Genomic DNA, 72,089 nt, shown 5'->3' with positions numbered 1-72,089 from the left:
AAAGTGATCCAAGAATCAACATCTTTATGCCTTAATCTTTGAAATTGGATGAATTCTAATGCTTGAGACTCTATCCGCACTTGTAATAAATAATTCTCAAAGCCCACACTATGAGGAACTTAATACTTGAAGAAATCTTAAAGAATTTATGGATGATTTTTAGAAGATTAGGGTTCTTGATGAAACCCTGGTTATTTTCCCTTGAGAGAATTTGGAAGAGAAAAATGATGAAATTAGGGTTTTGGAAGAGGTTTTCCATATTTATAGAGGCTTCCAAAAGGTGAAAAAATACTAAAATATCCATGCAAAAATGTTCTAAAATTGCTGGAAAAATATTGCTAATGACAACCGTGACAAGACATCGGGCCCGTGATGGGCCGTCACGAATTGTCATCACAAAATGGGTGGATTTTGTGAGTTTCTGCCTAAGGCTGATGATGTCATTAGAAATGTTGTCAGAAATGTGGCAGGACATCAGAAATGTCATCAGAAATGTGACGGGCCATCAGCAATGTGACAGGGTCGTCACACATTTCCCAGCTTGATATACTAGAGTAAAATGGGCATAACTTTTTACTCCGATAATGGATTTGGATGAAATTGGTATAGTTGGAAAGATAATTCAATTATATATCTTTTGATAGGTCATTAGATCAAAAATTCCAAGTATAATGAGAGATATTATCGTTTGAAGTTGACTATACCAATATCCTTCTCAAGAATTCAATCGGTAAGGAATGTTTTGATTCGCCCAATAGCTTGGACACATTTGAGACCTTAGTAGGCATAAACCTTGATCATGAAACTACCAAGGAACCATGATGTACTATGTTTTTTCCCAATCGTAATGCAACTTAAAAATCTAAGATCGGAGGTCAGAAAGGTCACGAAATAATTCATCGAAGTTCATAAGCTTATGGAATGAAAGAAGTTTCAAAACTTAGCCAAATTTTGTGTGCTAAGCTTCTATTGACACACTTTAGAAGCTCTAACGACTAGGAAAATTTTATGGTGTCTTACAATCATTGATTGTGCCAATCAGGGATATTGGTATTTTGGATTCCTTATTGTATAAGGAAGTCCCGATTGAGATTTTGGATCGGTAAGTTCTTTAGTTGAGAATAAAGGATCTAGCTTTGGTAAAGGTTCTATGGAGGAACCACAAGGTTGAATAGACTACTTGGGAAGCCGAAGAGGACATAAAGTTCAAGTATCCATTCTTGTTTTCTGCTCTGGATAATCGTGCGTAAGATATGTGTTATTCTTAAAATCATTGTTTTTTGAATTTCTTAAAGGAAAGATTGATTTCCTTGGAATCTTTATTTTTTGAGTTTGTTAAAAATAACAGTAGAGGGATATAGAGTCAAATTGTGCTAACAATTTCCTTGTCCCATCATTTAAGGACGAATGATCCAAGTGAGGGAGAATCAAAATACCACGGATTTTTGCCCTTGAAAAGTTTCTTGAGCTTTGGGCTCACTTCCTTAGTTACGACTGGACCCTGGAGTCATAGGGGGTCTTGACGACTCATTGGATTGATTCTTACCCAAACCAGTAAGTTTAAGGCTTGATTCTTCTCTGAATACGAGTGACTCACTGAGAGTCAAAAAGATATGCCACGAGTTGAAGGATTAAATCATAGGGTGTCCAGTGTTCGATTTATTTGGGTTTTGTGTTTCTCACGAGTAGTACTCTATAAGTTGTAGGGTTATGCTATGAGTTGGTGGGTTGAGTCATAAGGATAATAGTGTTGGGGTCCTAGAGACTATCTTGGTTACGGATCATGGTCACAAGTCATAAGGTGTAGGTACGAGTCAAGGGGATGACTCATAACCAAAGACGATGCTTTTCTAGCTTTTAAGTTGGAGGCACTTTACGCATTTCCCACTTAAAACCCTTTAGACCCCACATCCATAAAATACCTTTGAGGTATTCATTCAACACTTTCACGGATTAAACACTCTCTCTAAATCCTTTCAAATAAGTTAGGTTAGGCTTTTACCAATTTGGTTATCTAAGGGCTCAAGGGTTGATTTCTCTTCGTAAATCTTTGTGATTCAGGCATGTTACTCTTCCCTCATTGTTAATTTTACAAAGGCATGTGATTTAAAGTATTATTCATAAGATTATTGTTTGGTTTTGAAAACAAGGGTTGAGGGTTTTGAATGTTATGAATTAAACAATATTTCTCATGGTTTATACAAATGATTTTCATGCTTTTAATATGGTTTTGAACTTGTGGATGCATGGGTATATTAAATTAACTAGGTAATTATGACTTTCCAAAACTTATGGCTTTGAAGTGTTTATAACCCCAACCCCATAATGTGAAATTGGTTTGTGGGAATTTGTAAAATTGAACTAGTTTTGAACTATTGCATGATATAAACAAGTATTTGAAATACAATGGGATAATTTAATGAACAAAGGAAGTCGGCGTTCTCCAATGTGTATTAATGAACAAAGGGAGTCGTTCTCCCAAGTTAATGGAAATTATTTTGGGATGATGTGTCACCTTGCAAGTGTAGTTGGTATAACGATACCAACAATCTATGCCTTAAAGTGTATTATGGTTCACTAAAAAGGAATATGTGACAATTGTTTTAATTGGGCTCTAATAAGTGTTATCTAGCTGAGTCGTGAAATTGGAAGTCTGAGTGACCGATACTAGAAACTGCATTTGTCGATGCGCAGGTCAAAGTAACTAGGGAGGTTTGAGTCCCTTTATTATTATTTCATGATTAGGGAGGTTCAAATCCCCCATAAATTATTATATGATCGAGTGCTTATATCATCTTGGTATATATTGGAGGATTCGAGTCCCCTATGTGCATATATATGAGATTATTCTCCAATTCGTATGGCTACACGCACAAGGGCTCGGGAAGGGGGTGAGAGATGGGGCCCATATATCCTGTGGGTACTATTATATGACGGTTGAGCTACACAATTCAGGCTAAGGTCTTTAAATGCATGTTAAGGCTTGTTCCCTATCCTGGCATGTGATATATATATATATGTATATGTTTATGCATTTGACTATATGCATTGTGTTTGAATGATTTTAATCTATTGATCATATCATTATGTTATCCATATCCCCAAGTTACATGCTAGCGTTCACCCCGCTAATCATCTTTGGATGTTGTATCCCCACATGATGATGGAATTGGTCATACTTCTACTTCTCATGTTTAGTGACTTGGATTCGGGATCAGCTAGTGAGTCAGATTGAAGTAGTGAGCTTCCAAACCTTGGAAGACCCCATTTCATGTTGTGGTTTCCTTTACATTTTGATTATATCTTTGGATATTGATTTTAGCTATTGTCCGGGGCATATCCCGATGTTTTATTGACTTTTGATTTTGTAGTATTTATCAAATTACTGTGGAATTGGATGGTTTGATTGATTTTTTTGGTGACGGGCAGTCTTCCGTTTACCGGTGGTTGGTATAGACATATCATGAGTTATCATAAGTTCTATTAAACACTATCTTGTTATATGTTTGGAATTCATCTGACATTTGGGGATGTTGTGTTTAGTTTGGTTAGGTATAGGGGTGATCTTTGATCTATGTGGGACTTGAGATATCCATCATAGCCAAGCCCTGGTTTGGTTCATGAAAAACAACCTAAACCTAATTAAACCACAAATCACATCATAGAAGAATAGAAAACCAATCTCAACATCAATTCCAAGGTGAAGAGCACTACACAAAAATGAGCCAGGCAAATCAAGATTACAAATTTCCAATTGGCCAACTTAAGAAGCGGTTATAGGAAAGGATCACCCATCTCTACTACCCTCAACTCAATTGGACTAAGAACCATATCACAGTAAGAGTGGAGTATCCAACTCCATACCAACACCAAGATAGAGGAAATCACTATGGGATGAACCCAACAACTAGAAAGGCAAACCTAAGACCTCTAACATCAATATCAAGACTATTATTGGGTGATGAACTAGTCAAATTGAAATAACAAGCCTTGATTTTATAAACCTCATAAATGGACTACAGAAAAGGATAGCCAATGCTAAATTATTAGCAAACCAGAAGGTAAGTCCTAGACTCTCAAGTTCAAAATAGGCAACGTAACCAAATCGCCAACTTTTGAACCATCATAGACCATGGAAAGCCAACCTACCTTTACTTTCATAGCCCACTCAAAAACTGATCTAACCTCACCAATAGAAGACAACAACAACTAACCTCACCCCGCTACAAGAGATAAACCACCCAACAGAGCTAGCTTCCTAGGCCACAAACAAGAATCACGAGAAAGAAAATTCTAGCTAGATAATCCTAGTCTAGTCATCATTTAAGTAAGAATTAAACAACTTTGAAATAATGATAATAATATTAACAACAATAGAAATACCAGTGTAAGGAGTAGGTGGTAACAAAATATAGACTCGAATTGCAACTCATATCATCCACAATAGTTATGATATTTGGTAAAGTTATGGATCATCCTTATATCATCCACAATGGTATCAACATTATAACATCATTTGTCAGACTCAAATCAAAACTCATATCATCATCATCATAATATCCTCATTAGTATCAACATCATTTGTTGGACTCAAATCAAAACTCATAGTATCAATATCATCATTAATTGTCGGACTTGAACTGGAACTAATATTATTAATATTATCATTGATTGTCGGATTTGAATTAAAACTCATATAAATAGACCATATAAATAATCCATACCAATAAACCATATCTATGTCATGTCAATAAACCATATAAGTAAACTATATCAACAAACCACCAAATTTTATCTAGAATAACACCAACTCCCAATTACCAAACTAGCATAATCATTACATATTTAATCTCCTTAAAGTACCAAATTAAGCATTAATAAGGGTTTATCATGTGTTATAAGTCTAAAAAGGCTAACACAAGTTTTGCCTAAGATGGGCCCGAGGGGCCTTCTTCTTATCCTCGAAATCTATTTTTAGGCAAATTCTACCCCAAATTAGGCTAAGGTATATAAATTTATTTCTAGATGTTAAATAAATCATAATTATCCCTAAGATAGCAATTCTTCCTAAAACATGAGCAACTATGTTAGTTCCACCTAAAATGTGAGCAACTAGGTCAAGTTTACCTAAATTTGGTTCCAAGATAGACTAAACAATCCAAGTAAGACTACACACTAATCATACTTCCAATATATAAATATCACCCCATATGTAGCATAATATCATAATTATACTATGAAATAGCTTATCTATGAATAGGGTAAACCTAGCCTACTTGGACACCGAAGAAAAGCCTAAAGAATTTGCTAAACCACTGATTTTCCCCTTCGAGAAGCTTTCGCAAGGTGCCATGCTATCAAAATTACAGTCTACTCATCAAAATGAAAATAATGATACCCATGTTGGACTATTATGCTTTGGGTCCAAAATTACATAAAAATCCCACGTGGCCCATTTACAAAATCATACTTTTAAAACGAACACAACGTCCCTCTATGCTCAAGAAACACTTATCCTCAAAAATTTCAATTTTGATCTTTAGTGGTGCTATAATCAAGCCACCAAGACTTTAGAAAATTTATAAAAATATAAAGAATTAAAACAAGAAATTAATGGAAGTTTACCATAAATTCAAAGAATAAATACATAAATTAACTTCACCAAAGCTCAAAAATCAACCGAAATTAATTCTCCAAAGTTTCCCACCATTTAGGGTTTAATATCTTTGAGAATGGATGAAAAATAGGGAAAATCAGGCTAAGTGGGGTTTTTATACCCCTATTAGGTATTTGGGTACTGCTTAAGAAGACACCAGGCCGATTAAGCAATCACCACATAAGAGACCTAGTCTCAATTTAGCGATACCTAGTTGATTATATAGGTATTGCTTAAGAGGTCCCTGGTCGCTTTAGTAGCTACTACTTAAGCGGTAGGGGTTCTGCTTAAGTGGACTTTTCTTGGACCGACCCGATCGCTTAAGCGATGGGCCTACCTCTTTAGTGGCATATTCGCTTAATTAGCCCAAAATAGCGTTTAAGTGGTGCACCAGCACCAACTGAGACTTGGAATTTTTCCAAATCTCTACCAACCCCTCGGGATTTATTCAGAATCTCGTATACCTAAATGGACTATGCTACCTTATCAAATTTGATGTTCTAGACTTAATGACGCAGTTAAAATTTTCATACGAGGTGATTTTGATGAAAAATGGTCCCACACCCATGTGTTATTTTTCTTAACTTCCGGCCAATAGCCCAAAATAAGTCCAAAAGCTTTGGTACCAAAACCAATTGTCCAGCTAACCAAAATTTAATATTCCAAGGTTGTTGGGACTATCAAAATTAACATACAAGGTCGTTTGACTAAAGTTTTTGCCTAGTAGCCAATTAGAACTAGCGAAGATGATGTGTCATGGTCTAATGGCACTTTCAATGCGTAAAACTAGAAATTATACAAGTACTTAGGTCCTTATTATTAGATGAGATATGCTTTTATGTTTATTTTGTAGGAAAACAGGGTTGGAAGTGAGTAGAATGAAAATACAAAGAAAAAGCTCCATAAACTGAAGTCTCTACTTGGACAACAAATTATTGGGTGATGTATGACTCATCGTCTAAGTTGTTGTATGATTAGTGATGAAATCAAAAAAGAATAACAAAGTTGACACTAGCTACGGCTCATAATATCTGACTACGAGTCATAGGGAGGATCATTCTGAGTGTAAATATGACAAGTCCTGAAAGAATACAAGTTTGATCCCAGTGAAACAATGAGTCGTAGAATCTAAATATGACTCATAGCGGAGATCATTTTGAGTATGTTGAGTTAAGTTTTGAAAATTTAACAAGTCAATGGAGTAACAATAAGTCCATTAATGTCTCGATCATATACGTGATGAGTCATCACCAAGTGCATAAATTCCCAAGATATGGAGCTGACAACGAGTCACCATCAGTCAAAATGACTTATTATCTGAGGCATTACCGCTACCGACCCTATTTTCCTATTTTGTTTTGGATAGCATTTTTAGATTTTGTTATGTAAATATAATTACCCCTTAGATGTTTTTGTATCAGTTTATGCACTCTTTATACTTACAATATTATATTGATTCTGAGATATACTTTTATCTTGGAATCCTTTTTCTTGGTTTTATGATTGGATATTAATTTGAGACTCTGATTTTTATTCTTAATTTATCATAATATTATTTATATGCTTACTACAATTTCTTACTACTTCAATAAGTTTATGATAGATATTTGGCCAATTCCTTGTGGCTTCGACCCCAACCTTTGTTGGGTTTTTTATTTGACAGCAGTCACGTTATACTTTCTTGGAGGTGTAATTTTGGATGATATCAAATTTTGGAACCTTTTTAAGGAATACAGTTATGGATTGATTGATTGAGGTTGTTGGTTTTTATTTTTCTATTGTTCTTGGGGCGTACGCCAGTGTATGCCAAATACTCAGAGTCAAGGCAATCTCTTGATGCCACTTAATCCTGAGCTTGAAAGAACTTTATAATTGAATTATAAGAGGTAGGGAAAGAGCATAGGGTTTATGATGACCCTAATTTTATTCTTCCACCTCCACACAATGTTCAAGAAAGAGTTGCACAAACCACTATATGTTGCTAGCTAAAAAGAATACAAGGAGGGAAGTTGTCTAGTGAGCAGCTCAAGAGAAAAGAGTGGGACGGGAAGAAGAGCATTGAGCAACACTTGAATGAGAGAGAGATATAGAAGGGATAAAGTTCAAACCTTCACTTTTCAGTACTTACCAGCATTTGATAATCCAAAGAAAGATTTAGGGTATGTTGAGCCTATCGAGCCAGGAGCTATTATTCCTCCTGAGTTTCCAAAGGGGTAAAGTTTCATATTACGAGTGTTATGATTCAGTTTCTTAATCTTATAGGTGAAGCGATATTATGGTTAGAGGAACTACCTAGTAGGTCCATTACTAATTAGAAGAAGTTATGGAAATATTGCTTGGATTGATTCTTCCTGCATTCTAGAATGCTGCAGTTGAAGGATGAGATTTATAATTTCAAGTAACTGCATTCAGAGTCATTATACGAGACATAGTTGAGGTTCAAAAAGAAGTTGATAAGTGTTCCCAATCACAGAATTTCAAGGAGGAATTTGCTCGAAATATTCTATAGAGCCCTAAATGTGAACACCAAAGTTGTTATTAATACTATTATTGGTGGGACTTTTATGAGCCTTCATTGGAAGTTAGCTATAAAAATCTTAGATTGGGTCTCTAATACCAACTAAGGGTGGCATACTCAGGAGAAAGAAATAGGAGTTAACACTTATGTTATTAGTGCTTCCAATGAGTAGAGAGCCTTAGATGATATAGTCGCTTAAGGGGTTTCACAGCTGAGGATGGAGATTGGGTTACTTACCAAGTAATTTGCAACTATGAATGCTAAAAAGGTGAATGTAGTGGGCAAGTGAGGTAATTCTTCTAGACATGATGAGTCTAACTTAGAAAAGGAGTCTAGGCACCTGGATAAAAAGATAGTGTGTTTTCGAGATAAGGGACAAGGGTATAATTAGGACTCTTGGAACTCGAGGCAAGGGAATCAAGGTCAAAACTATAATGGGGAAAGGTATAGGAATCAAAGCAGAGAGAGGGATGGTAACTGGAGACAACAGAATGATTATAAGACGAAGAGTGGTTGTTTGTTCCATCAAGAAACCGTGATACTGATTCAAGGATGGAAGCTTTACTTACAAAGTTGGTTAAGGGTTTAGAGGATTAAGAAAGTTGCCTTAAATATATTAAAGCAGATATTTCATATCTAAGTGAAAAGGTAGAATCGCATGCTACTGCGATTAAGTAGCTATAGTACTAGTTTGGTCAGATATCGGCCACTTTGAATCAGCTTCAATCGGTCACTCTTCCAAATAACATCATTCAAAATTTGAAGAATGGCAGTCATTGTTTGGACATCAATACTCCAAGAAATAAGGATACTATTGATCCTCCTATATCAATAGCCGATAAGGTAAGAAATGATATTATTGATCTTGATGATGCAACCAAAGTTGAAATTGAGAAGTTGGTGACAAATGATAAGACATCACAGAAAATTATAGGAGCTAAAAATAAGTTGAGATTGATAAAATAAATGGTAAGAAGGTGTAACCACTTTTGAAGACCATTCCATGACCTCCCCATTTTTTCTCAAAGGTTGAACAAGAAGCAAGAAGAAGGGAAATATCAGAAATTTACGTCTATGTTGAAAGCATTGTCTGTGAATATCCCTCTTTTAGAAATATTAGAACAGATGCCCAGTTATGCAAAGTTCATGAAGGATTTAGTGATGAAAAATGGATGATGAGTTTTGAGACCACTGATAATATGCATCATTGTGGAACTACTGTTTCTCAATTTTTAGTTGAGAAGAAAGAGAATTCCAGAGCTTTCACTATTTTTTGTACTATTGGGTATCTGAATTTCTCATGAGCATTGTGTGACTTTGGAGCTAGTATTAATATGATGCCGCTAGTTTGTACAAGCAGTTGGGGTTGGGGTCACCTAAGCCGACATCAATAAGATTATTAATGGTTGATTATACCATGAAGAATAGGTTGGCATTTTGTGTGATCTCTTGGTTAAGGTAGTTTTCTTTATATTCTCAAATGATTTTATGATTCTTGACTGTGAGGTGGATTTTGATATTTATTATCTAAGGAAGGCCTTTTCTAGCCACAAGTAGGGCATTGGTTTACATAGAGATGGGACATATGAAATTCAAACTCAATGATAAATAGGTTACTTTCAATATGGGTCGATCGATGCGATAGTCGAAAGATATGCACATGGTGTTTATGATAAACACTGTTGAGGATGATACAGTAAGTAGGCCCATTGAGAAGAGACTTAGTATTGAGGCATTAGCCGCAGTGATCATGAATTTTGATAGTGATAGCATTAATGAATATAATGATGGTGAGTGCTCTTATTGGTAGATGATCTTATATTTATGTGCCAAAGAAGTTGGACTTGGACTTGAAGAATAGTGTGACTCCATGAGCTCGACCATCTATTAAGGATCCACTGGTTTTGGAATTAAAGTCTCTTTTTTCTCAATTGTGTTATATATTTTTGGGGGGCATTGGTTGTACCATTATAGATATTGCTTGCAGAGGTTTAAATAGGCCATTGGTTATACCATTACAGATATTGTTAGGGTTTGACCTGGAATTTAAACTCATAAGATTCATCTTGAACCAGAGTATGTATCTAGAATTCAGCATTAGTGTTATTTGAATCCACCTATGCAAGAGGTCGTAAAGAAGGAGATCATCAAGTGGTTAGATGTAGATGTGATTTATCCTATCACCATAATAAGTTTGTGAGCCCGTTTAGTTTGTGCCCAAAAAGGGTGGGATCACTGCAGTCCTAAATGAGAAGAATAAGTTAGTGCCCATAAGACCAGTTATGGGATGGAGAATTTGTATGGATTATCGAAAGCTGAATATTTGGACGTAGAAGGATCACTTTTCTATATCATTCATGAACTAAATGTTAGACCGTCTTATAGGTAGATGATGATATTATTTCTTTGATTGTTATTCGGGGAATAATCAGATTTCTATTTCCCTCGATGACTAAGAGAAAACCACTTTCACAGTCCATATGGTACGTTTGCATTCAAGAGGATGCCTTTTAGACTTTATAATGCTCCCGCCACCTTTCAATATTGTATGATATCCATCTTTTCTGACATAGTGGAGGATAATATGGAGGTCTTTATGGATGATTTCTCATACGTGGGTATCTCTTTTGATGACAATTTGGCCTATATAGATAATGCACTTCAGAGATGTGAGTAGTGCAACTTGATATTGAATTGGGAGAAGTGTCACTTTATGGTGAAAGAGGGCATAGTCTTGGGGCACAAAATTTCTAAGAAGGGTATAGAGGTCGACAAGATTAAAATTAAGGTGAATGAAAAATTACCTCCACCTATTTTTGTCAAGGTATACGGAGTTTCTTAGATCATACTAGGTTCTATAGGTAGTTTATCAAGGACTTCTACAATTTTAAAATCTATTGTACAAATTATTGTGTGCAAGTTATTGGAGAAGAAAGTGAAGTTTATGCTTGATGATGCTTGTCTCAAGGCCTTTGAGTGCCTAAAAGACAGGTTGATTTCTGCTACCATCATTGTTTCTCCAAATTGGTATTTTCTATTTAAGGTGTTGTGTGACGATAGTGGTGTGTCCCTAGGAGCTGTCCTAGGCCAAAGAGATTAGAAATACTTCATCTCATATAATATTCCAAAAAAAACACAACTCAACATAGAAAAATTATATGTTGGCAGATCAGGAGTTACTTGCGGTGGTGTTAGCTTACATCACCTTAATTATGCTATGAGGTTTGAGTCCATCATATGGGCATCTACGGTTATGGATATTCTCTAGTTTGTGTGGCACATATACTGGGGCCTTTCTAGCTAGGGGAAAGCTAGGCCCATATTCCCTGTGGATTTCTTTGACACTTATTGGGTGTTAGGTTGGTTGATTCAACTGAAAGTAGTGTATAGGTTCTAAATAGTTCAAAATCTTCATTGGTTGCCACAGTGAAGGAAAAACAAGATAGGGATCCTAGTTTGGTTAAGTTGAAGGAGGCAGTTAGAGATCAAAAAGTAGAGGTGTTCTCCCAAAAGGGGGATGGTGTGCTTCATTGTTAGGGCAGGTTATGTATTCTGTGTGTTGATGGTTTGAGACAGCAAATACTTGTAGAAGCGCATGGGGAGCGATGCTCTATTCACCCAGGAGTCACTAAGATGTACAATGATTTATGGGAAATCTATTGGTGGAGTGGTATAAAGAAGGATATTGCAGAGTTTGTGGCTAAGTGTACAAATTGCTAGTAGGTTAAAGTTGAGCACCAAAGGCCTAGTGGTACATTACAGGAGTTTAGCATCCCCATGTAGAAGTAGGAGGTGGTGAACATGGCCTTTGTGAAGGGATTACCTCGTACGCATCGTCAGCATGATTCGATATAGGTCATTATGGATGGAATGACCAAATTAGCATATTTCTTGCCAATTCATACACCATACTCAACTAAGGATTATGCCAGGATTTATCTTAGAGAGTTAGTGAAGTTTCATGGAATAACATTATAAGACCCCATAAAATCCTAATCATTTCAGTCTTATATAGCATGCCAAAAACGGTTCCCAGACTTAGAAAAATTCAGCTAAGTGTTAAGATTTAGAAGCATTTTTTTAGCCTTCAAAATTAGATAATCTTATTTTCGATCTTTTCGACCTTAGAATATCAATTTTCAAGATGATTCATGATCAGGGATGTCAATAGGTCATATTAGGTGAATTTCAGAATTTTTCAACATTGTTATAGTCATGTTTAGGTGCCCAAAATAGTGCATCAACGCGATCAAGCCACGATACATCAGTAATCACGTCGATAGCATCAACACGACACATCGGCAATTGCATCAACACCATTGACATGGCGCATCGGTTATTGCGTCGCTTGGCCAATTTTGCTCATTAAATTCTGAGTTTCCAAACGCATTTAGGTCCTTTTCCCCTCACCCAATTGAGCTAAAATACGAGATTAAACTCCCAAAGAGGCAAATTACATTCGTTATTCTCAAAATTCTCTCAAGAAACAAACCCTAGTTCATCAAGTTCAAGTCCAAGTTCTAAGAAATCCTCCATAATCTTCACGAAATTAACAATCAAGGTATGTTAGGTGTTCATCCTTGGGTTTCCTTCCACCCTTGGAGTTCAAGAACCCTTTTTAAAACTACAAGTTTATTGATTCATGATTTACATGTGCAATTTGGGTTGTATTCATGTTTGTGTTGTTGTATGGGTTTCAATTCAAGATTTAATTATAAGTTTCATGAACATAAGATAGCATGTATGTTGATTGATGTAATTTCCATGTCAAAACCCTTGAATTGCAAGTTTAAGTTGTAGTCATGATGCTTATGTGTTATTCATTATCATGTGTAATAATCATGCTCCCCAAGTGTTTGATAGAATGAATGTCCATGATAATTGAATTGTGTAATCATGACATATTAACATGTATTCTCATTCATGTACAAGTTCATGACTTCCAAGTGTTTGACAAAATATCTCTGTGAATGAATTGTGAACAATTGACTATTGCTATGCTTTCAAGATTGGCTATGTTTTTATCATTTATGCTATCGAGTCTTGGGAGTATTTATTATCCGAAATCTGGATGTTTACTTAGTTGTAGTAGATATAGAATAGTCCCATAAAGGTCAAGAAAAGTAGTACTCAGTCAGTTAACAGTACTCAGTAAACTCAGTCCGTTTAGTCAGTCGAAATGAACAATGTCAGTTCAATTAATCCTAGTACAGTCTAGTGACCAGTTCAGTGTCAATTTAGTTGGGAGTAGGATTCAGCACAGAGCGAACCCAAGGATGGGGGCATTCATGCCAGCAGTCCCTATGTTACAGAACTACGTAGCCACCATAGGGTAATTCGTCCTCCTGCCAGATTAGGGTTGACGTAATCATATATATATTTCATGAGTCTTCCTACCAGATTAGGGTTGACACAGCATTGTTAGTATCGCTTGGCAAGGTGCTAACACCCTTCCAACTGGGGTCACAGATTGGACCCTAACTCAATTTATAATAGAGGTATATTGGTTAGATGAACACTCTCACAGTTACAGTTTCAGTCTCAGTACTTAGTAAAGAACTAAGACAGTTCTACAAAACTATGGCTATCAGTTATTAGTTACTTAGCCATCAGAAATAAGTACTTTAGTATCAGTCTAAACTTTTAGTTATTAGTATTAAGTTATTATAATTTAATACCTCATTTTCAATCTAATTCAAGCAGATATTATATGCACAGTATTGCATATTCAGCATGTTCAGTAGTTATAGTTTTGCATGTACTCTCATCCAGTACTACATGATGTTCATTTATTCAGTTATCATCTCATACATATAAATCCATGTATATCAGTGTACCTCACTTAGCATACTAGTATATTCCACGTACTGACGTATACTCTATCTTTGTGCTATGATATCTCATATCATATATTCGGATGCTCGGGTTCTTTACCGTACTTAGCAGCTCAGGCTATCAGCAGCAGTTATAGTAGTGAGTCCCTATCCAGCGAGAATATCAATTTATTTCAGCAGTTTAGTATTTCAGTTAGTTCAATAGTCAGAGTTAGTTAGGGACTTGTCCCATCAACTCCATATTCAGAAAGTTAGAGACTTTCATACTAGCACAGTTAGTTTTTAGTTTTTCAGATGCTATTATAAGTACACTCAATTATATTTTTAGTTTTGTGAGAACCTTATGGCATTTTCAATTATACTTCTGCATATGTTTTCAGTATTATTATTCAGTGCTCACAGTAGGTACTAGTTATGGGTTAGGTTGTGGTCCTTTGGGATTGTAAGTAGCGTGTGACATCCAGGGTGTAGACTCAGGGCATTACATCTGTTGTCTATCATTTCAAACAGAGGTACTCAGTTTACCTCTCACTTTTGGAAGGCTTTTCAGAAGGGCCTGGGCACCCAAGTTCATCTCAGTACAGCCTTTTATCCTCAGACATATGGTCAGGCAGAGAGGATATCAGACTTTAGGGAGGGACTGTGTTATTGAATTTAAAGGTAGTTGGGATGACCACTTACCTTTGATTAAGTTTGCATATAATAATAACTATCACTCTAGTATCCAGATGGCTCCATTTGAAGCTCTCTATAGAAGGAGATACAAATCTCCTATTGGTTGGTTTGAAGCAGGTGAGGCTGCATTGATAGGGCCAGATTCAGTATTTGAGGTGATAGAGAAAGTTTAGTCTATTCGAGAGAGGTTGAAGACAGCCCAAAGCCATCAAAAATCTTATGTAGATGTAAGAAGAAGAGATCTAAAGGTTTAGGTTGGGGATTTGGTCTATTTGAGATTTTTGCCTAAGAAAGGACTGAAGAGGTTTGGCAAGAAAGGAAAACTCAGTCCCCGCCTATGTTGGTGTTTGAGCTTGAGTTACCTGCAGATTTGGCATCAATGCATCCAGTGTTCCATGTTTCTTTGTTAAAGAAATGTATTGGTGATTCAGTTGTTATTGTTCTTTTAGAAAGTATGGACGTTCAGGATAGCCTTTCCTTCAAAGAACTCCCAGTTTAGATTCTTGATCATCAGATTCCTAGATTAAGGAACAAAGAAGTTCCCTTGGTCAAAGTTCTACGGTGAAATCGGTCTGTTGAGAGAGCTACTTGGGAAGTAGAAGCAGATATGCAAACCAAGTATCCTCATCTTTTCACCGTAAACTTAGATTCAGCTTGAGATAATGATTTTTCTTAGATTAATCTTTTCTGGTTCTCAGTTCAACTATATAACCATTCTCATGTCATTGTATGCATTCACAAAATTAGTTCAGTTCATGTATCATGCTTCAGACTCAGTTATGTAATCATGTTCCAAGTCATGCATGTTAAGTATATGATCTTAGTTTCCTCAGTATTCTTATCTAAACAAGTTTAATTCAAGGACGAATATTCCCAAGGGGGAGATATTCTAATACCTTGTAATATTCCAAGCTCGATTCAGCTTTTAGTTGCATGTTTAAGGGGTTCAAGGCTTGAAAATTTCACTAAGTGTTGAGGACTTAGTCATTTTCAAAACCCCTAAACTTTGTGAATTTTTAGTTTAGTCTTCCCGACCCTGAAATGTTGGTTTTTAAGTTGATTCATGGTTAGGGAGGTTAAAAGTATGTCTCGGGTGAGTTTTAGGATTTTCGAGCGAGGTTCGGGATGTGTTTGGATAGCCAAAATAGTGAAGCAGTACGATAAAGCCACGATGCATTACTGTCTCCCATAGTGAGGAGCTCCGCGACATATTTCTCCCTCCCCCGGAGTAAGCAACGTGACGCGTTGATCTCTTCTGCAGAGAGAAAGGTGCGACATAAGGTTCTATTCCACACAGTGTTATGGTTTAAGTGCCCAAGGGGTATTTGAGTCATTTCCCTCACCCTATTTCATCCTTAACATGAATTGGAACTTCCAAAAGGGCATTATTTGCCCCTTTCACCCCAAGTTGCTCTCAAAAAACCCTTTCCCTTCCCCAAGAACAAACCCAAGCTTTATTCTTAAGAAATCAAGGGTTCAAGCTTCTAAGTTCAAGCAATCTTCAGGATTATAGCTATTAAGGTATGTGGGCATTCATCAACGGGTTCTTTTCACCTATTGAGCTCCAAAACCTTCTTTTTTATTAAAATATGGTATCTTGTTTTATGGAGTTTATATGTTCAAAATGGGTTAAATTCTTGTATTCCCTAATAATTTAAACTTAGTTTCATGTTCATGTATGATCCCATGAAAAGTTAGGTTGTTGTAAGCTTTAAATTTCAGTTTCCCATGTCATATTCAAATGAATTTCATGTTAAATCCCCAATTTATGAATTTAGCCATGTAATCATGTTGTTTTCCTCAAACTCAACACATTCCCATGTTCAAGTTCATGATTCTCACATGTTTATTGAAATGCCTTACGTTTTGGGTTTTTGAACTATGATTTTTTATCATTGTTTTAAATATTGTTATCGTAATTTTTTATCATTCAGTGCTAGAGGGATATGAACACCCGATACCTATGTGTTTTTATGTGTTTTCATTTTCAAGTTACAAGTCAATCAGACCATATTTTTGTCACTATATTCAGACTACCATGTTCATGTTGAGCACTTATCAGTACAGTACCATGTCATGTTAGACCCATACTAATACTAGTGACATTCAATTGAGAGTAAGATTTAGCACCAAGCGAACCTAGGGATAGGGGTTCACCCTCCAATTAGGACTGGGTCCTTAGTAGCAGTCCCTAAGTTTTAAAACTACATAGCCAGCATAGTATGAGCAGTCACCCGTCAGTTTAGGACTGACACTCTCTTATGGGTCACCCTCCAGTTTAGGACTGACTCCCTAGTCCATCGGAATATCAAATTAGTAGATCCACACAGCCAGTGTTAGTACCCATGGCATGGTACTGACACGGGGTACTGACACCTTTCCAACTTGGGTTACAGGTTAGACCCCGATTATCTTAGATTGGGGCATGTCGGTTAGATGATACCTCCCACAGTTTTAGTTTAGTATTTAGAGTATGTCAGCTCAGGTCTGCATGACCAAGCATACAGTTATTCAGTTATTCAATTATCAGTCATTTAGTTATATAGATTATTTCAGTACATGTTTATGCTTGGGCTTTCATTCTCAGCTATTATATGTCCATGTATTCATTCTCAGTTATCTCAGGAATTTTAGCCAGTTCTCGTCTAATATTCTAGTATATTCAAAGTACTGAATGCATACTTTTCTTTGCACTATGTTATCTTATAACATAGGTTTGGACGCGCAGATTCTCGACCATCCGTAGACAGCTCAGCGTTACTCAGAAGCAGTAGTGGTGAGTCCTCATCCATCGAGGACATGATTTGCTTATTTCAGTTATTTCAGTACTTCCTTATTTCAGTTAGTCGGAGTTAGTTGAGGGTTTGTCCCATCAACTCCTTATGATGTTTAGAGGCTTTCAAATAATCAGTCAGTTATTTCAGTATTAACAGTTGTTTTAGATAGACAGTTTGGTTTCTAGTATGTTATCAGATATTTCAGACATGCTTTGCTTCGTCTTCCATTATTTAATTTTACAGTACCTTATTAGTGTATCTTTCGCTCTTGCAGTATATTACTGTTTTACTCAGTGCTCACAGCAGGTATCAGTTCATGGGTTAGCTTGTAGTCACTTGTGATTGTAAGGACCATTTTCACGACTAGAGGGTAGCCTCGGGTCGTGACATCATCTCTTGCCTTGAGTTTTCTTATATCTATATTGGTTTAGATTTGGATATTGGTTTTGGGTATGGTCGAGGGCATGTCCCGACTGGATATTCTAGGATTATTTTAGAATCTTTGTATGGACAAATTGTGGACTTGGGTATGTCATGGAAATAATATGGATTTAATTATTGAATTGTGGTTTATTGGTTGGTTGGATTGGGTATCAGGGGTGATCTCTGATCCTTGGTAGACTTGAGATGCCCATTACGACAAGGCCCTGGTTAAGGCCGTGTCACTAAACCTAGACTAAGGCTTCTAAATTCAATCCTAAGGACCCCAAGTCCACTAAGCTAAGTTCTAAAGAAGAGCATTTACCGAGCCTAAAGGAATCCGAGGTAGAAATCTATTCTACATTCCCCTAACTGGCTATAAGGCTTGTAAAACACCTAATAAACAAACCAAACCATAATACCCTACCAATAATTAGCAAAATACCATGCCAGTACAATAAAAGATCAAAGTCTAAAGGAAAGAAATCCTACCCTACTTAGACGCCATCGAACGCACTCAAAATCTTCAATATTGAAGATTTTCCCTTTTGAGAAATCACCTTTGGGTCCTGCTTGTGGAATTAAAAAATTAAAACTGCAACAAAGTCCATTGAGGAATAACGATTTTGTTCTAAAAGATAAGTACCACCATCTCCTCAATCATCCTAAAATAACCCCAAATAAAAGTCAAAAGTTCTAGCAAAAAAATAGAGAATTTAATCGAAATTAAATCAAGAACTTACAAGTTAATGACCGGACAATGATCGCTTTATCGACCTCAAACTATTTCTAGCTTTACTTTAAGATTCCCACACAATTTCTCGAGCCTTCAATATCAACTATGAAGTTTTAGACTTAGAAAAATAACTGAAAAATGAAGGGAGAAATATTTATACTGTCAGGAGTTCCTTCATCATGATCAGGGGATCCTTTAGCGGACTCCACTGACAGGACTATCATGATTGTGATGCACAAGATGGACCGATCCCATAGACCTTCTTCGTTGTAATTGTAAAACTTAGTCTCACGATTATGATAATCAAGGTCCACAGACTCTCACGATTGCAAAGGTCTTTATCGTGATAGCAATTAAGGACCTAGGCCTGCACCCCATGCTAATGCACCCAACAACTTTGGCTAAGTTGTGAAATCTTCGAGTGGGTCCTTGAAATTTCTTCAAAACACCATAAATACAAATAAACTATGCTACCCTGCCAATTTTGATATTTCAGATTCAATGGAATCATTGAAATTTTCAACGTCAGACATTTCTACAGAAAGTAGATCCCTCACTTAATGTTCCATTTTTATCATAATCCAACCAAAATCCTAAAAATGAGTCTGGAAGCCTCGAGACCCAGGCTAAGGGACTCCCTAGTCTAAAATTAACATTTTGAAACTAAGGAACTATCGAAATTGTCACCAAGGCCGTTTACCTGATGTTTTAGTCCCTATCTGTTTCCTTAACTTCAAGAGCTTCAAAATAGAAAAATTGCTATAAAAAACAAATGAACTACCTGGGAATCGAACTGTCAGTCACATAAAGTCAGAATTACTTGGGGCATCTAAAAGAATGGTCTAAATGCAAAACAAGCACGAAAAAGTGAAAAATGGCCTGGAGAATTATCACAATCGACCTTTATTAGGTTCTTTTATAGATGTTTTGTAACTTAAGTAGGTTTTTATTTAATTGGTTTTAAAAGTTAAAAAATTATTCAACTTCGATATCCTAAATATTAAATTTTTGAAGTCAGCTAACAAGTCGTCACAGTCAACTACTTTTATTATCACTGACTATGAAATTTTTGAATTCACCCCCTTGAATATAACATGGCTTAGAAAAACTTAGCGCTAAAACCTCTTTAATGGTTATCATATTTCGTTTAACCTGAAAGAGAGCTTTTGTACACATAATTTGATTCTGTTTCAGTAAAATGGCCCTCTTGGCCTATTTGTTAAAAAAAAAAAGATACACGGACGGAGCTACAACATAACGTGATGGTTCGGATGAACTCAATGACTTTTGCGTATATCCAGTATTTATATTAGAAAACTGAGTGAATATACATATTTCTTTACTCATGAAATGATTTACGAAATAGGTAAATGATTTATTGTAAAAAAGAGATTACCAAATCCATCTATTTCTTGAGATATGGATTCAAAACTTTTAGCTTTTGAAATACATTTCTGCAACTCCTAAAAACATTTATTTTCTTTCAAAAACTTGGTAAAATATCTCGTTTTTTAAAAAAAAAATAGTTTTTGAAATAAATAAGCACTTTTGAATGCCAAAATTTGTGCTTTTTCCAATAGCCGATATTTTATTTAAACCAAAAAAGAGACTACAACGAACCTCTCTAATTTAATGTTGTCGGGACCATGAAATGTTATTATTTTCTAGAGGTATTATTTAATTGATAAATTAACATTTATTAATTTAAAGAGTGTTTGCACTATTCATGAATTTGAGGTCGTGATTAATGATCTCGATTACCACAAATAAAATAGATGTCAATAATCTATTGGATTACATGTTCAAGAGGTCTAGAGCTTAGAAAAAATTATGGATACCATCGGAGAAAACAATGTTGATGATGAAGTTGAAGACAATACGATAACTTTGAAATCAGTTACGCGTAAGGAAACACTTATCACCTCTATAACTCTTCACAATTTTTGGTGCAATTCGAAAATACAATACCAGAACTTTGGATACAATAAGAAACGTTAGAGATGAGTTTCAACTAGATTTAAATTTTAACAAAAAAATACTAGAATTATATTTCACTAAATCGGCTTAGACATTTTTCTAGTTTTAAAAAATTATTACTTTATAATATTAGTGAGACCGTATATTTATTTAAGGGGCTTTCAAAAATATAGGGAGAATACTCACAAAAATACCTAAAGTTTGATCAGATTTTCAGTTGAGCATACTGAACTTTGCGGGGGTCCTATTACCCTCCTAGACTTTTTTTTATATTTTAATGGCATATATCAGTCCACTTTTACAAGTGCGTGTAATAACGCCTCTTAAGCGTGTGAGAGTGATTAAAAATATTAAAAACTTTTTTTGGGGGGTCAAATAACCCCTCAATTTGCTGACTTTTAAAAATTTTAGACTTTTTATTTATTTTTCATTCTCTTTCTTTCTTCTCTTCAATGGAGTTAAATTGGTGCTCCATTGTTGAATTGAAAATAATTTCATCACACATACACACACACCAAATGAGTCATTTTCAACACACTCAATTCAATTAGATCAATTTTATCCAATTACAACCTACACACACCAAAGGGGTATTCTCTAATTCCATCAAAAATAGCAAAATTAACCCACCACTGCCTCCACCTACCAACCAACCATTGCCACCGGCAACAATACCACAGACAGCCACCACCACCACCTTAGCAAAATTGAGTTTTTACTGTATGAATTGTGATTTATTAGGTATTATATCTATTTGTATTTTAACTTATATACATATGATTAGTGTTTAATTTGGGATTTGTAATCAATCGGGAAAAAGAGAAAGGATGGAATTCATAATAAAATTTACAGAGAACTTAATATTGAGATTAGAGGCTCCGCAGGAGAGGAATTGAAAGCTTAAGGAACATGTTTATGCAACGAAGGAGAGGACCAAGAAAATATTAGAGATGTGGAGATTTGATACAGTTATTTTGCGACCCTCTGTTTGCGATTTAAATAAAATTATTGAAGAGAATTTTCGATTTGAATTTGAAATTTGGGAAAAGATTTTCTTAATGAACTAAATAAAAGTCAAATTTCAAGAATGAAGAATCAAGAATTTGGTGAAAAAATGGTGAAAATTTATATTGTAGTATTACCAATGTTATGTGTAGGAGTAATATGGCTATAATGGTGAAAATAATGAAAATAGAGAAGAAAGGGCGCGTGTGTCACACCTCCAGCAGCCAAATCTGGGTATAGAGTTTCGAGAGGGTAGTAATTCCACTTTAAAAAATTCTAGGGGGTAATAGGACCCCCACAAAGTTCAGTATGATCAACTGGAAATCCGATCAAACTTAGGTATTTTTGTGAGTATTCTCCCAAAAATATATTATCTTAAAATGAATTTTTTTTCAATGGTCCAAGTCTAGGAAATTACATGGATGACTTTCATAGTAGGTGACTTTGATTTTTTTTGTCCCTTATAAGAAAAATCTTTAAAGGCCAGTCTTCCTTCCTTTTTATGTATAGTACAAGTATATTTTTGCCTCTCTGCACCTCAAATATTTTTAAACTTTCCATGTTCATTTGTCTCTCAACTTTTATTTTTATTTCTTTTTTTCACTTTTTGATTTTTTTTAATTTTTTCTTATTTTAATTTATTTGTCTCAATCTTTATTTTTCTTTTACTTTTTTTCTCAAAAATTATCTATTTCTCATTTCTCTTTTTTTCTTTTTAATTCAGTTATCTCAACCTTTATTTTTTTATTTTTATCATTTCTCATTTCTTATTTTTTTCATTGTTCTCGAACTCTATTTTTATTTTTTCTTCTCATTTTTTATTTTTCTCAATCTTTATTTTTTCTTTTTTCTTTTGGTTTTTATTCTTCTCTTTTTTCTTAACCTTTATTTTTTTCTTCTCTTTTTTCCTTTTTTTCTCAACTTTTATTATATTTTCTAATAAATCAAAAGCTGGATAATCCTCAAAGAGATCTTCTTTCCTTGACATCAAAGTAAATTTAAAGACATGACGTGTTGTTTGGAAATTCTTTGAAACAAGTATTGCCTTTAAGGTAAAAATTATAGAATATCTGATAAATCAAGACATAACATAGTAGTGTCAAGTCTTGCTCGTGGAGCATAACTTGTTGTTTGAAAATCCTTAAGTTAAGACTTGCCTCTAAGGTAAGGGTTATAAAACATCTCATAAATCAAAACACAATATGATAATGTCAACACTTTTCCATTGGGCGTAAGTTTTTTTCTAAGTAGTTCTTGGGCTACACAAAACATCTCATAAATCAAGATATAATGTGATAGTGTTAACTCTTGCTGATGAGGCGTAACTTGTGGGCTAAGTGTTGCCTCTAAGGCAAGAGTTATAGAATATCTCATAAATCAAGATACGATGTGGTAGTGTCAACTCTTCTTCATAGGGCGTAACTTGTTGTTTGAAAGTCTTTGGACTAAGTCATACCTCTAAGGCAAGGGTTTTGGAATATCTCATAAATCAAAATATAATGTGGTAGTATTACTCCTTCCCATAGGGCATAACTTCTTGTTTGAAAATTTTTTATTTATAAAACATCTCATAAATCAAGACATAATGTGGTAGTATAAACTCTTGCCCATGGGACATAACTTGTTATTTGATGGTCTTTAGGCTAAGTCTTGTCACTCAGACAAAAGTTATAGAGCGTCTCATAACTCAAAAAATAATGTGGTATCTTCAACTCTTACCCATGGGGTGTAACTTGTTGTTTGAAAGTCCTTAAATTAAGTCTTGTATCTAAGGTAAGAGTTATAAAACAACTCATAAATAAAAAAATAATATGATAATGTCAAGACTTGCCCATGAGGCATAACTTGTTGCTTGAAAGTTTTTAGTCTAAGTCTTGCCTTTAAGGGAGAGTTATAGAGCATCTCATAAATCAATACACAATGTGGTAGTGTAACTCTTGTTCATGGGGCATAACTTGTTGTTTGATGGTCCTTAGGCTTAGTCTTGCCTTTAAGCTAAAAGTTATAGAGCATTTCATAAGTTAAAAATCACAATGTAGTAGTGTTGAGCCTTACCCAATGTACTTAACTCTTTGTTGAAAATCCTTCAGATAAGTCGTGTTTCTAAGGCAAGATTTGTAGAACATCTCATAAATCAAGACATAACGTGCTAGTGTTAACTCTTGCCCATGGGGCATAACTTATTATTTGAAAATCTTTGGGCTAAGTCTTGCCTCTAAAGTAAGAGTTATAGAACACCTTATAAATCAAAACACAATTTAATAGTGTCAACTCTTACTCATAGGATGTAACTTATTGTTTGAAAGTCTTTGGATCAAATTTAGCCTCTAAGGCTAGACTTATAAAATATCTCATAAATCAAAACACAATGTAGTTGTGTCAATTCTTGTCTATGAAACGTAACGTGTTGTTTGAGTACTAATTCTTGCCTCTAAAATAAAATTTATAAAACATATCATAAATTAAGATACGATGTGATAGTGTCAACTATTACTCATGAGACGTAACTTTTTGTTTGAAAGGAATTGAAGAGAAGAAGAATAATAAAAGATGCAGCAAGAAAAAAAGATTAAAAAAATAAAAAAGAGAAAAAGGAAAAAAATATAGAAGTTGAGAGAAGAAAAAGAATAAGTTAAACATTGAGAAAAAAAGAAAAAGATACAAAACAAAAATAAAGGATGAATTTTTTTAAAAAAAAATAAATAAATAAAAACTAAAAACATTAAAAAAGTTGAGAGGGAAAAAATAAAGTTTAAGAAAAATTAATAAAAAGGAAAAAAAGAAAAAATAAAGTCAAAGCAAAGAAAGAAGAAAAAATGAAAGTTGAGACGAGAAAAGAAAAAAGTAAAGATTGAGAAAAATAACAAAAAAATAAAATTTAAAGTAAAATAGGAAAAAGAATAAAAATTGAAAGATAAATAGTATTCACTTTGTTTTAAAAAGAATAACTTACTTTCCTTTTTAGCCTATTTCAAAAAGAATAACTTCTTTCCCTTTATAACAACTTTTTAGTTTTAACTTTCCACATGACATGTTTAAGACCATAAGATTGAAGAACATTTTGATATATTTGATATATCTTTAATTTAACACTACAAGATTCAAAAGTGCTTTTTATTTTGGAAAAGGGTAAAATATACCCCTTAACTTTGTGAAAAGGTCCAAATATACCTTCCGTTACAAGTTTGGTCCAAATATGCTCTTGTTGTTAAAGTTTAGGAGCAAATATACCCCTAAATTTTGCGAAAAGGTCCAAATATACCCTCTGTTACAAGTTTGGTCCAAATATGCCCTCGTTGTTAAAGTTTAGGATCAAATATACCCCTTAACTTTGCGAAAAGGTCCAAATATACCCTCCGTTATAAGTCATAACCTGACCCACCAATTTGGACCAACCCATAGTCTGACCCAAGTTTTGTTTATCAAAATTTCAATCTTATAATGTTATCAAAATATTTCATCAGTTCAATGATTCTTCAAATACTATGTTAATGTTGCATTTTTCTTATTACTAATGTGTTCTACTTCAAATATTGTGTTGATATTTCTTATTAAATGTTGCATTTTGAAATATTTCAGTAGATTAGAGTCTTCGCGATAAAACCAAACAACATGAAAACAAACCAAAGTATGAAAAATGTAATATCTACACAATATTTGAAGTAGAACACACTGGTAATAAGAAAAATGCAACATTAACATAATATTTGAAGAGTCATTGAACTAACGAAATATTTCGATAACATTATAAGATTGAAATTTTGATAAACAAAATTTGGGTCGGGTTATGGGTTGGTCCAAATTGGTGGGTCGGGTTATGGGTTGTAACGGAGGGTATATTTAGACCTTTTCGCAAAGTTAAGGGGTATATTTGCTCTTAAACTTTAACAGCGAGGGCATATTTAGGCCAAATTTGTAACGAAGGGTATATTTGAACCTTTTTGCAAAGTTTAGGGGTGTATTTACTCCTACACTTTAACAGCGAGGGCATATTTGGATCAAACTTGTAACGGAGGATATATTTGGACCTTTTCGCAAAGTTAAGAGGTATATTTGACCCTTTCTACTTTTTATTTTCTTAAATTTTATGTCAAGTAAAATTAGGTTTTTTTTTAAATGGAGGGAGCAATTTGTTAAATTATTTAAAAATATTTGAGATATAGAGGGATAAATAAAATTTTATACTATCTCCGTTTTAAAAAGAATGACTTACTTTGACTTGACACAAAGTTTAAGAAAATAAAGAAGACTTTTAAATCTTGTAACTTTAAATTAAAGTTGTGTCAAATGTATCAAAATATCGTTTAATCTTATTGTCTTAAACATGCAATGTGGAAAGTTAAAATTAAAGTATTAGTAAAATAAGGGAAGAAATTATTCTTTTTGTCAGATTAAAAATAAAAATAAGTCTTTTTTTTTAAACGGAGGAAATATTAAAAAAAGAGACTAATTTTATATGATTTTTTGAAAAAGCAAACTGAGGGCCATTATCTTACGATAGTTAATTAATTCATCGAGTAGGCTATCCATTTCTTCTTCAAAGTTAAAAGTTTTTACTGTTTATCACCACTGCCACCTCTTGTTGCCCGCTGTCCTCCGCTCGCGGACTCCGAACTTCCGGCTGGTGACTCTGTGACTGGTATATGATTCTTTTCTTATTTTATACTTAGAGGTTTTTTGGTTGGAAAATAAGTTATACTAAGATTAGGAATTAGTTATCCAGTTATACTGAAATCAGTGATCCTGATATTACTAAAAGTGGTTGTTTGGTTTGTGGTATTAAAAATAATATACATTACATTCTTTTTTAAAAATAGATAGTTTGTTCTTCAATTTGTTTACCTTAATTATTTTTCTAATATTAAATTATATAAAAGAAATTAAAAGATTACTAATTTTTTTTAACTTTATTAGTTTTTTTTTCCTAAAAATACGTGTTAAGAAATTTATGTTGATATTTTTAAATATGTATGAAACTTTAATATTTTATGTTAAATTGCTTATTTTATCCTAAATTCTATAAAATGTTAATAATCTCATTTTTTGTTAAAAAAAATTATCATCAAAATATTTGAAAAAGAATAACACTAATTTTTCATTATTTAGTACCATTAATATTTGGAGAGTCAAATTGTATTTTTTTAAAAAAATAAATTTTCAAATATTTTTAGCTAAATGTAAAAGATATTTTTTTATTTAATAATTAAGCATTTATTAAGTTAAAAAGAAAATGTCAAGATACTTTAATTACTAGTTCATGATAAATTTGTTAGAAAAAATAAAAATTTGAAATAAGATTAATAAATATATCTACAAAATAGAAACACAATAAACCCTTAGATTAATTTTGAATTTGATTGTATAAATAATTTTTATTGTCACTATTATTTTTTCACGACTTATCACTTTTGTAGTATTTAATAAGCTCGTATAATTGTTCAAATTTATAAAAATGGATAAAAAATTATAGAGTAGTTAAAATTTAAATTAGGGATAAAATTGATAAAAAAATTTGATGTGAGAACTATCAAAATCTCATGTTCTCTTATATATAGTAGTAAAGTAATCTATAATTTATATCTATATAATCTATATATCTATATAATATATTAAAAGTATGAAGACCCTTAGAAAAGTGATTTGCACTTTTTGCCTTTCATTAAAAGATCTTCCTTCAGACAAAATTATTTTTTTTACTATTTTCTTTAATTTATTTTTTAATTATTTTTATTATATTAACTAGAGTCCTAAAATATGTGGGACTCCTAAAATATATGGAAGAAGAATTAATTAATATTTTTTTTGTATTGATAAATTAGAAAAATACTCTTACAATAGAACTCTATTAAAAAAATACTTTTATAAATATTGAGATGCACTTCCTTATATAAATTCTAAAAGTAATAGGCAACAGATCTATGATGGTCCATTTTTTCTTACACACGTATGTGTTCTTTTGGGGATGAAATTCTCTTAGCAATTAATTTGGGTTGTTATTGTTTTAGGTTTGGTTATTTGATATAAATAAAAAATTATAATATTTAATAATTTAAAATTAATTAGAATTTTATCTTATATAAAAAAAATTAACTTGATTCAGTTACATGTCTAGATTGGTGGATGTTTAATTTTTCAACCCTCAACATAATAGAATTCAGCTTGTATGTATATATATGTATCTTGTTTGTTTTCATTCAAATCATTTTTTACGGTAAAAAAATTTTCTCAGATAAGAATTATTTTCATTAAAATTGAAGTTTTGTGGTTATTATTGTATTATTTTGTTGTGGTTTACAGGTCGTAGATGAATTTACAGGTGGTAGATGAACGTCAGTCGGTTTTGAGAAATTGTTTAGATAAAGATTAGGTTAATTGTATTGTATTTATATATTTGTTTTGAGAGTTTTTTGTGTAAAAGTTAAGTTTATTTGTATTATTCTGATATCTCTATTATCATATTATTTTGTTATAGTTTACAGATGGTGGATGATTGTCAGAAGACTTTGAGGAAACTTTTGTGTAAATGTTAAATTTAATTATATTATTTTGATGTCTTTATCATCTTATTGTTTTGTTGTAATTTACAGGTGGTAGATAAATGTCGATCGATTTTGACAAATTTATTTGGTAAAGGTTAGGTTTAATAAAATAAATTCTCCAAAAGATGTTGAATTTAATTATTGTATTCATCTTTATTATTTAAATCAATATACTATTTAGTGTAATGTTTGAACTCAATAAAGTGAGGTACATGCACAAGGCGCATACACCTAAACAAGTCTATATATATATAATATTAAAAGTATGAAACCCTTTAGAAAAGTGATTTGAATTTTTTTGTCCTTCATTAAATGTCATTGCTTTAGACAAAATCATTTTTTACTATTTATTTTAATTATTATTTTAATAAATTAAAGACTCCTAAAATATATTGGATGATACTTAATAATATATGGTAAGAAATATATATGAGTCCTAAAGAATATTAGAAAAAGAATTAGACTTAGGATTATAACTTTTGAACTTTTTGCTATAGAATCAGTACGAATTTGCCTTAATTAATACTCAATATTTAAACAATTCTCTTTTATTTTCCAATTAAAATTCATACAATTCTTTTCCTATTAAACCATATATTCCACGTAATTGTTCTATAAGGAAAACAAGTCAAAGATCTTAATTGCATGAATGGTATAAAAAAATATTTTTTGTACAAAAATTACAATGTCAAATTTGTAGGGGAAAAAAGAAAAAAAAAAGTTGTAGAAAAGGGTAATAGAAAAACCGATTATATATTTAGAATTTTGTTTTTTGAATGAATAATCGGAAAACCTACCATATATTTAGAATTTTGTATTCTCATACATTTAGGAAATTTTAAAAATATTTATATTTATGAGTTTTGTTGGTGAGAAAAGGAAAAAAAATGCTAAAGAATTGTAGGGAGGAAAAAAAGGAAAAGAAAAAGAAAAACATGTAGAAGTAAGGAGAAATTTATCATATATTTTGGATACTTATATTTTATGATACGTCAGAATTGTAGGAAATAAAAAGAAAAGAAAAACGTGTACGGAAATTTACTTGTGAAATTGATAGTATTTATAATTGAAGAGATAAATTTACTTGTGATTTGAGGTACGTTTCTTTTAGAAAATTTTTAGTATGTTCTTAAGGTTGTGGCTATGAAGCAGTGCAAAAAGTTTACATAATATGTTTCATGAAGACGCGATTGAAATGAGATGAAACGAGATTATTGTGTAAATTACGTAGTTATTAAAATAGTAAACTGAAACACTGAGTACTTCAATTCATATTTAATTTCATCAAAGTTTTTATATAACGCGTATAACTAATATTGGCATGCCTATGTTATCTATAATTATATTAGTTAGTATTAGTTTTTGATCTGAAGGAATTGTAGTGAATAATATCGAATTGAATTTGTATATGTAGCTTTAAGGTGCAATATTTACGTCAAGCTTGGATCGTATTATTGAATTGGAATATATAAATAAATCTTAACAATGACGACGATTCACAATAAGAAAACTATTTGAGACGATCTGCATTTTGGCACTTCAAATTTCTTGATCCCCTTCAATTGTTATATTGGATCTAAGCTGATTTATTTTATCAATTTATTTTTTGTGTGTGTATTTTATTTTAAAGGTTTTAACTAAGAAAATAAATAAATAATGGTAGTTACATATAGTCATTAATTGTTCATGTGGAAATTGAGATATATATACAGTACTAGCGTGTATGTTTTTCATTATTCAATAATTTCCAGGTATTTAATTAACATGAATCCATGAATTGTTGATTATGATATAATATTTTTGGTCAAAAATTTATTAGCTAAATGGAGAGAGTTAAAAGATTTTCTTTTATAATATCGAAGTGATTTTATAAAATTAAATTCATTGACGCGAGATACACGCGTGGGGTGCGTATCCTAAACTAGTAAATATATATATATATAATGTGATAATCAAGGATTTGAAGGGTAATTGTGTCTTTCCATGGTTTTATCCCAATGATAAATTAGGATGGAATTATTATACCACCAAATATAATATGAGATAACTTATCCCATACTATTTATTAGTATCGAAATAAGTTATCCGAATTAACCAAGCAAACGAAACACCAAAATATTTATTCCGGGATATTTGTATTAGTACCTGAGACCAAACGACCCCTTAGTGTGATCTTTTCGTTTTTTATACTTTGCAGTCTTTATTTGTCCTACTTGAAAGCATATGAAATTGTGGATTTTATTTAATTGGTGGAGTGTTATTAAGCGAAGTATGCATAATGCACATGAGATGTTTGAGAAAATTACTTCAAACAAGTTCAGTAGTTGAGTTAATGAAGATAAAGTAACAATTGAATAGAAGTTTTTTGAAAAGTGTTACCACCCGTTGTTAAACTCTGGCTTTCTTTTAATTTTGTGAATCTCGAAAAACCATAACTAATTGTATTTGTTCATTAATTTGACGGTTATTTCTTATTAGCTTGAGATTGTTGTCTTAAATTCAGAAACCCTAAGCCTCAAATCCTGGCTCGTCTTTGGAGAGATGAGTGGGACTTCAGGTCTCTTTCAGCTATGGCAAGTTCCTTCCTCATCACTGTTTTCCGGATGTTCCAAGCTTTCTAAAGGTACTGTTTTGTTTTTCTCGATGCAGTGAATTAAACATAAGCACAATTTTTCTCTGGACTGTTGTTACTCCATGCATTTTGGAGAAAATTTGCTTTCCTGTATGATCTCCCCATGTACTTATATTGGTCTTAACATTGATATTTTGAAATGACATGAGTTTTGGTATGGGATTGGTAATTGAGATTTTTTCTGTCTGTTTCTCCAATGACAAATATGTTGTTTCTGGGTGCAGATCTGTACTTGGTTCCTGCGCGTGTTATGTATCCAATGTCATGCTTCCGTAAGCAAATGCAGACTACTTATGAAATTGTTAAAGGAAGCTATGTATCAAACCCACAGGACAGACAAGAAAACAAAGTATATCTACTCCTTTAATCTCACTTTTGGATTTGTATTATCAGCCGAATTAATTTTTGTAGTTGGATAGTTACCGTGAATTATTTATCATGTTCAATGAATGAATTCCTCTTTTATGTTCACTTGAAAATTGAATGCGACTGCTCATTTTCTTGTAGGAAAAATTGACACCTAAGGTAGAAAATGTAGGTGCATTTCAAAAATTACCCATGGTAATGCCATCTGTAGATATTCTACATTCAGCACTGAGGAAAGCAAAGAGGGTCTCGCCTACAAAGGGTAATCTCTCGCTCTGCATCTATATAGTTTTTGCATCCACCTCATCAGTGTATTATCAATTCTTGTAATTGCACGCACAGAGGAAAGGAATTATAGCATTTAGTTAAAATGTTGAGCAGGCATTGCTAATGCTGCAAAGCGCGAGAGAAATAAAGGCGCAAAACAACTTGACTCATTAATGAAGGTGAGATTCTCGAACAGACTAATGCTTCTCATTAGTGGATACATCTATAATTTTGATATTCTCGTATGAAATGAAATTTACATTTATCATTCATTTTTAATATGCAGGAGTTGGCTGTGCCCTTGAGAACATACAAGGAGAACTTCCCAAACAAAAAATATTTGCACCCTTATGAACGATCTTTGATTGAGTTAACTCTTGGAGATGGAAACTATGAAGATGTAAATTTCCATCACTCTAGTATCTTGTTCCAAATAATGGTTGTTTAGGGAAATTGAGGTTATCAGTAACTTATAATGCAGGGAAATAGCTTTGAACTTTGAACAATGTTTTCTTTCGACTCTTCCAAAAATTACATGTATTTAAACTGGAAATCTTAAATGTCTCTTTGTCGTGAAAATTTAAAAGATAGTGAAGAAGAAAAATGGTGGAAACTAAGAGCATATATCTTGGGGTTTGTAGTGTTTTATGTAGTTTTAGCTAATCCAAGTAAAGCTCTGTGTTTCTGAAATTATTTCACGCGTCTCTTTGACAAACATGAAATGATTCTTTTGGGCCCTTTAGTTGGATGGACTGATTTGTAGGGTCTGGATTTATTTTTCTGTATTCATCAGAAACTAGCATTTTGGATATCCTCAACCCCTCTCGGGAGGTTTATGGTTTCCTTTTCTTGCACGTGTTAATGAAAGGTTCAATTGCTGTAACTCTGAATTTATCTGAAGTTCTTTATATTTAGTTCAGCATTTCGGACTTAATGCTGGCACCGTGCTAATTTTGCGTTAATTGATTGAAGTAATAATGTACGTAACTTAGTGATTTTTCTGGCAAATTGAGTTGTCAACATTTAGCTGTATATCAATTTTTCTCCATTCTTATATGATTTTTTTAAATCTTCCTATCAATCGATCTATCTTCTTTTTTCTTCTCAAAAAAAAAAAAAAGAACATCTGTATCCGTTTTTTCTTTTTTCTTCTCTATCCTAGATATTTATTTCAATACTTTTGGTTTGCCTTTGTCACGTCTTATTTCTAAGTAACTTCACTTTTGCAGGTATTGGGAAAGCTAGAAGCTTTAAGGAAAAAGGTGGTATCAGTTGGAAAGGAACACGCATCAATATGTGCTAAGGTTGGAAAACTAGTTGCATAAAATAGTGACCTACTTCGTAACTGTATGTAACTTCCTCTTTGGGGGTTGGCTGTGCATTAAGCCTCACTTCAATGCCGACCTTCTGCATTACATCACTGAACTGGTATTTCAAGTATTCAGTTTAGGTCCTGCTCAACTTGAATTTGCAGATTTGATTGTAATCTGATCCTATAAAGATGGGATAGCGTATATTTTCAGGAAAACTGTTAGGAATTATTCTAGGAAAAATAGTTTAGATGAAATCCCTTGATTCAAGTATCTCATAAGAATTAGAGACTGGTTAGTCTATTTTGATCGTACTTATTCTCTTATAAATACTATACGATTTTATGAATAAAGTAAGGCTTTTCGCTATCTAAAACTTTTGTTGTATCAGATGGGGGATTTCCCCCTAATACCGTATGGCCAAAACAGCCTTTCACAGAGTGTCGTTCTTGAACATCGATTGAAGACAAAAGTTCTTCTCTTGAAGCTCTGAAGACACAAGGAGTTGATGCCTGTCACGTGGCCTTTCAGCTAACTTCTTATCGATTGAATTGGAAGAGCTATTTGGAATGGGCATAGTTTGTAAATATTGCAATCAATGGCCGTCGAAAGTTGGGACATCTAACCAAAGAAACGAAAAAGCTGAAAGTCGGATTGTCCCGGGCCACATAAAAAAATTCATGTTCCCATCTCACAAACGATGTGGGATTCTAACAAGTCCTGATTCTAGTTTACTAATCTTTTTTTAGAAAATTTTATTATTCATCTTACGTGAGGGTGGGTGGGTGGATGGGGAAGTCATGTCGATAATGACTCATCTTTTTGGGATATTTAGGAAACTAGACATCTCATGAATAAGAAACGAGATTTTATAATAAATACTGATGTGAGGGGGTCTAGGAGAAGATATAGATATATGTCATCCAAGAGATGAAAACTACTGTGATTCGAGAGATGGTAGGGACCTAAGTAACTTTAATGATAAGAATCAGAATGTCCAAGGCTATAGCACCCAAGGGTGTGGCCTAGTGGTTCAATGAAGTTGGGATGAGCATCATGAGGTCTTAGGTTCAATTCCCAGCAGAGACAAACACTAGGTGTTTTCTTTCCATCTATTCTAGCCTTGGTGGACAGAGTTATCTGGTTCCTGTAGCTGGTGGGAGGTGGCAGGTATCTCGTGGATTTAGTTGAGGTGCGCGCAAGCTCGCCCGGACACCATAGTTATAAAAGAAAAATAATGTCCAAGGCTATAGTGCCAAAGCATGACTTTGTTCAAAATAATAGAGTTCAAACAAATAAAATTCAGTTGTTTGCATTGTCAAGAAAATAAATTCTCTGAATTCTCTAACATTGCCATAAAACTTTGATATCGAACATGTAGAGCCTTGAAATGACAAAAATACAAAATGGGAATGGAAAACAAATAAAGAAATACAAGTCTATACGAGAAACTGAATTGAAGAAAAAAGAAAAAAGTCTGAAGATTCTGAAAGTCATTCCGCAAGACCTTACGAGAATGTAATCTTCCAACAAAGTCTAATTCTAATTCCTTCTCAGATCTGGCTTCCTATTACAAAACAAAAAAGTTTTGAAATGCTCCTAAATATCCTATTTTTTATTGTATCCTATAAAAAGTTATTTCCTAGTGAAAGGAGGCTATTTGAGGGAACTGCAGGCTCTTGAATAAATGAGACAGGGGAATTGGATCTATAAAAGGGAAAGAATCTCTGGGTTGCAAACGGGTGTTCACCACCAAATTCATATAAGATGGATCTCGGAGAGTTATAAGGCCCGTTTAGTAGCTACGGGATTTATGCTGACATATGATATTGACTATCTCGAGACGTTTGCTCGAGTAACTAAGATAAATTCAAGGGGAAATGGTGGTTTTGGTCCCTGTGTTATCAACTTATTGTAATTTTAGTCTTTGCTTATTAGACAAGCACATTTAACCTTTAATTAAATAGAGCATGCAATTTTAGTCCTTGTACCTAAATTGAAGTTAACGCCATTAACTTTTGATAAATTTAAGAAAAAAATTCTTTTCGGCCAAAACTGAAAAAAGAAAATCTAAGTAATGTCATCGAGCTTCTACTTTACATCTCTTTTCTTCAAATCTATAAATATTTTGGAGTCAAATAGTGGATGCACAAAAGAAAGTATTTAATCATTGATCACTTTTTAATCATTAGCAAATTCAAAAGATGTAAATGACACCTATTACTAGGACAACACGGTTTTGTTAATCTGAGGCCATTAATCTCCTTAAATTTGTAGTTGAATCACAACTTGGCCATTTGTTTTGTTTTTGAAATTTCACGAAAAAGAAAATATTTAATCATTGATCACTTTTTAAAAAGTACGAAATAAGAAAATTTAAAAAGATCAAGTGATGAGACCAGATCTAAGTGTTGCAGATTGTTTAAGTGAACAAAAAGAGAGCCATAAGTTAACTGTGTTAATATCAAGTCTCAGATATAAGGACTAAAATTACATACTCTTTGATTAAAGGTTAAATGTGTTTAGTCTAATAACACGAGGACCAAAACCTTAGTAAGCTAATAACACAAGGACCAAAATCACCATTTCCCCTAAATTTAATTAGATTTTTCTTGACAATCAAGTCAAGGTAAATATTGATTGGTCTCTTCAAAATTGGATGTGGAAAATGCTTTCTTGAATGGGAAACTAGAGGAAGGAGTCTAAATGGATTCTCCACTAGGTTTTGAAGAGAAGTACAAGCCAAATATGTAGAAATTTCATCACAACCTAAAATAGTCTCTTTGGGTTTGGTTCAGAAGGTTTACTTAATTCATGAAGTAGTGCTATGTGCATGGACAATAGATCACACAATGTTTACTCGACATTCACTAGAAGGGAAAACAACAGTACTTATAGCATTTGTCATCGATATCATCTTCGAAAGAGATAACATTATTGAAATAAAAATCTAAAGGAGTGTTTTGCCTCAGAGTTTGAAATGAAAGACTTAGGTGCGTGCTGAAGTATTTCTTGGCACAGGGATAACACGATCAAGATAAGGGAAGAGTCACAAAGGAAGTATGTTCTTGATCCGTTAAAAGAAACAGGAATGAATAGTTGTAGGCCAATTGTAACTCCAATTGACCCAAATGTAAAGTTTCGAAAAGAAGAAAAGTTGATTGATAATGGCTAATATCAGAGATTGGTAGGCAAATTGATTGTCTCATACTAGACCTCTACAGCCTTTGCTATGTGCCGAATAAGTCAATTCATGCATTCTTTACGAGATGTACACAAAGTAGTTGTGAATCGAATCCTAAGGTATCTAAAAGGTTCTCATGGGAGAGGGATGTTCTTGAAAAAGAATGAGCTAAGAAGTGAATTGGGATGGTCATCTACTGATAGAAGGTGGATATTTGTATATTTTTTTGGGGAAATTTAGCGACATTGAGAAACAAGAAGCGAAACCTGGTGGCTCGAATTAGTGTGGAGTCTGAGTATCAATCCATGGCACGCAACATTTGTGAAATGTTGTCGATCAAGAGATTTTTGGAAAAGCTAAGGAGATTTATGAGTTTACCAATGAAGTTGCAGTGTGACAATAAAGCTGCAACATTTCCCGTAATCCAATTCAACGTGACAGAACAAAGCATGTTGAAGTGGACACACATTTCATTAAAGCGAAGATTTAAAGATGAAAATGTGTGTATTCTTTTTGTTCCAACAACTGTACAAGTTATAGATATTTCACTACTTTTGATTCCTTTATCAACAAATTAAGCATGTTCAATATTTATATGCCAACTTGAAGGGAATGCTAAATGAGCGGGTAAATTTGATCATAATTTGCTCTGTAACTGTGCTGACAAATTTGATTATAATCTGCTTCTGTAAATATGAGATACCAGGTATTTTTAGGAAAAGTTGTTTGGAGTTATTCTTTAAGTTGCTCGGACTCTTCACTTTGGTTGCCGCACTTGTGTCGACACGACATGGCTTTGACATCCGTACCAGATTACGTCAACCAACTTTGGATACTTTGACCAAAATCAATAGTGAAATTCAGGACATATACAATGATCATTATAATCAAAACAAAGTTGAGTTGAAATTTAAGAAATCGGGTACCTTATATAAAAATTTTTATGTCACTCCTTTTCCGTATATCACCTTTTGGGTATATCACCTTTTGGGATTCTCATCTTGATCAATACCTTTTCCTTATAATACCCTGTAAGTTTTCCATATAAATAATTTAGACATATAACTCTATTTTTAGATATTTGAATTATTTTTGCCGAATCGCCCTACCCGTTTCCTTACCTCTGAATCTTAAATTTAGATCATGAAGGATCAAGGATCCGACCTTGAGATCCACACATGTATCGAACACCTGCATTCGAGTCCGAGCAACTTAGGTTATTCTCGGAAAATTAGTTTAGATGAAGTCCCTTGATTCATGGATCTCCTGAGAATTGGGGATTGGTTGGTATAGTTTGATCTTGCTTGTTCTCTTATAAATACTATACAGTTTATGGATAAAAATTTTCTGCATCTGAAACTTTCGTATTTAGCAAAGTGGTAATAGAGGATAACAACACTTTTGCTTTTCCACCCTTACTGAATTGAAGCTCATCGTTGATTGGTGGTTAGGATTTCACCTCTCTCTAAAGGTGCCCCCGTCAAATTATCCTTTCCTTGCTGCAAGCGTCCGTTCCAATTTCTTGATTCAACTTCACTACCTTCCGGTCATTAACACCACATCTCCATAAACCATTACCACTTTTATGTAGCTAATGGACACGGACACAATCTTTTCTTTCGAATACATTTAATGGCTACAGAGATCTAGCAATACATCAGGATCCGTTGGGTTTTGTTTACAACCGGATGTTATTATGTTCTATTTTCTCATTGATCTGATGAAATATTTTCATTTATTTAAGAAGTGGTTACTTTCTACCTTTATAATTTATATTTCTATTTAAGATGCAAATCAAGTAATTGATGCAATTTGTGGCAGTCATTATCTAAACGAGAAGCAGAGGAGCGACTGAATGAGGTAGTCTGATAGTTTCATTTTTTCTGAGTTCTTTATATATCTGATATAATCCATAAGCTGATCTGTGAGAGAGTATCTTGGTAGGGATTGAAAAGAATTCAGGAAATATTTGATCGTGATGGAAAAGCTGTTGATGAACTATTGAACATTGCCAAGGTAAGGCTAGTTAGAGATAATGAAGCTAGGCAGTACGAAGATGAACTAAAAGTAGAAAAAGAAGTGGTTAGATCTGTGCTGAGATTAGTGTACTGAAAACTGGAAGAAAGTTTCAAAGAATTGCTATCAGGAACCTTCATTCTAGACATTAGAAGGATGTCCAGGAAAAAAGGGACATGATGCAATTACTTCAAACATCTCTGTCTATGCTTTTACAACAAAATATAGTAACATTACATGTCACAATACTTATCTTCCTGATTGTGTGAAGCTTTTTAGGACTTTTTTTTTTTTTTTGAAGATCTTTGCTTTTGTAGTCAAAGAAGAGTGTCAGTGGTTTCTGCCAGTTTAACAAATTTTAATGGTGGCAGACGTTACGGGCAATGCCAGTTGTCGATCTGGAAACACCAACTCTCTGTCTTGTTGGTGCTCCCAATGTCGGAAAATCATCTTTGGTTCGCGTACTTTCGACAGGGAAGCCTGAGGTATGTAATAGGTTGGTTAGCTTTTGTTCCTTTTTTACTTGCTTTCTCTGGATAAGAGATTTCACCCTTCTTTCTTCATAAAGTTATAACCCACGTAATAATATTGCTCTTGAGGAAGGCAAATTAATTCCTTTATATAAGAACAAGGGTGACATTCAGAGTTGCAACAACTACGGGGGTATTAAGTTGTTGAGTCACACGATGAAGATTTGGGAGAGGGTGGTGGAGCGGAGGTTGAGGAAGATTGTGTCTATTTCGGAGAATCAATTTGGTTTTATGCCTGGTCGTTCTACGACTGAGGCAATTCACCTTGTGCGGAGACTGGTATAGTAGTATAGAGAGAGGAAGAGGGACCTTTACATGCTGTTTATTGACTTGGAAAAGGCCTATGACAAGGTCCTAGGGAGGTTCTTTGGAGATGCTTGGAGGTGAGGGGGTCCCGGTAGCGTACATCAGAGCGATTAAAGACATGTATGAGGGACGAAGACTCGGGTAAGGACAGTGGGAGGAGATTCGGAGCATTTTCCGGTCTTGACAGGGTTGCATCAGGGATCAACTCTTAGTTCGTTTTTATTCACTTTGGTGATGGATGTGCTGACGCGGAATATACAAGGCGAGGTGCCTTTGTGTATGCTTTTCGCGGATGATATAGTTTTGCTTGATGAGTTGCGACAAGGGGTTAATGATAAGCTGGAGGTTTGGAGACAAATCCTGGAGGCTAAAGGTTTCAGGTTGAGTAGGACCAATACGGAGTACTTGGAGTGCAAATTTAGTGACTCGAGGCAAGAGGAGGAGGTGGTAGTGAAGTTGGATTCTCAGGCGGTTTGCAAGAAGGAGAGTTTTAAGTATCTTAGGTCTACGATTCAGGGAAATGGGGAGATAGATGAGGATGTCTCTCACCGTATTGGGGCAGGTTGGATGAAATGGAGGCTCGCTTCGGGAATTTTATGCGATAAGAAGGTGCCCTCAAGCTGAAAGGCAAATTCTATAGAGTTCCAGTCTGGCCTGCTATGTTGTATGGAGCGGAGTGTTGGCCGATTAAGAATTCTCATATCAAAAAATTGAAGGTGGCGGAAATGAGGATGTTGCGTTGGATGTGTGGATTCACAAGGGCTGAAAGGGTTTGGAATGCAATTATTTGGGAGAAGGTGAGAGTGGTGTCAGTGGAGGATAAAATGCGGGAAGTGAGGTTGAGATGGTTTGGTCATGTGATGAGGAGGGGCACGGATGCTCCAGTTCGTAGGTGTGAGAGGTTGGCTTTGGATGGTTTCAAGCGAGGTAGGGGTAGACCGAAGAAATACTGGAGAGAAGTGATTAAACGTGACATGGAGCAGTTACAGCTGACTGAGGACATGACCCTGGATAGGAAGATATGGAGAAAAAGCATTAAGATAGAGGGCTAAGGGTGTGGATGAGTAGTAGTAGTCAGTAATTAGGTGGACTTCGGTGTCCTTTGGTTGGCAATGTAAAATTTTTTTTGTGGATGTCGTACCTATGTTATTTTATCATGTTCTATGCTTTGGATGCTTCTGTATACTGCCTTTTATCTTGAGCCGGGGGTCTATCGGAAACAACCTCTCTACCTCTTTTGAGGTGGTGGTATGGACTGCGTACACTATACCCTCCCCAGACCCCACTATGTGGGAATATACTGGATTTGTTGTTGTTGTTGTTGTGAGGAAGGCAAATTAGCCAGAATTACTATCCATTGGAAAAAAGGTTAGTGCTAGTTTTTAAAACCGCGGTTTTAACTTGGATCGAAGAAACTTCTTATTCTAAAACTTGGCTTGCCTTCAAATGCCTTTCTAAAATCTGACCTGTATTTCGTTTTGCTAAATCAGGTCTCAAATGTTAGTATATCTATAAAAGTAATAGCAAGGACAAAGTGAGGTATCAGATAAGCAATGAGATGGAAGCTTATGATATGACCAGATATGATCATAAACTAACTATTATTACCAATCAATTTTGTTTTCTCTTTACGTAATCACTATTTCATCAGTTATTTTATCTGGCTTATGGTAAAGATGTTTCTTATACTAGTTTGGCAATATCATAGGCATGGATGCTTTGGCAGACAGGTGAATTCTTGTCTACAGCCTTACGAATGAGTAAAAGGAATTTGGAATTTGGATTGATGTTTTGACCAGAACTAGATCCCAACTATACATATACTTTCTTGCATGCCCCTACCAACTCTGTAGAAAGTTTTCGATGTACTTTCTCCAGTCATCTTTTCATCACATACTTTTTTCCTTGATTGAGTTCCCAGTAATGTCTCTGAATATTATCAGATCTGCAACTATCCCTTCACAACCAGAGGAATTCTGATGGGACATATTAATTTGAGCTACCAGAATTTTCAGGTTAGTCTTTATCTCAAACTGAATGTTTTCTCAAATGCTTCTTACCTTTTTCCTTCGTCTGCTATTTTACTGATTAAGCACTTTTATCTCCAGGTTACTGATACCCCTGGTATCTTAAGGAGATGTGACGGTAAAAATTTCATCTTGGTTTACCATTTGAATAACGTGGATAGTTTTTCTCTAAATGCCTTTACTTTCGCTGATGACACATCATCAGTTTTGTTAGAGGAAAAGATTGTTTGTAGGATACCAGATGTATAGATTCTTTTGGATTTGGTTCATTTGCGCCTAATAATGTGTTTGTGGGGAAGCGAGTTAGTTATATTAGAACTTGGTATACTATTAACAGAAATTGTACCTTCTTTGCGTGAAAAATCTGTCGTGGAAGTGTACTACTTAAACAAAAAATTATTATAGTTGTAGCCGCAATTTTGCTAACAACTTAGTATACTACAACAACAACAACAAACCCAGTATATTCCCACATAGTGGGGTCTGGGGAAACAACTTAGTATACTATTACCAGAAATTGTACCTTCTTTGCGTGCAAAAATCTTTTGTGGAAGTGTACTACTTGGACAAAAAATTATTATAGTTATAGCCGCAATTTTGCTTGTCCAAAGTAACGGGCTAGTTCTCCAAAATAAAATAAAACGAAGTTGGCTAGTTTGAGATGAGAAGGAATTGCTTAATTTCTTCATTACAATGAATCTAGTCATGGAAAGTTGTCTGGACTGGGTGTTGTAAATATAGATTTCCACATTTTGACTCAAAAGAAAAATAATGCAACTAGAGTCTTCTTTTTGCTAGCTGCTCAGCAAACAGTGAGAACATTATCATAATTCTCTAAATTCCTTTCTTGTAATCTGGACTTTTGTGTTTTGTTCTCATGGATTATGTCTCTTATCATTTTATATTTGTTTTTAACAATTTTTCTTTATTTTGATTGAACCTGCAGAGGACAGGAATAACTTAGAAAAGTTAACACTTGCCGTTCTCACTCATTTACCAACTGCAGTACTTTATGTTCATGATTTATCTGGAGAATGTGGGATGTCACCTTCTGATCAGGTACCTCAATGATTTCTGTGTTTTGGTTTTTACTGGAACTTTGATCTTCAAGTCCACTATTTGGAGAAATGGATTCATTACTGTTTTATACCTCAATGTTTAACCCGGAGGTGGGATCTATTATATATCTGAAGTAATTGTGCACGTGTTAAAACTTGCATAGTCGTGATTTTTGTAAGCTATTTTATTTGATTCTCCAAATAATGAGAAGATGGATAAAACGAGAATGGTTATGAACTAGTAGTGTGTATGGACAAAAAGTTGATGTACTAGAACTTGCATATTAGTGATTTAAAAAAACTATTTCTTCAAATAATGAGAAGATGGATAAAATGAGAATGATCACGAGCTAGTGAAGTGTACATATTTTCTGTATTAGGAGCTAGTAAAGTACAGTAGTGGCTGTTAGAATGTGAGTAGGAGAAGGAATAACATACAAAATCTTACTTGGAAAATGATTATAATGTGGTGTCCTACTTGGAAAAGGATTGGAATGTAGTGTCTATGAATAGAGTCTCAGTGTAATAATGTAGTAATAACAATTCAAATAATATTCATCTCGTATATTTCTTACATGGTATCAGAGCCTCTACAATCTTGGTAGAGAATCAAAGAGCTTTTGCTACCGGTGGGCGGTGATAACCCATAAATGTTGTCCGTCTGGCCAATGACTATGTTGGCAAAAGTTGGGTCATCATGCTTCTTTTCGGTGACTCCTCAGATTTGATTTGTGTAGTTCTATGCGCCTTTCCGGTGACTCCTCAGATCTAATTTGCGTAGGGTCGTGCCATCATTCTGACCTTATATGTATAATATCTCTTTTCCAGTAGAGTAGTGCCATCATTCCGACCTACCCAATATAATTTTTCTCAGATTTTGACCATTTTTTAGTGGTCAAATCTAATAATCCGGTGCATTACCATGTTTCAATCATTTTTTCAATGACTTTCTTGTTCAAGATCTACTCATCTCTTGATTTCAAGATGACCTATATATTTTATACCAATTTTCCAACGACAAATCGACTTCCCAATGACATTTACTACTTTTCCAACCACTTTTTTAGTTTGTTTCTTTTCAACTGTGATCGCCCAGACGTCCCCAACAATCCGTACCATTTTTCTTACATATATCTTCACAAAGTCTCTCACTGATCCTCGTATTAATTACATCCATGACAAGCTTGATACATATGACTTGCATGCACAAACTTGAGGAGAGTATTAGAATATGAGTATGAGAAGGAATAACATACAGAATCCTACTTGGAAAAGATTATAATATAGTGTCCTACTTGGAAAAGGATTGAAATATAGTGTCTATGAATATGGTCTTAGTGTAATAATGTAGTAACAACAACAACAACATACCCAGTGTATTCCCACATAGTAGGGTCTGGGGAGGGTAGAGTGTACGCAGACCATGCCACTACCTCAGATGAAATAGAGAGGTTGTTTCGGATAGATCCCCGGCTTAGGACCAATAGCAGTATAACAAACACAAACCATAAATGCATATAAACTGGTACAGTCTGCAAAATAATACTACAACTACAAGATAATACTAAAACCTCTATCCGAAATCATAGACATCACTCAATACCACGAACAAGTAACTTTAGACATAAATAAAGAACACTCCCCTATTGTTACCGACGCATTCTCACCCTCTAACCCTAATCCGTGTTCTCCACACCTTCCTATCAAGGGTCATGTCCTTCGTATGCTGTAACTGCCCCATATCGTGCCTAATCACCTCCCTCCAATATTTCTTCGGCCTACCTCTACCCTGCCTAAAACTATCTATAGCCAGTGTCTCACACCTCCGCACTGGAGCATCAGAGCCCCTCCTTATCACATGCCCGAAGCAACGTAACCTTACTTCTCGCATCTTGTCCTCCATCGAGGCCACTCTCACCTTCTCCTAAATAATCTCAATCCTTAGCCTATCTTTCCTAGTATGGCCATACATCCATCGCAACATCCTCATCTCCGCCATCTTCAACTCTTGGATGTGGGAGTTCCTAACTGGCCAACACTCCGCTCCATACAACATAGCCGGCCGGACTGCCACTCTGTAGAACATCTTTTTAAGCTTCGGGGCCACCTTCTTATCACGTAAAACAACAATTCAAATAATATTTTTCTTGTATATTTTTCACAGTGGCCTAAGTTGCTCGGACTCGGGTGCGGGTATCCCATACGGGTACGTATCTAGAGGCAGGATCCTTCATAATTTTGATTTTAAGATTTGGGGGTACGGACCAAAGTATGGATACGGGTGTTGGGATTCAGCTAAAAATAATTCAAATATCTAAAAATTTAGTTATAAAAATATGCCTAAATTATGGTGGGACTGTTTGGAATGAAAGGAATGCACGAATCCTTGAGAGCAAGTTTGAATTTATAATTATTAGAGAAAATGCACTGTTTTCATCCTAAACTACACGAAATTGCTAAGACATACCCGAACTTTAGAAGGGTCCTATTACCCCTGGACTATTTAAAACCGTATTGTTGGCAACCTTAGTGCCTACGTGGCACATACGTGGACCATCAGTGTGTTGATTCACTGATGTGCCATGTATGTGCCATGTAGGCACTAAGGTTGCCCAAAATACGATTTTAATTAGTCCAGGGGTAATAGGAGCCTCCTAAAGTTCGGGTGTGTCTCAACAATTTCATGTATAGTTCAGGGTGGAAACAGAGCATTTTCCCTAATTATTATTAAGTACAAATGCAAGCAATTTCTATTGCAAATAATATAGAGGTCATGATAGACTTCATGAGTTCAGTGCACATTCAAAAGTAATGTTGACCTGTACATATCTTAAAGTACCATGCAAATTTTTTAATACAAATATCTTTGAACGGTTAAAAAAACATATGCCTAAATTATGGTTTCACACTAGCTTTTGTTTTGATTCTAGAAATATTGTATCTTTCTCGAATTTCTCCTTCAAGTTTGTCAAAGAACCCAAAGTCAATTGACCATATTTGACACGGATCCCACATTCATATCGTGTAGAAATGGGAGCGGCATAGTAAGTGAGGAGTTCGTGCAACTTAGTAGTTGTGCTATATAAGAGCTTCTACTGAGTACTTATCTACTGTCGCTTTCAAACTGTTTTATTGGTTGTAAATTTTTTTTCTTGTTCTGTTTGATTTGGGGGATTGACCGTACCTCCTCAGACATGAAAAAGTTGTAAAGGCCCATCAATAATCTGGAATACTTAAGAGAATATCAATACATTTCATGATACTGGTTTTTGCTACAACTAGTTATCAGTCTTTGTTGCGTCCTAGCGCATAAGCAAGTGTACGCGGTCACCCAAGTAGTAAAGTGGCACTTTCGAGCCAAATATCGATCCCACAGGGACTTGGTGATTAACAACTATCCAATTTAAGCGTTACTAATTAGATTGAATAAGCGCAAGTGTAACCAATTAAGCAATTGAGTTTGGTAATTATAAACTAAATAGCAAAAGGTAACAACAGTATGAAGTTTGGATTGTAAACAATATGAAGAGAGTTCCAGGGTTGAGGCATTTACTTCACATTCATGCATAGCTATGATTTCTAGCCGGTGCTGGTGTTTATCGTGATTATTGTTTCACGGGGTTGATATTATAACTTGGGAATGGTCATCCTCTAAGTCATCTACCCAAATTAATCTCACAACTACATCGTTTAGCGGGGATATGAGTCTTTAACTTTAATGCTTTAAACTATCTTTCCGTTTCGTTAACCAAGTGGGGCGTTTAGGTATATCACTACCTAACCGCTAATCATCCTGTAACAGTTAGTATCTAATGATTAACAACATGATCCACACTCCTTACATTCTTCATTCCATCCCTCCACTCCTATGGCCAATTCGTTTTGGGACTTGTATTTATCCTAAAGTTCATGACACTTTAGAATAGTAAAACAAGAATGGAAGAATAGTCACATACTTGATAAACATATAAACCAACTATAAACCATAATTACACAATCATGTTTGTAGCCTTAACCCTAGAATGAGGGTGTTTAGCCTTTCATAGTCTTACAAAGAATCACCGTAGATGAGTTCATAAAGTAAAACTACAAGAAAGTAAAGTTTAAGAACAAAGAACCCTGGTTTGAGCCCTTGATGGCTTTTCTTTTCTCCAATTCGTGTATTGATCCAAAGATGGGATGAAATTGTGACTAAATGCTCTTTTGTAGTGTTTTAGGTCGTCCATAGATAGCCCAACATGAAACATATGCTTTGACAACATTGCCCCTCACTTAAGAAGTTGAAAAATCACTTTTGGATGTTTTCCACCCTTGGTCTTGGCACACCTTTATCGCGGATGTCCAAGGGCGTGGCACACCCTTAACGCAGATGTACACTGTTTTGACATGTTATTTTGTGTCTTGGGGCGTGACACGCCCTTATCTCGGAGCTCCAAGGGCGTGGCACGCCCTAGTGCTCCAAAACGCCACTTTTCGTTGGAGTTAACTCCTTCTGTTTGCCTTCAAGTTCTGCACTTTGTGAATGCCTTTCCAACCTCATTTGGCCTTGTTTTGACCCTGGGCATTGCTCCTAACATCTTACATGATCTCCCTATAACATCAAACAACACAAATTAGTGCACACAACATAATAGAGTCCATCGAAGACCACTAGAAACGAACATAGCTCAAGCTGGTGACACTTGTTTTCTCTTCTAAACTCTAAGTGGTCCTTTTGATTCTTAACTAGTTTTGATTGAACCTAAACACTTTAAACATGTACTTCAACATATAAATACACAATTACACCCTTAATAGCTCATTAAGCACATCACGAAGTACTCAAAACTAAGCTAAACACGCATAGATAATGGCACTTAGGTGCTTAAATCCACCTAAGATCAGTCGTCTCTATCTTTTCTCATATTGTTGAAAATGGTTGATTGCCAAGTATGGTTTATGCAGTTTGTGCTCTATAAGGAAATGAGAGAGAGATTCAGCAGCCATATTTGGCTTGATGTCGTGTCCAAATGTGACTTACTGCAAGCATCTCCTGTCATCTTTACAACAGATGATTGTAATGCTGATAACTTTGAGCTGGTGAGATATAGGAAAATAGGACCTGATGGAGCCTTAAATGTATCGGTAAAGAAAGAGATTGGACTTCAGGAGGTACCATTCTGTTCCCCTTATATGCTATTATTATAGATGAATAAGCAGATTGCTTAACTTAAACCTGTATGAGTTTCGGAGTGTCACAAAATGCAAGTGGTAGAACTTAATACTGAAATCCATTTCACAGTTGAGATAATTATTTCTTCTTACTGGTTGTAATTTGGCCGTCTATGATCTTCTGGGAGATTCAAATCGCCCCTCTAGATTATTCTCTATGTCATTTGATATTGAATGACAGATCTAAGAGATTTGACATGTTCACAGTTGTTCCATGTACCTGTTGGGTGTGATTTCTAAAACTTACATGTATGCAAGAACATCTCACTAATTATATGCCTTGCAAGATCTTGAAGTTTTTCGCCCTCTTAAAAGAAATGCTCCCATGCACTAGTTTCGAGGTAAGTTTCTGACTGAAGTTTCTCGACTTCATTTGGTGGTTCTCCGGCAAAGCTTTCACTGCTGTGCTTTTCATCGATCGCTCCTTAGTGATTTCTGGAAAACTTCGGCTGAAGGCATCAAAATGGTTAACAAAATTTATCTTATTCTGCATTTGGGAACCCGGTCTTCAAAGAGAGCAGAGATTTTGAGTCGATGAAATAAGGATAACTTTATCACAAAGAACTGGCCAGCAGAAAGGAGTGGGTCTCGGAGCAGAATGAAGCAGGAGGAGGGTGAAAATCTTTCTTATATGAGCATAGTAGTGAGCTTTCTTTAGTTAAAACAGATGAACAGGAGAGAGTCCCAATGCTAATAGAAGTTGAAGCTTCAGTGGCGCTGTCCAACACGACATGCAGACTCAACTACGACATTGGATGGTGAATTCAAGGCTCAATCATGCGAGCTTCAAGAGATATGGGAAGATAGGGGAGAAAGGGTGGCTGTAAATCAAAAGTTAATGTTTGTTAATGAAGTTGCACAACTAGTCAACAGAGAATCAAATGGTCTTATTCAGGAGACAAAATTCATCAACAACAAATTGCTAGAAACTCAGATTCAGGAGGCAGGACACGAAGCTACACTTTGGGTGTTCAAGAATATTATTAAGCTAAGCAAACAATTTGGACTGGACTTTCAGGGATGTGAAGAAGAGGCGCTCTCTCTTTTTATGAAAATTGATCAAAGAAGGCGTGCAAAGAAGATAGCGAAGAGCAAAGAAGATCTAGGAGAGCAGGAGCATTTGTTCCACACCAAAATTTAAAGGTTGCAAGTGGGTCCAAAATCTGATTTTCAATATCAAATACAGAGGTGGAGCTAAGAAGTAGGGAAAAATCAATGTAGGATGATCAATGAGCATCAAATTATTACATGGAACGTGAGGGACTAAACAATAAAGATAAGAGGAAAACCGTGAAAGCACTTATTTCACAAATGGAGAGCTGATCTTATGTCCCAGTAGAGACAAAATTAGGAAGAAATGTAGATAGATTTTGTGGCGGAAAAGGTGTATGGAAAAGGCCTATCTAAAATCTATACGGTGTAGTGGAGGGATTATCATCACGTGGATTAAGAGAGTATGCGAAGGAGAATTGATGGAGATGGGTCTTCAAAGCATTACTGTCAAATTATCTGCAGGGGCACAAAAATGTAAATGGCACCTTACAGGAGTCTATGGGGCTAATGATAGGAGGGAAAGAAAAGAAATTTGGTGGGAGTTAGTTGCAATCAGAAGCATATGTAGCAGATGATTTCAACCTAAGTTGCTCAGATTCTCCAATTATATTGCTGTACCCGTGTCGGATACTCTAAAAATGCACTACCTTTGAAGGATCTTACACACACCTAGTGACATTTTTGAAGAATGCTAGGAACATAGATTTCAACAAGATTTACTCCAGAAAGGACAAGTGGAAGCCCATTTATTGGTTCTATGCCAGAATTCTTAGAAATAATAAATTATCTAGAGCTAGTTGATCCTCCTTTACTGAAGAAATACTGGAGGGAGGTGGTTAAACCAGACATGGAACAATCACAGCTTACAGAGGGCATGACCCTAGATGGGTAGAAAACTAGTAGGCTGGAGTGTGTCTATGCTAGTAGGTATGAGTTCTTTGTGTTGTGGTCCGTACTAGTAGTCGTAGTGCTGCGCTTGTAGTTTCTTGCCCTTGGAGTTTTGGTGATGTTTGTTGTTTCGGGTAGATCGATTGTAGTATTATTTTGTGGTAGCTTTGTTTCTGTTGTTATCTGTTTTTTTGTACTAATTATTTCTTGCTCTTATATTATGTACACCTTTGACCATGAATATTATTCACAATATTTTAGAGTACGTTTTCACTTTATTCTGGAATACTTGTTTGGCCATAAATATTCCGAAATATGTTTTACAATATTTGGATTTTTTGAAAAACACCTCAAGAGGTGTTTTCACTAATTTTGGATTCACTTTTTGCACTTTTTAATTTTTAATTTTCAAAAAAAATCTAAATTTTTTATTTTCATAAAATAACCCAATTTCATAAAACTTTAAAAAAATTTAAAATTTTTTTCACTTTTTATATTTTTTAACTTAAAAAATACTCCATTTCGAAAATACTATGGCCAAATACAACTCCAACTCTATTTCAAACTTCAAAATACCAAATAATGTGAATATGTTTTTGGTTTCATGGCCAACGGGTCTGTTAGGATCTTTGGGGAAGGCTCGATTTATAAAGCGATACATAAATTCAGCTCATTAAAGGGAGGCTAAAACCTTAGAGTTCAATGGAAAGAGAGAACTCCAATATCTTCATCTCGTTTAAGGGAGGTTGAAACCTTAGAGTTTATGATCTATCTTTTTTTGTGATTTTTCTTTGGATTTGACTCTTCTTTTTTGTTGCAATTTTTGTAATAAAGACACTAAAACCAAGACTTAGAATTGTAGGAACAACCCTAAACAAGTCTCTGATACCAAATGATAACCTAAAGGCTATCTAGAAACCGAAAATGGACGAACAACACAAGACTAAACGATGGAATCAACACAAAAAGAAAGGAGAAGAAGAAGAATTGCATAAAAGTAAAGATAGATAATGAGACCCTTACTATCACCAATGATTAGCACAGGAATGTGTCTCAAACATTCAAACACACCTCACCAATGGTAGTTCAAACCTCACTCTTAGGTGAACCAAAGGAATTCACACTCCCTCAATCACACCTTTCTTGTCAAATGTTCAACACAAATGAAGAACCCTTCAATTGCATTCAACACTCAAGTTTTGGATTTCTCTAAGCTAAAGGACTAAGAACTATCAACTAAAGAGTAATCTTTCAATATTCATCCAAGCTAATGAAAATACCCACTAAAGTGTCTATTTATACTATTACATAACAAATGTCAAAAATGCCCTTAATGAATAAGGGAAAGTTGGCGCCTCTTGGATGTCACTTTGGGATGTAAAATGTCTTCAATACCCTTCACTCTTGAGTGTAGTGGTTTCCTTCTCCTACTTTAACTTGACAAAGCTTTAAAGAGGCTCCAAACACTTGTCGATTCCGAAGTTTGAACCTTTGATGATGACTTGTACTCTTTTGTGCTCTTCATGCTGTATCACGAACCCAACATGTCCTATTTTAGGGTGGACAGACCCATGTGAAATGATTATTGAAAAAAGGAATATTTAGGGATAGAACTGTTCACATGTTCCCGATGCTCCTTTCAAAATAGCCTTAGTATCGAGCTATGAGATGCTGGGATGTAAAATTGTGTACTAGCTGGGAGAAAGAATGATTGTGGGGTTGTGACGATCACACTCTGCATAGAGCTTTTTACATGTACTTGAGTGTCATGAGAATCAGTTCAATGTAGTTTGAAACAAGAAAATAGGATAAATTTTGAGGTGGTTCTCAAAATTTGCCCTAGTGTATGATTTATGCTGACATTGTTTTCTTTGAAAGGAACTTTAAAAAAATGTCTTGCTATTAAAAAAAATGCATGACGTCTCCAATTGTATGTGGGACTTGAGAATGATTGACGTCTTCGATTGTCTACGAAGGCTGATGTTGATTGTCGTCCTCAATTGTCTACGAAGACTAAAGCCCTCAACTATTAAGGTGACTGAACCCTAATAACCTCTTGACTGATGGGTCTATTGAAATGTAAAAGGCTCTTGATTGGCAGAGCAAATGTAATAGCCTCTCAAATGTGGGTTTGTTGAAATGTAAAAGGCTCTTGTTTGGCAGAGCAAATGTAATAGCCTCTCAACTGTTGGGGCTATAAAAATGTAAAAATACTAAAAGATGGGCGCTTGACTGAAAAATAAAATGTCAGTATTTAAAGGTATGTGCTTGAAAGGAAAAGTCAACTACCTTTATTTAAAAACTGGGCGCCTTGAATGAAAAGTAAAAATGCATGTATGTGAAAGTGAACATCTAGAATGAAAGGTAAAAAAATCTCCTTTATGTGAAAGTGGCGTCTTGAAAAAAGAAAGAATTCTTTTTTATATTTTCTTGGTAAAAAGTGCTGAAAGATGAAGAAGACACGATCATGTCTTGATTTCAGTTGGTACCAATAATTAGTGGTGTGCATAAGAATTTCCTTATCTCCTTTCCAGCTAACCGAGATTGACTTCAGGGTAACTCCTATAGTTTCAACAAGAAGACATGATCATGTCTTGATTTCAGTTGGTAACAATAATTGTGGTGTGCATAAGAATTCCCTCATCTCCTTTCCAGCTAACTGAGATTGAGTTCAAGGTAACTCCTATAGTTTGAAGTGATACCTCAGGCATACCTAAGTATCAACAAAATTTGTTTGTCTTGCTTCAAACAAAGATTTTAAACTATACCTATCCTCATGCTTCAAGTGTCCTTTCCTTGAATGAAAGTCCCATTCATACATACAACAACAACAACAACAAACCCAGTGTATTCCCACATAGTGAGGTCTAGGGAGGGTAAGATGTACGCAGTCCATACCACTACCTCCGGAGAAGTCGCAAGGCTGTTTCCGATAGACCCCCGGCTTAAGATAAGATAAGTCATCAAAAACGTACACAAAGCATGGAACAATATGGCATGACATAAATACGCCACCTATAAGGAGTAGTAAACAAAGAATAGTAACCAATCGTAATGCAGCATAACAAGAATACTACACCGGCCAAGTAAAGCCCTATCCTACCTACTGAAAAAATCATTAGCCTTCTATCCTAATACGCATTCTCCAGATCTTCCTATCTAGGGTCATGTCCTCAGTAAGCTGTAACTGCTCCATGTCCCGCCTAATCACCTCTCTCCAGTATTTCTTCGGTCTTCCCCTGCCCCGCCTGAAACCATCCAAAGCAAGCCTCTCACACCTACGAACTGGAGCATCCGTGTCCCTCCTCATCACATGTCCGAACCATCTCAAACGGACCTCCCGCATTTTGTCCTCCACCAAAGCCATACTAACCTTATCCCGAATAGTCTCATTCCGAACCCTATCCCCCTAGTAAGCCCACACATCCAGCGCAACATCCGCATTTCCACCACCTTCACTTTTTGAATGTGAGAGTTCTTGACAGGCTAACGCTCCGCTCCATACAACATGGCCGGACGGACTGCCACCCTATAAAATTGCCTTTAAGCTTGGGCGGCACCTTCTTATCACACAACACTCTCGAGGCGAGCTTCCACTTCATCCATCCCACCCCGATCCAGTGAGAGACATCCTCGTCAATCTCACCATTCTCCTGAATCATGGCCCTAGGTACTTGAAACTATTCCTCTTACACACCACCTGAGAATCCAACCTTACTACCACCTCGTCCACCTCCCTCGAGACATTAAACTTACATTCCAAATATTCGGTCTTGCTCCTACTTAACCTGAACCCTTTAGATTCAAGGGTCTGTCTCCACACCTTTAATTTATCATTCACACCCCCCGAGTCTCGTCAATCAAAACCACATCGTCTGCAAAAAGCGTACACGAGGGCACCTCGCCTTGGATACGCCGCGTCAACACATTCATAACCAAAGCAAACAAAAACGGGCTAAGAGTAGATCCCAGATGCAACCCTGTCAATGATACGAGAATAATCACGGATGTGGACTTAGGAGAATGCGTGTTGGACCCGAGCCTTGGCATGTGCAATTAAAGTGTAAATGAGGCCCAAAATGCACCCAAATCAGCCCATAAATTACACTAGATGGGTGCCCATTCTTGAAGGGCCTTTTTGGTCATTTTAACTTCTATTTGTTTTGTAATATATAAGGAACATATTAGGGATTATTCACTCAGTTTTTGGATGATATTTGTAAGTCTTGTAAGACTTGAAACACCATAGTTAGGGCTTGGAAAAGCCACCAACCGGAACTAGGACAAGATCTAGTGTGGAATCGCTAGTGATTGTAAATTGCTTGGAAACATTGATGCTTGGGAGGTGGAATCCGATCTTGTATCTTTGTAAGAGATAGGTTTATTGTTGTGTGTAGTGTTAAGGATCCAAGATTGTCCACTCTTGGGTTCTTAAGATTATACCTTCATGTGGTCTATCTATCTATCCTTTTACCTTCTTGTAATCTTGTTTATTGTTTGTGTTGTAATCTTGTGTTCTTGTTGTTATTGTTAAATCCGAATCTTGTGTCTTCTTGTTTATCATCTTGAGTTCATCTTGTTGTTGTTATTGTTGCTGTTTTGGTGTTAAATCACACCATTATATCTTGCATTCTTGTTGTTGGTAGTGAATCCGAGAGTGGTCTCCAAAAAGGTCCTCGGATCCTTAAGATTTGCGGACTGTTTTGGAGTTGTTTCGTGTTTCTCTGATTATTCTTATATCATTTGGTATCAGAGCATGGCTTGATCTTGTTCCTACAAGATCAAATCTTGGGCTAGCTCACTTGAAAAATAAATTAAAAAAAAAAGTTGAAATCTGAAAATTCCAGAAAACGGGTGAAATCTGTCCATTTTTTTTTGTTCTTGGCCGAAAGTTGTTCGTGTGAAGTGTCTTGGCCGAGATTTTTTTGTTGTGTGTCTAGATCTAGTAGTGTTCTTGTTTGTTTTGTTGTTTCTAGTGTTAGTTTTCTTATCCACTAACACTTTGAGTCTAGATCTAAACTTAAGCTTGAACTTGTTCAAAGTTGTTGTTGTGAACATAAACTTGGCCCATTGTTGTTGTTCTTGTTGTTATGGATTTGAAGTTAGCCGTGTGGATGTTGTTGTAATTTTGTAGGATGTTATTGTTGTTCTTGAAGCTCGTCACAACCTTCATATCTTGTTAAAACCGAAAATAGCACACTAAAGACTTGGCCGATAGAATTGTTGTTGGAGGTTTGTAGTTGACCTTGTTGTTATGGAATTGTTGTTGTTCTTGGGAGATTGTTGTTGGTTGTTCTTGTTGTGGTGGTTGTGTTTTTGAAGTTCTTCACCATATTCATCACCTTGTTAATGTTAAAGTTATCTTAGATCTTCAAAAGGTGAAATACAAGGTATAGAACTTGTTAAGTCTTGAAAGACCCCTAACCACCAAAAGACTTTACATCACATCTCTACCACTTTTCCATAAAACAAGGGTCCATGTTTTAAGGGTTGTACAAGTCTAGTCAAAGACTTTTGAGTCTTGAATTTTGAATTGAAAAGAAGCTCCAAAGACTAGTTTGTATTTCCCTCCATTGAACAAGTTCCACCAAAGGTCCAAATTGAAAATTGACCAAGACTTGAAATTTTGAAATTAACAACTTGATAAAACTGAACTAATAGTGGCTGCCACGTCACGTTTTACTGTTCACACGACAAAATTTTTAAGCTCAATTTTTGATCTTCTAGTTTCAATTTGTTTTTTCTTCGTTTTGTTTGTTGATTTCAATACTAATTTACAAGCTAGTGATCATTTACTAGATTGTAAATTAGTTTTGAACCTGTTCTTCGTGTCAACTTTCCTTTGTGTCTTAATTATTTTGAGTCATTGTAATACGTCCTTGTGTTTTTCTTACTCTTTGAAGTCCTTGTCAACGTTGGATTCACCTCTCAACACCAGTCGGAGTACAAGCAAGCTTGCAACACTTGTGAGATTGAGTGTGAGGGATCCGAGAGTCGAGAAATAAAAAGAGAGAGTGGGATGTTTTTGTACAACTAATGTGTTTTCTATTTTTGTAGGTAACTCCTTTGCCATAATGGACACCATTTTGTCCCACCTTGATGCTATTGCCCAAGAAATAGCTAAGGCGAATGTGGGTCTTCACAAATTGAGCTCGGATATGTCTACTATACTTGAGAGGTTGGATCGAGTGGAGAGTCGAAGAAACTCTCATGTTTCTACTCCTGAAGCTTTACCTCAAACGATCAACCCTCCAAGACCACCACTAAATGACATAGACATAAGCCAAGCCAACAAATGTCCTCAAGCCCGAGACCTAAATGAGTCACTTCCCCCGCAATTCGATCAAGCCCAACAAAAGGGACTTGGAAGACAATTTCCTCCCATCCAAGCTCCACAACCGAAGCTCCCCCTTACCAAATCATTTCTCTCAACCGAAACTCCACTTCACCAAAACCGATATATCCATATAGAGGAGTATGGTAGAAAGAAACATGAAGGATATGGAGACTACTACAATATTTGTATGATGGTAGGAGACTTGTTTCGGATGAGATTGAAGACAAGACTCAAGATGGAGGGGAAACCAAGGTTCAAAATGAAGATTTTGGCTGAGACTTGTTGTTATTAAGCCCTCGGATTCTTCATGATTTTGTGGACTATTTTTGACTTGTTTTGTGACTGTTTGCGGATTGTTTTGAGTAGGTTTTCTTTAAAGTGATCAATTGAACGAGGTGAAGCCGTGAATTTGTGGACAAATTCCTCTCAAGATGGAGAGGATGATACGGGAATAATCACGGATATGGACTTAGGAGAATGCGTGTTGGACCCGAGCCTTGGCATGTGCAATTGAAGTGTAAAAGAGGCCCAAAATGAACCCAAATCAGCCCATAAATTGCACTAGATGGGTACCCATTCTTAAAGGGCCTTTTTGGTCATTTTAACTTCTATTTGTTTTGTAATATATAAGGAACATATTAGGGATTATTCACTCAGTTTTTGGATGATATTTGTAAGTCTTGTAAGACTTGAAACACCATAGTTAGGGCTTGGAAAAGCCACCAACCGAAACTAGGACAAGATCTAGTGTAAAATCGCTAGTGATTGTAAAATGCTTGGAAACATTGATGCTTGGGAGGTGGAATCCGATCTTGTGTCTTTGTAAGAGATAGGTTTATTGTTGTGTGTAGTGTTAAGGGTCCAAGATTGTCCATTCTTGGGTTCTTAAGATTATACCTTCATATGGTCTATCTATCTATCCTTTTATCTTCTTGTAATCTTGTTTATTGTTTGTGTTGTAATCTTGTGTTCTCGTTGTTATTGTTAAATCCGAATCTTGTGTCTTCTTGTTTATCATCTTGAGTTCATCTTGTTGTTGTTGTTGTTGTTGTTGCTGTTTTGGTGTTAAATCACACCATTATATCTTGTATTCTTGTTGTTGGTAGTGAATCCGAGAGTGGTCTCCAAAAAGGTCCTCGGATCCTTAAGATTTTCGAACTGTTTTGGAGTTGTTTCGTGTTTCTCTGATTATTCTTATATCAGTCAAGATCGGGAAATGTTCTGAATCGCCTCCCGCAGTCCTCACCTGGGTCTTAGCTCTATCATACATGTCCTTGATCGCTCTGGTATACGTCACCGGGACCCCACTCACCTCCAAGCATCTCCAAAGGACTTCCCTAGGGACTTTATCATATGCCTTCTCCAAGTCGATAAACACCATGTGCAGGTCCTTCTTTCTTTCCCTGTATTGTTTCACTAGTCTCTGCACTGGGTGAATTGCCTCCGTCGTCGAGCGCCCAGGCATAAATCCAAACTAGTTTTCCGAAATAGATACAATCCTTCTCAACCTCCACTCTACCATTCTCTCCCAAATCTTCATCGTGTGGCTCAATAACTTAATACCCCTATAGTTGTTGCAACTCATACATATTTGATTAATGTTCTTTTTGAATTTGGAGACATTTAGAGAAATATACTCATACTCAGGAAAAAAATTCAATGTACGCAATTGTGATACCATAGGCTTGACCTTATGTAAGTATCCACTAATGTGAGAACATTTGGGATAAGATTTTGTTGGAATTGTTATCGGCTTGTAATGTAGGTTTGGGATGGGTAGGATAATATTTGGGATGAAAGTGACTAATTTCTCAATGAGAATTACATTGTATTTGTGCTTTCGACGTTTGTTGCGCTTTGACGCGTGATATTCTTCGTTCTGCTTCGTTGCTCCTTGTTTTGTATTTGCTTAGACTTCTTTTGAATCTTGTGCTGTAGTTTCCCCTTGTTTTTTAAGAAAATATATTTTTTTCTTTTTTTTTTTGGGGGTGGGGTAGGGGTGGGGGTTTGCTCCTTCGGAAGTCATTTTTTTTCTAATTTTTGTTCGTTTGTGACAATATATCCTTTGCATTTTGTGTCGTTGATCTTGAATCTTCTTCTGTAATTTGCACGTATTTAGTATGCTCAAGGAGGTAGGGCCAAAAGAGGAATAGTGCATGTAAACACTCAAAAAGGTATAGGCTCAAAAACGGTTGTCCAAAGAAACATTTTAGGCTCAAAAGGGGGATGCTAGGAATTAATGTCCATTTAGTGGGCTGTGAAAGACACAATCGGGTTAAAAAGACGTATGATCCTTTCCCAAATCAAGTGTAACTCAGAATTTTGCCTCAACAGACATTTAGGCCAAGTTCTAGATCAATAATGCAATGCAATGAATGAAGCTAAAGCTTACCACACATTGCACATGAAACGATGAGGTTGACTTCATTTTTGTCTTAGATGTATGCAAGATAAAAGGTACTAAAAGAATTTTTGGTTCACTATGAAGTCTGTCCTTTTCATCATACCAATTTGTTCTTTCTTATGCACTCCTAACTATATTGGTACCAACAAAGTCAATTTTTTTTTTGTTTTGAAAAGAATGGGACTGAACCCAAATGAGGGTTGCCTACGTATCTTGTGGAAACAAGAATCAGGTCTGCGTAGTTCAGGCCAATTTTGTGAATTTGCATAGGGCATGTATGATTGTCAAGAAATGGTGGTCATCGTTGAAAATGATGTGAAATACGACCAGGAAGGAACTACTTGAGTCCGATCTAATGATCGAGAGGATGGGTGTGTCAAGCATGAGGAAAGCTTTAACACTACTTCAGTATGTTGACAAAATTGAAAAGGCCAGACATTGAAGAAGTTATGACATTATTTTGCCGCAGTTAGCAGGATTGTTATGATTGAGAGAATGTTGAACCTTTTCTTTTAAAAGTGAGGATCGATACGCCATAAATTTAATTATTTTCGATGTTCAAAAAAAGAAGCTAGGTATTCTCGAATCAAAATTGGGTGAGGATCTGGAGGCAGGCCGGCTAAGAACAAATGTCATTGAGATTTGGATCCGATGAGCTATTGATTTGTGCTCTTAAAGACTTTTGGAGAGCGTCTTTGAATTGTTCCAGAAAATTGCCCCAGTTTGACTAACGGAAAAATTATTCTGAAATAGTGAAGAGACCAAACTTTAATACAGGGTTGCCTACGTATCTTGTTAGGACAAGAATAAGGTCAAAACATAGTTCAAACTTACATGCAGTTAGTGGCAATGTTGCTAAGGTGTACTTTTTAACTGATACGCCTGCAAAACAAAGGTTAGATTACACCTTCCCACTAAAGTATAATCAATTTAGAACAAATAGTTAATATATAGGCATAATCATTCTTCAAATATATACAGAAACTATGATAATGTGTCACTTGGGTCGTGAACCCTTCGGACGTTTGGATAAAGTTGATTAATGATACATGTACCTAAAAAGATGTTGGTTTAGCTCTATCCTATGTTGACTAAAGGTGAACAGACAATGACTTGAATTTCCTATATGAGAAGATATGTGGTCCCATGGAAGTAAAACTCCCTTCACCTTACGTATGTGCCGACTCTCTAAAGTAAGGTGTTTTGAAAGACTTTTGGGAAAGTACGATGTACAATCCACGTGTATAATTTGTGTGTGAGTGTCATTTTTAAAAAATAAAGGAAATATGAACGGAATGTCAGTTTATATAAAGCAATAACAAATTAACAATTATATACAATAATAATAAATAAACGAATTATATCATATCAGTACGATAAACACATAAAATAGTTAAGGTAAAATACATAAATAAATTAAATTTTTTTAATTATTTAATTGAGTCTGTAATGGCTAGAACCATGAGTCCCACACAGAGCCGTCAAATTGTCATGTCCTATTTTTACTTAGGTTAAAACAAGCATGACTTATGGACTCTAAAAGAATTAATTTTTATACGGAATCGCCACCTAATTTTTAAGGAAAATAAGGAAACCGATTTAGTTATTAACATGTATGATTTGTGTTTTAATCTACGAAATCAGTTTAGATTCAAGGTAAGGATTCAAATTATTTCGAATGAAAGGGGTCAGACATCCTTTAGAATCCATAAATATGGTTTCCAGCCAGACTTAGGTTTATTAAAAGAGGAAAAGAAAAAAATAATATTTATAAATACAAATATAAAATGTGTATTAAAATAATATAATACGTGTATTGTCGTAAAAAAATATATATAAAAGTATGTGAAGATATATAAACAAAAGTATATAAGAATATGTATGAAAAGAAAAAGAAAAGATTAAAAAGGAAAAATAATTTTAAAGAAAAAAATTATGTAATATTTTTTAGTGTAAAAAGTTTAAATTATTTGATTAAATATTTGAATCAATTTAAGATAAATATTAACGGCTTAAATTTGCATAAACGCATGATAAATATTGTATAAGTAAAATATTTTCCCCCACGCCCCAAAAATAAAGTTTTCTCTATGATTATTATTTATACAATTGTAAGAATATAAAAATACAAAAAAAATATTTAAACTCTCCTTTTGAGTATTATTTCTGACATGTATTTTTTAAAACCTATACAACACTTTTAGTAAAAATGTTAGTAACAAATAGATAATTATCAAAATAAATTGAAAATTATGTGCGCATATAAAAATATAATTTTTCGTTAAAGAGCGATTTCGAATTAAATTTTAGATACGCTGCGGCTATGAAGTGGTTGCTCAATTTATCGGTCGTCCTAAATTGTCTTGTCAAGATACGATTCGTAAAACTTTTTCTATTGTCGTGATATTATAAAAATTTCATCATTGACCGAATTTATTTATTTTATTATGTATTATATACGTAATATCCGTCTTTTTATTTGTGGAGGCCTAAAAAATCGACGAAAAATTTCTTCATCAGCCAACTGTGTTCATTATCAGTTAAATAAAATTTTAAAGGACCAAACCGTCGTCTAGGGCATTTTAAAATAGTAGCAAGTCAGTCATAGAGTAGGCAATGAATTAAAATCAATGGAGTAAGATTCTTTTCTGCAAAGAGTAATATAATATTAACAAAAATATTGTAAAAAATAGCCAAAACAGTCACAAAATATAGCAGCAGCAACGGAGATGATTACTAGTAGTCACAAGTTAAAAACAATGCACAAAACATACAAAAGTTTTCCAAAAAAATGGTGCTTGTCCGGAAGGGTTCAAACACAACAATTAATGGCCGACAAAAACAATGGATGATTTCAGTTCCCACAGTAAATGAACATTCAATGAAAATAAGGTTGTCGGAGTGAGATATTTCTGAAAAGATCTGCGATAAATGAGGGAAAGGGAGGCGTTGCTTTCACTGCGAACATCGAAAATATAACAACCGGCCAGATCTGTAAAAAACATGGAAAAATAAAGTGCAAAAAATGGGGTGAAGGATGACAACGTAATAGAAGCAGCCAAAAGTTTCGTCGGCCAACATCTTCCGGCGAAGCAACGACGGAGAAGAGGGAAAGAGGAAAGAGGGCGGCAGGATAGCGGTGTTCGGTCAAAGCTTGGTCGGTCACCACCTCCAGCAAGAGGTGACTGGAAAGGAAGGGGGAAAGAGAGGAGGGGCGACGCAGTGGTGGCGGCTTGTGGTGGTGTGTTGGAGCTGACCTGATCTCCAGCAGTCGTGAGAGAGGATGAGAGAATCTGATTTTGGGTGTGTGTTTTACGTGAGTGTGTGTTTGCGGTAGTGTGTGTTTAATAAGATTGAAATGACTGTGCAAAATTGAACCTATACCTTTCTTTGAGATTGAAACTTCCAATTAATATGTGTGAAACAATTAGTGCCCCTTCATTTACTTATTATAAAAAAGAGCTCCTTTCTTTGCCTAAAAAATAAAAAAATAACCCTTCTTGTCCCCTTAAAGCATAATTTAGGGGGTATTTGGATTGACTTTTAATAAGGAGCTTATAAGCCAAAAGCCATAAGTTAGTACTATCCTACTTTTGGCTTTTGGCTTATTTTGACACTTTTTGACTTAAAAATAAGTGCTTAAAAGAACTTTTTTACTTTGCCGAATACCATCAAAACTAAAAAAGTGCTTAAAAGCTAAAAACATCTAAAAATAAGCCAATCCAAATGCCCACTTAAACAATGAGTTATTATCCCATAGATTTTTTGTTCTTTTAATCAATGTGGAAAGAATTTTTATCCAAAGAATCCCCAATTCGTCACCTCAAGTGTCATCTTTTTAAACGTGATGAGACTTTGACTTGATTCATTTTTTGCTCTGTGTATTAAAATAATTGAGTCGACTTACGTTTGCGGACCGTACTAAATAATGTACAAAAATATAAATGTCTATATATAATTACAGAAAAATGTAAACATTAATTATAATTATCTTTGAAAAAATATATTATGCTATCAACAATTAAAATTATAGTGCAGTAAAGAATTGTAGTGTTATGTCTTATGCGCATGCAAATAACTGTGGCAAAAATATTAAAATGATACTAAATGGATAAAATTTTTAAAAATTAAGAAATTAAGGATAGTTATCAATAAATTATGCAAAGTTAAAATATGATAATAGATTAGTAAAAATCCTAATTTGTTAAAAATTATAAAAAATGTGTAAAAGATTATATTTTGTGTCCTTTAACGGCCAGGAAGCATGAAAGCGTTAATTTTTGGCTTGGAGAGCCAAAATTGAATGTCAACATGGGGTAATCTGTAAGGCAAAAGAAGAGGAAATCTATCCCAGCTTTTATGCGATAGACTGTGTGGTTAGAGGGAAATGTTAGACGTTTTGAAGAAAATAGTTCTATAAATAGGAATAGTCAAAATGTATTTTGTCTTTGTATTTTTGGTGTAAGAAAAATTATGTAAATGCTGAAACTACTTAGATTTCATAGGTTCCTTGTGAAGAGATATAATTAGTTCTTGCAAGTACCTTATGCTCACACTTGTAATAGTTTACTTGACACTATTTTTGTTAAGATTAAAGAAAAGAAGGATCTTAAGGCTACAAGCCGTAATAGTAGAACAATGCAGCTTTAAGTTGCTACAAAATCTGCAGATGAAGGAGGAGAAAGCTGAATTTTGGAGTTCTATTTCACTTTCTATAATTACACATGCCTTTTTGTGTATATATAGTGAGGATCACAAACCTCTTAATAAGCAAAATATCTCAACATCTGAACTGTGCTTTGTTCCAGCAATAGGACTAGAGAAAGTATCACTCATTTGCGGATTAGGAGTTGCAAGTCAAGTTCTCCTGTGTTGGTTCTTTACAACAATATGTCGATCTCAATCATAGTAACTAGACTCGTCCACCATAAGATCTGTACTGATAAGCACCTTCTTCGTATTAACATCATACACTTTATAGCCTTTTGCAACTGTGCTATTACCCAACAAAATACAGAGTTCTGTCTTGCTGTCCAATTTGCCTCTTTTAGCATCTGGAACATGTGCATAGCACACAGAACCAAATACTTTCAAGTGTCTTGCAGATGGCTTTATTCCCTTTCATGTTTCAAATTGTGTCATGTCTTGGACTGCTTTAGTTGGTAATCTATTAAGCAGATAGATTGTGGTATTGATTGCCTCGACCCAAAAGTATTTAGATATCTTTTTCTCTGTCAACATGCATTTCACCATCTCCATCACTGTACTGTTCTTCCTTTCAAAAACCTTGTTCTATTTTGGAGTGTAGCTATCAGTAAATTGCTGCTGCTGAGTACTCAAATCTTTATAATAGTTGCTGAATTGATGCGAAGTATATTCAGTTCCGTTATCAGACCTGATGTACTTCACTTGGTAACCACTCTCATTTTCAACTATAGCCTTGAAATCTTTGAAAACAGAAAACACCTGTGCTTTGCTAATTCGAAAGTAGATTTCACGTTATTCGAGTGAGATCATCCACAAAAAGAATAAAGTATTGGTTTCCACTCAAAGAAGCCGTCCTCATTGGTCCACATATATTTTTATGAACCAACTCTAGCTTTTTCTTTGCCCTCCAAAGACTTTCCTTTAGGAGGATCGTTTATGCAATTTACCAAATTGACACGACTCACAAACATCTAGGCACATATATCTGATTTGGAAAGTTATCACCAAGTATTCTAGTTCACAATCTCCGTTAATTTGGAAGAGTATTCTTTTACACTATCCGAGTTTTATATCTTCAAGAGCTCAAACTCCCTCTTCAAAGTTAAGAGCCTAATAGACTTCTCTATGTTGCTACCTTTAAACTCCTTCCGTCAACTATCTCAGGCCTCTTTCGCTGTTTCACAAGCCATAATTTTCATAAACGTCACTTCCGTAAGACTTGAATGTATGCAAGTGAGAGCTCTCAGAGATCCAGTCACTAACTCATACTTTTTGATTTCATTGAGAGTTACATCGTCTCTCAACAACTTCCCACAAGTTGAGAGCCTTCAAATAAGTATTCATCCTGATAACCCAAATATGATAATTCTTTCCCGTAAAATTGGAGGACCCGCCGTTGGCTGATTTTCTTGTGCCATGTCTTCCGACATCTAATTCATGAAAAAATAGAAATTGATGAGCTAATATACAAGATTTGGTTCAGATCCTTTAAGAAATAAGTTCTGATACCATGTTAAAATGAAATGAAAGAAGGATCTTAAGGCTACAACTTATAATAGTGGAACAACACAACTGTAAATTGCTACAAAAAATCTACAGATAAGAAGAACAAAGCTGAATTTTGGAGTTCTATTTCGCTTTCTAGATAGATCATTACACATGTTTAGGGGTCTACATATGTCGGGTTGGTTTTTTTTTTTTTTTATAAAATAATAAAAACAAACCAATCATGTTGGTTTATTAAATCTATAAACCAAATCAAACCAACATAAAATCAATTATTTTGATTTAGGTTTTAGTCTATTCTTTCGGTTTTACTCGATTTTTTTTTATAATCTGTAGTTTTTATGATTATATTGTGATTGTAGGCGAGATCAAAAATGTTTTCACTCATGTGCTAGTGGGAAACTACAATTATGGAAAACAAGGAGTCGAGTAGTATTTGGAAACTAAAAAGTAGGATGAAGAATGATCGAAGAGTGAAAAGTTTTAGATTTTAAGTTTATATTGGGTTTTGAATCATTTAGTTATCAATTAATGGACAAATATTATAACATAAAGGCCAAAATCTGAAAATATATCTGCATCTACTTTCTAAATATTGAAAATTAATAAAACTAATTTAAAAAGTATTTAGAAAGTAGATTATAGTTAATATTTTTTTATGTGTAGAAAGTTAAAATTATATATATATTTTGTCGGTTTGGTTTGGGTTCGATTTGATTTGTTTTTGGTTAATACCAAATCAAATCAAGAGTGGTCAATTTTTTTGCTAATGCCAAACCAACCAAACCAAACCTCTAATCGTTTTTTTTCTCTGTTTGGTTTGGTTTGTTGGTTCGATTTGACTTGGCGGTTTGGTGTGTACACCCTATACATGCCCTTTTGTTGTATATATAGTGAGGATCAGAAACCAAATAATGAGCAAAATATCTCACACAAAACTAAATATATATGTGGCTCACTAACCACACTCATTCTATCTAAACCAAAAGACTTGTCTACTACAAAAATATCTATTGTCTAGGAGTTTCTAGAGAAATCTTAATTTCCTCAGAGTTGTTTCTTTTCTGAATGTTGATATCTTTTAGCACTTAGCAACAGGATCTGATCATTCCGACAATTTGCTAGTCTTTTTCTACTTGAACACAAATAAATAGTATGTTCTGACATCTTCGGTTGCATTTTTGTAGTTGAAGAAAAGAGTTTATGAGCTGCTTGTATCTCAATCAGAAAGGATCAGAAAACAAAAGAGCAAGGAAGAAGGTCTGGAAGTTTCAATCTAGTTGGTTTTATGAATTCCTAACAGATCTCTGGCCTGCTGGAATTTGGCTGCAAAATTTTGGCTTGGTAAATTAGCTGAATCAAATCATATTCTATCATGTATGTACAATTCTATATTGGTGATCGATCTGTGGTGACACTAACACACATTTCCAGGTCCAGGAATATGACATGTTTCTTAGCATATTCTCAGGCAGTTGGACAACGATGTCCTCTTTTGCGTCGCTTCAAATCTCATCTATAAATAACTGGGTCATTTGCCAAATGGTGCTGGCAGAGTTGCCATATCTGTCATTCCATTCTTTAAACTTTTAGTTATAGCAACCTGACAAATTTCTAGTCCGTGGTTTATGGATAAGATACTGAGATGCATTGGGATGTTTAAAAGGTCAAATTTCCGAAGCTCTAATATTTAACAATCTTACATTTACGAGTAGATAGAGTATGCAATTGGCATCAAAGAGTAAATGCTCTGTAAAATTGAAGTTTATGTACATTACTCTTCTTGTTGGTTCATTACCTTTTAAACAATTACACAAAATTTCAGAACTAAGAATCATAATACATATCAAGTCCTTCTCAATGCCTCAATGTGCCACTATTGTTGCCCCAAGTCTCGCATTCCATATTCAAAATTTTTCATCCCGAAATTAGAGCCGTCAATATGGCCAGGCCCGTAGGGCTGGCTCAACCCGACTTGTAATTTGATGGAGTTGGGTTCAATTTTTGCAGCTCATTTAAGAATAGGGCTTTTTAGCTGGGCTCGTATAAGCTTGTGGCCCATGGGGCTTGAGCAATGTAGGTTGGGCTAGCCCGTGGGTCGGTCCGTAAGTCAAATACATGCAACTATTTAGATTGCTTATTAGTATTTTTATTTGGTTCAAAGGATATCATGTCAAAAGTTATTGAATTTTGCTAGTAGGAGTATTTTTTGGAATGTTGGTGACTTGATTAACAAGTATTTAACACTGTAATATTATCTGGTAATATTTATGTTTATTAATATTCTAAAATTAAATTATAAAATATTATTTCTTAAAAAGTGGGCTGGCCTGTGAGACCCGTAACCCACAGAGTAATGGTGTGAACTTTGTATTTTTTTGGCCCATATTTTTATGGGCTAGCCTGACCTGCTCCGTCAAACTCAAAGCCCATGTGAGTTAGTCCGAATGAGTTGGGACGGTCCGTATTGACAGCTCTACCTAAAATTATAGGTTACCTTCCCATAGATATGTTTTTAGTAATTTCACTCAAAATTCACGCCTACATCACCCCAATAATTTGATTTTACCATCAACCAGAAATACTCCTTTCATTAGCGTCATTAACAGAGCACACCATTAACAGAGAAGACCATTAGATACACCCATTAAAAGATATTTCTACACTTTATCTTCTATGCGTCCCCATCTCTTCCGCAAAAACCATTCCAAAATAGATTCATCCTAATACAACACCAAAACACAAGTAACTTTTATTTTTTTCATCTTTGTTCTTTTTCAAAATAAAGTAAACTGTTATAAAAAATAGAAAGGAAAATTAAATGAATATGTGAAAAAAATTGACAAAATAGGTTTAAGATAGTAAGAAACAAAGAGTTTACATAGGGGAAGGTGGAGTTTGGTTGATCATTTAATGGAGAAAATAAAATGGGCATTTTAATGGCGTTGTAGGTCAAAGTTGATGGTTGTTTTTCAATATTTTAATGGAGGATGAAAAGAGGAAGTTTTTTCATATGGAAATGGAGAAATTTCAAAACGGACAAAGTAGGTATTTACCTTGTCCATTATATAGCTAACGATGTTAGTCATATGATAAAGTTTAAGATTAAATTGTGATTTTATCTTACAAGGTAATTAGAGTCACTTACCTTATCTTTTGATTGAAAAAATATAGGGTAAAATTATCATTTTAGTCACTTACCTTATCCTTTGATTAAAAATGTGAGAAATAAATTCCCCTAGGAAGGAGTTTCTGCAAGATGGGATGTACTGCTAACAAGAGAAGGAATAAATTCCTTTTTGCTTGTTGATTGTAAGTCAAGTATGGACTCTCACCTTATAAGGTAGGATCTCATGTTCACTCTTGTAAGGTAGGATTCCACATTTATTTTGTAACAATTTTAAAATTCACGGTGCTATATAAAGAGTGTGAGCGTAGGTTTTTTTTATTTGCATCAATTCAAAAAAAAAATTGTCAAAATTCATTACTCAAAAATTTGTTGAACCTTATCATTTCTTATTTTAAGATGAATGATAAGAGTAAATTTACATTGAAGTGTTGAAGTTTTGTATGATGGAAATTCGGTGCGTAATATTCGGTGTCCTATAGTGGTTCAATCACATCTGCTATAGTGTCATGTCTTGTAAGGTTATTGTCGTTTCACCTTTCTTAGATGAAAGGTATGTGTTTCCGGCCGCTGCCTTTCAACCAGTGCCATAATAAGAAAATAATCATAGAAAATGTATCCAATATCTATAACGCCCCTAAAATCACAAATATTAAAATAATTAAGAAGACGAAGATAGAACGAATGATTTCTGACATGTTTTCAAAAATCATTATCATCACACACTATCAGACATGCCTTTTCTTTCTTTAATTTGCCTCTCCAAATAGCCTCAGACTGATGCTTACTTCGCGTGGCATATACGTCATACTGTGATGATCCTGGGTGGACAGACTATTGATATTCCATATCTATACAAAAAAAAATTAAAACTAATTTTGATATGTATTTCATGAACATTTATGTCAAGTAATTATTTGATGAATTGACCAATTTACACATGCATGCAACTAAAGGGAGTCCGGAATATAAAGGAAAAGTTTCTTACACATGCATGACCAAATTTAATATCTTTGTTGTGCAAACAACAAATTCAAAAGGAATTAAATAGACAATAATGACTCAACGTAGGTTTAGGCTTAACAAGTTGGTATGATAACGACAAAATTTGGCAAAGTAGTTAGCTAAAAAGATGATTAATAACATTAATACTACATACTTGTTTGTTAGGTATTGGAATAATTATATAAAAAGGTGATTAAAATATACCTTAAAGTGCAAAATTTTTGATGAAATAGACTTTGAACAAGAATAAGAATAAACACCCAAATAATGTGAATGAAGAGAGTGAAATGGGTGAACAAACAAATAATGCAAATAAGACATGAATGAAATAGGTGACTTATAAAAGAAAATTAATAAGGTAAGAGACACATTTTACCTTCTAAGGTAAACCAGTCTATCAACCTTGCACTACAGTTGAAATAAATTCTTCACTAAATACTCCCTTCTTTCATAAATACTTATTTACTTTTGACTTGACATATGCCTTAAGAAACAATAAGTAAATGGGTGATTTTACTGTATCACCTTTGAATATAATAAATTTTATTTCTTTGAAAAATGCAAAGAGTGATATATTATATTTAATATCAAGAGTAAAATAGGTAAAAATAGATAAATTATTCATTGATTTCATAAACTGGACAGGTATTGTTGGATATCTCAACTTAGAAAAGTGGATAAATAAAGATAGACGGATGGAGTACGTTGGTGTCATTAAATTCCTAACCCCTACCAAAGTTAAGGTAATTGACTCCATTTACCTTGTAAGGTAAAATTATGATTTTACCTTGTACTTTACCATGTGACTGACGTCGTTAATTATATAATAGACAAGATAAACACCAGTGTTTATCTTGTCTGTTTTGAAAAATTTTCATTTCTATATGCCCCATTACAATTTTGAATGGAAAAAATTTATCCTTTAGGCTCTAGACTCATTAATTTAGTGTGTTTAAAGGTGGTGTGGTGATGAACGGGAAGTAGCGGTCAGACAAAAGTGATATTTTTGATGACTCGAGTTCATCAGAGATGGAGTTCCTCACGAAAAGACGGTAAAGAATAGAGTAGTTGTTAGTGTATATGACCGCCTTTCAATGAAGATACCTAATGAATTATTTGTGTTAGAAACAAATGCCAAGTATAGATATGCCAGACATGTAAAAAACATATGTATCAATTTTATTTTGATAATAATATGTTCAGAAAATAATTTTCAACATCTTTCAGGTACATTGTATCAGAAAAATATGAAATATAGGAATATATCAACAACATAAATATTTCTGTTCCATTAAATATGTTGAACATCATGTATGTGTCTGTGAAAATATCTCTTTAGATATAAAATTTTATAAATGAAGAAAAATTAGTTGATACATATTATTGATACATATAACTGATCAACAATGCTAAGATCAAATTAATTATTACAACTCGGACACAATAACATTATATTGCAAACAACTTAAATATATCAACGACAAAAAATATATTGAAAAATTATATGAAGTCAAAATATTCATAATATAGAATTTTTATAACTTTAGCATAGTGTTATATATATACACACAAAAAAAAAATGTAGCTGAAATATTTTCAACATAGTTTCTGGTACCTTTTTATATATTGCAAAAATAGGTATCAAAAACATGTAATAAAAAAAAAAGACATTTCAAGACATATGTATCGAACATAAATAATAGTTAAGTCTAAAATTCATTCAAATAGAAATCTAGAACTTTTTAAACACATTTTTGATAACTTTTTCAAATATATCAAAATATATTCGCGACACATTTTAAATACTTTTCATCATACATCTTAAATACATGTAAACTTTTGATATATTAAATAAAAAAAGTTATGAAATAAGTCAATATCTTTTCAGTTGCATAATGAAGCACCCCAAACTTTGGCCCTTGTAAATTTCTTGAGTGTTGAACTTTCTGTTCATCATACGACTTACACCACAAGTCGTATGGTGTGGTGATGGCTAGGGACCCTAGTTGTATGTTGGTCAGTGTGTTGTTGACCAAATTCTATCCTAGCTATGAGAGACTCAATACGAGTCGTATGATAATGTGACGAGAAGGTAGGCTCCAATCGTAAGTTGTCCAGTGTCTAGCTCTTGATGTTCTGCTTTGGATACGACTTGATGGTACTAGTTATATGGACTAGTGATGAGTTGGTCAAGGAAGTCATATGTTGGAAAGAATATGGTGTTCAACTTTCTATTCTGGTGATGACTTGAAGGTACGACTCGTATGTTGTGGTGACGAGTTGGAGGGTCAACTCATACCTGCCTGCGAGTTTTCTACAACTTTTAAGCTGAGGGTATTTTGGACATTTCCAACACCAATTCCTTAAGACCCCACGTCTTATAACACTTCTTGGGCTTCATTCTACACTTTAGAAGATTAAACATTCTCTAAACTCTCCCAAAAACTTCTCAAGAAAGATTGTGCTAGTGTTTCTTTAAGGGGGTCATCTAGAAGATTAAGGATCAAAATCTCTTCGTGAATTTTCATAACTCATGCATGTGACTCTTCCTTCATTGTCAGTTCACAAAAAAATATGTTTTAAACATTGTTCATAAAACAATAATGGTGGTTTTGAAAATTATGGTTGAGGGTTTGAATGCATAATGTTGAGTATTGTTTTCTCATGACTTAAATTGTGATTATATATATTTTGATAATAGTTTTGCACATGTGGGTGTTTGGGAATTATGTTTTAAATTAAGAGGTCATAGTTAACCCTAACTTGATGGTTTTTGACTTGAATAATGGTTTGATAATGGTATGCCCTCAACCCGTTTGTGAAATTTCCTATCAGAATAATCTTGTCATATTTTGAGTTGTGTTTTGAACTAAGGCATTGGCCTAATAATGTAAGTGGTTGATAAATGGTTTTATGAAAACCTTGTTGGCCATAAATTGGTTTGAATTGCTAAATGGGTTCGAGTCCCTAAAAGGTTGAATTAAATTAATGTGTTCGTTTAGACAATGAGTTTGAGCCCCAAGTTGATTAATAATGGTTATGTCATGTTGTACGCTTGCAAGTGGAGTTTGTATGACGATACCAACGAGATACCTTTGATAAGTAATTTGATTAATGATTGTGTATATGTGTAATGAAGGTTTTAATTTGGGCTTTAAAGCGAAATGTGTAGCTGGGCCATGAAAGTAGAGTTCAAAGGACTAACACTAGAAGCCGTGATAGATGGTGCGAGTGTCTATATGATCGGGTGGTTCGAGTCCCCCGAATGGATATATGAATGGGAGGTTCGAGTCCCCCATATTGTATACATTGATGCTTAAGTCACCTTGATTATGCTGGGATGTTCAAGTCCCCCATAAAGACATATATGGTTATGGATATTCTCTGGTTTGTGCGGCTACACTAGGGTCCTTCCAGCTAGGGAAGAGCTGGGCTCATATAGCCCGTGGGTATCTTGTTAGGTGACGGTTATGCTACACAACCTAGATTAAGGTTTTTAAACATATGCTAAGCCTTGTTCCCTATCCTGACATGATATATATGTATGTATATATCTATATATCTATATATATATATATATTTATGGGTGTCTTATTAGATGACGATTATTCTATACAGCGGTGTTTAAACGTATGCTAAGCCTTGTTTTCTATCCCAACATGATATATATATATATGTATATATGTGATTGCATATGGTTATTTGACTTGGTTTTGAATGATGTCATTATTTTATTCCTCTATCCCTGAGTTACATGCTAGCGCTCCAACCGCTAACTATCTTCTGATGCTGTATCCTTATGCGAGGTACCAGAACTTCTTCTAGTTTTTCTACACAGTGAACAGGTGCTCGAGTTAGTTTGTGAGTTGACATTGAAGTGGTGAGCTTCCACATTTCGTAAGGCTTTATTTCGTAGTCTTTATATTCTATATCTCAGACTTTGTTTAGACTTTGTTTTGGCTATAATCGGGGGTATGTCCCGACACTTTATTAATTTTGGATCTTGTAGAGGCTTTTT

General features: G+C 34.6%; 1 protein-coding gene and 1 long non-coding RNA gene across 8 annotated transcripts; both read left to right on the top strand.

The window, feature by feature from the left end:
* Positions 1–26,066: 26,066 nt before the first annotated feature.
* LOC124887967 lies at positions 26,067–28,148 on the top strand. Its single transcript, XR_007045633.1, has 2 exons — positions 26,067–26,237; positions 27,896–28,148. It is a non-coding gene; the product is annotated as an uncharacterized LOC124887967 (long non-coding RNA).
* A 2,122-nt stretch (positions 28,149–30,270) lies between these two features.
* Positions 30,271–65,808, top strand: LOC107845407 (nucleolar GTP-binding protein 1). 7 transcript variants are annotated; one of them, XR_001666834.2, is made up of 16 exons: positions 30,310–30,406; positions 30,641–30,760; positions 30,994–31,118; positions 31,277–31,397; positions 31,517–31,581; positions 31,689–31,802; positions 32,632–32,706; positions 37,718–37,756; positions 37,841–37,912; positions 38,284–38,397; positions 40,692–40,763; positions 40,857–40,893; positions 41,722–41,834; positions 46,778–46,984; positions 65,127–65,283; positions 65,374–65,808. XR_001666834.2 is itself a non-coding variant. In XM_016689707.2 (15 exons), the coding sequence occupies exons 1-15, from the start codon at positions 30,361–30,363 to the stop codon at positions 65,217–65,219; spliced, it is 1,413 nt and encodes a 470-aa protein (XP_016545193.2). In that variant the 5' UTR covers positions 30,271–30,360; the 3' UTR covers positions 65,220–65,482. The 7 variants fall into 7 exon arrangements, 3 of the variants coding, with proteins under 3 accessions (XP_016545193.2, XP_047253849.1, XP_016545194.2); XM_016689707.2 differs by having other exon boundaries at positions 30,271–30,406; positions 65,127–65,482; XR_001666835.2 differs by having other exon boundaries at positions 30,290–30,760; positions 65,374–65,733.
* The last annotated feature ends 6,281 nt before the right edge of the window (positions 65,809–72,089 follow it).

Source organism: Capsicum annuum, chromosome 10 (genome assembly GCF_002878395.1).
Source record: "Capsicum annuum cultivar UCD-10X-F1 chromosome 10, UCD10Xv1.1, whole genome shotgun sequence".
NCBI lineage: Eukaryota > Viridiplantae > Streptophyta > Magnoliopsida > Solanales > Solanaceae > Capsicum > Capsicum annuum.
This window is presented reverse-complemented; position numbering and strand designations above follow the sequence as displayed.

Bases quoted from the DNA above. Each gene is read 5' to 3' on its own strand.
- LOC107845407 (XM_016689707.2), top strand. From the start codon at position 30,361: ATGAAATTGTGGATTTTATTTAATTGGTGGAGTGTTATTAAGCGAA. The intron at 31,582-31,688 runs GTGAGATTCTCG...TTTAATATGCAG, and splicing joins AACTTGACTCATTAATGAAG to GAGTTGGCTGTGCCCTTGAG. The intron at 40,764-40,856 runs GTTAGTCTTTAT...TTTTATCTCCAG, and splicing joins TGAGCTACCAGAATTTTCAG to GTTACTGATACCCCTGGTAT.